Source organism: Anarrhichthys ocellatus, unplaced genomic scaffold, assembly GCF_004355925.1.
Source record: "Anarrhichthys ocellatus isolate YVR2014 unplaced genomic scaffold, GSC_Weel_1.0 scaffold13, whole genome shotgun sequence".
Lineage (NCBI taxonomy): Eukaryota > Metazoa > Chordata > Actinopteri > Perciformes > Anarhichadidae > Anarrhichthys > Anarrhichthys ocellatus.
Window position 1 is genome coordinate 1,042,624 of NW_022280043.1, and position 67,673 is coordinate 1,110,296.

At 43.7% G+C, this 67,673-nt stretch overlaps 8 protein-coding genes and 1 pseudogene across 13 annotated transcripts in view; 1 reads left to right on the forward strand and 8 right to left on the reverse strand.

Annotated features, from left to right (window-relative positions):
* Positions 1-2,644: 2,644 nt before the first annotated feature.
* Positions 2,645-9,056, reverse strand: LOC116386866 (glucocorticoid modulatory element-binding protein 1-like; annotated as a pseudogene).
* Positions 9,057-9,824: 768 nt separating this feature from the next.
* LOC116386790 (discoidin, CUB and LCCL domain-containing protein 1) lies at positions 9,825-21,466 on the forward strand. Of its 2 annotated transcripts, none has more exons than XM_031853310.1 (15): positions 9,825-9,985; positions 12,869-13,090; positions 13,697-13,834; positions 14,946-14,997; positions 15,082-15,154; positions 15,892-16,025; positions 16,143-16,180; positions 16,396-16,587; positions 17,098-17,210; positions 17,318-17,492; positions 17,599-17,691; positions 17,868-17,961; positions 18,355-18,392; positions 18,476-18,586; positions 20,363-21,466. In XM_031853310.1, the coding sequence occupies exons 1-15, from the start codon at positions 9,883-9,885 to the stop codon at positions 20,797-20,799; spliced, it is 2,013 nt and encodes a 670-aa protein (XP_031709170.1). In that variant the 5' UTR covers positions 9,825-9,882; the 3' UTR covers positions 20,800-21,466. The 2 variants fall into 2 exon arrangements, with proteins under 2 accessions (XP_031709170.1, XP_031709171.1); XM_031853311.1 differs by having other exon boundaries at positions 18,479-18,586.
* Positions 20,472-25,180, reverse strand: LOC116386791 (oocyte zinc finger protein XlCOF22). Its single transcript, XM_031853312.1, has 3 exons — positions 25,021-25,180; positions 24,603-24,852; positions 20,472-24,521 (listed from the first exon to the last, which is right to left on the reverse strand). Exons 1-3 carry the CDS (start codon positions 25,045-25,047, stop codon positions 22,978-22,980), a joined length of 1,821 nt encoding a protein of 606 aa, XP_031709172.1. The 5' UTR covers positions 25,048-25,180; the 3' UTR covers positions 20,472-22,977.
* Positions 25,181-25,898: 718 nt separating this feature from the next.
* Positions 25,899-31,883, reverse strand: LOC116386399 (zinc finger protein 628). 4 transcript variants are annotated; one of them, XM_031852555.1, is made up of 4 exons: positions 30,332-31,883; positions 29,583-30,083; positions 28,183-29,126; positions 25,899-27,506 (listed from the first exon to the last, which is right to left on the reverse strand). In XM_031852555.1, exons 2-4 carry the CDS (start codon positions 30,052-30,054, stop codon positions 26,667-26,669), a joined length of 2,256 nt encoding a protein of 751 aa, XP_031708415.1. In that variant the 5' UTR covers positions 30,055-30,083; positions 30,332-31,883; the 3' UTR covers positions 25,899-26,666. The 4 variants fall into 4 exon arrangements, with proteins under 4 accessions (XP_031708415.1, XP_031708414.1, XP_031708412.1 ...); XM_031852554.1 differs by having other exon boundaries at positions 30,303-31,883; XM_031852552.1 differs by having other exon boundaries at positions 30,196-31,883.
* Positions 31,884-31,893: 10 nt separating this feature from the next.
* znf576.2 (zinc finger protein 576, tandem duplicate 2) lies at positions 31,894-35,163 on the reverse strand. 2 transcript variants are annotated; one of them, XM_031852578.1, is made up of 5 exons: positions 34,947-35,163; positions 34,050-34,259; positions 33,829-33,944; positions 33,216-33,359; positions 31,894-33,085 (listed from the first exon to the last, which is right to left on the reverse strand). In XM_031852578.1, exons 2-5 carry the CDS (start codon positions 34,192-34,194, stop codon positions 32,228-32,230), a joined length of 1,263 nt encoding a protein of 420 aa, XP_031708438.1. In that variant the 5' UTR covers positions 34,195-34,259; positions 34,947-35,163; the 3' UTR covers positions 31,894-32,227. The 2 variants fall into 2 exon arrangements, with proteins under 2 accessions (XP_031708438.1, XP_031708437.1); XM_031852577.1 differs by lacking the exon at positions 34,947-35,163 and having other exon boundaries at positions 34,050-34,940.
* Positions 35,164-35,387: 224 nt separating this feature from the next.
* On the reverse strand, positions 35,388-46,309 carry znf576.1 (zinc finger protein 576, tandem duplicate 1). The gene is made up of 9 exons (XM_031852543.1): positions 46,196-46,309; positions 45,104-45,641; positions 44,144-44,656; positions 39,564-43,171; positions 39,226-39,475; positions 38,632-38,832; positions 38,157-38,343; positions 37,830-38,037; positions 35,388-37,738 (listed from the first exon to the last, which is right to left on the reverse strand). Exons 2-9 carry the CDS (start codon positions 45,594-45,596, stop codon positions 36,449-36,451), a joined length of 6,750 nt encoding a protein of 2,249 aa, XP_031708403.1. The 5' UTR covers positions 45,597-45,641; positions 46,196-46,309; the 3' UTR covers positions 35,388-36,448.
* A 4,407-nt stretch (positions 46,310-50,716) lies between these two features.
* Positions 50,717-57,955, reverse strand: LOC116386394 (zinc finger protein 91). The gene is made up of 2 exons (XM_031852544.1): positions 57,539-57,955; positions 50,717-55,778 (listed from the first exon to the last, which is right to left on the reverse strand). The coding sequence occupies exons 1-2, from the start codon at positions 57,651-57,653 to the stop codon at positions 51,466-51,468; spliced, it is 4,428 nt and encodes a 1,475-aa protein (XP_031708404.1). The 5' UTR covers positions 57,654-57,955; the 3' UTR covers positions 50,717-51,465.
* Positions 57,956-58,178: 223 nt separating this feature from the next.
* LOC116386395 (zinc finger protein 62 homolog) lies at positions 58,179-64,355 on the reverse strand. Its single transcript, XM_031852545.1, has 2 exons — positions 63,969-64,355; positions 58,179-63,703 (listed from the first exon to the last, which is right to left on the reverse strand). The coding sequence occupies exons 1-2, from the start codon at positions 64,351-64,353 to the stop codon at positions 60,165-60,167; spliced, it is 3,924 nt and encodes a 1,307-aa protein (XP_031708405.1). The 5' UTR covers positions 64,354-64,355; the 3' UTR covers positions 58,179-60,164.
* A 1,150-nt stretch (positions 64,356-65,505) lies between these two features.
* The window catches only part of LOC116386638 (uncharacterized), a 2,851-nt gene continuing 683 nt past the window's right edge, over positions 65,506-67,673 (reverse strand). The window contains exons 1-3 of the mRNA XM_031853037.1: positions 67,214-67,673; positions 66,489-66,914; positions 65,506-66,398 (exon numbers count right to left, since the gene is read on the reverse strand). The exon at positions 67,214-67,673 is cut by the window's right edge and continues 683 nt beyond it. Coding sequence (XP_031708897.1) covers positions 65,506-66,398; positions 66,489-66,914; positions 67,214-67,469 — 1,575 coding nt within the window. The 5' untranslated portion in view covers positions 67,470-67,673. The remainder of the gene's footprint in view (positions 66,399-66,488; positions 66,915-67,213) is intronic.

Here is a 67,673-nt window from a genome sequence, read left to right on the forward strand (position 1 = left end):
CTATGCATAACACAAAGTTGTATTTGCATTTTCACAGCTGAGGTTAGCCATGGGTTATATTACAACAGGACAGGCGGGTAAGTATTGCCTTCACACCTCCTAATGACAGGTGCAAAGCATATGTCTCCATACATTAGTCTGTCATGTTGTGTGCATTGAATTTGCATTTGATGAGGTTTCATTTTTCCTCCCACAGCTGGCCATGTGTGTTGGAGAATCCTAACAGAAATCACTCTTTGCTTTGATGTTCAGTGTTGTGTAAATATAGCAAGCCGCTATGACTTTGACGTGTATAAAATATTTCTCTGGCATGTCGTAGTCCTATATAACACGTTCAGAAAGCATTAGTCGTGTATTAGATTATGAGCTGGTCGGACACTAGTCCGATGCTGCAAGTTGCCCTGCGGCATATCATTACAGCATTACACATCCTCTGAGATTCACCTTTGAAATTGTTGCAAGTGCTGATGCTGCAGTCGTTGCTCTGCACGAGCCGAGCTGGTGTCAAAACATGGCCGGGCTGACACGTTTAGCGGTCGATCCAAGAATCCCAATTGGATCGAGATACCATTATGCCGGGTATTCATCATTCTATTTTGTAGTCTTGTGCGAACATTAAAGCTGTGGATTGAATTACAGGGGGCCAACAGACGCATCTAAAACGCTTCCAACATGAGAGCACATCTCTAATGTTGTTAGCCCCGAATGACAGATGAACGATGGATTGCTCAGTAAATTACTTCATTTAACCAAAGGAGCACCAGCTAACACCTGTAATTGCACCTGCTTGAAGCATGGCAGTCATTTTGTGCGCTGGTATTCAAGGCACAGAGTAGCAATTTTTTTTGACTGGAGAGTATTTTGGCATGAATCCGTTCAAATGCATGATTATCTAATTTGCAGTAAAACCACCAGGATGTTGCAAAACACTGTTTGAATCCAACAACAGGACAGGCGTCAAGCCTGATGCTGACAGCTGCACTACGATGAGTTGTTTTATGGAGTATTTCAACAGCTGCCACTCATGACCCATCACAAACAACTGCATTTGCACCGGCAGAATTCATAATAACACATTATTCGTTCTGAGGGACGTTGTCAAAGGCTGGCTATCAAACCATCACTGTCTATCACACGGCTATTTGCATGCGGCATGGCGCTTCGGAGGTAAATGAACAGCGGATCACAGGACAGCTGTTGGAATGCACTTTGTTTTTATGAATGGAACCAATGCAAAAAGGGATTTACATCAGGGGATAGCTGAACCTGTGAGAAATGGGAGAAGTGTGATGTGATATGTGACTCAGTGGAAGAATAAATAAAACGGATCTGTCTACATGTCTAATATATTGGCTCCCTGCAGTGAGCACTCTTCCTGTCTGTACTGTCACAAAGTCAGTCAACACCAGCGTTTTACAATTCATATCAACAAGCTGCTTCTGTTCAAATATCAAACATAAAGGGTTTTATTTTAAATATGATCATCATGTTACAGGGTCATTTTTGGACCATTTTTGTCACACTTTTCATCTTACTCTCATGTGCATTATGTATTTTTCTCCTGTCCTATGTTTTCTCTTTAATAAAGAGAAAGGGGAAAGTAAAATAATATGATATCTTTGCAGCACGTTAGTAAAATCCTGCAAAAAGCAACAGCACGCCAACAGTCACAATTACCTTATATATAGTCTTCACTGTCGAGAGTTTATTCTTCCGACAGTGAGTAGGTATCTTATAGACAGCACTTAAGCATTATAACAAGTGAAAAATATTTCACAAAATCCAAATTCTATCAAATTCAACACACAAGTGTAACTTACAAAAGTTAAATTGCAAATAGCATCGGAAATTAGTTGTAAGAGGATGAGGAGAACATTTTCACAAAGACGTAAAAAAGTGGCAAATAGCTTTTAGACGAGGAACATATTATCACCAAATATCATAAATAGAATAGAATAGAACCAAATATTATATTTACAGAGATCAGAGAGGCGTCTTAAAAATTTATTTTTATCTTAACTAAGTTTAGAAATACTAACACGAAGTTCCTAAAACTATAATCAGTAGACAAAAGAAGTTGTGTTTTAGGACCGCAAATACCCATTATTTTCATTATCAATGAAACTGTTGGTTGTTCATTGCAGATGAATCACTTCTATTCAATAAAATATCAGAAAATAGTGAAAACAATGCCCATTGCAATTTCCCAGATCCCAAAGCAACAGCTTCATGTTACAAAATACTGCAAATTCTGTTTGACCAACAGTCCAAAGCCCAAAGGTAAGACGAGGAAACCAGAACATATTCACATTACAGAAGCTGGTCCAAGTGAACTTTTGGGATTATTTCTTAGATAACGAATCGCTTATCAAAATTTTTGAGAATGAATTTCCCGTTGGTTGAATAATCAATGAATTGACTCATCATTTCAGCTCAACTGTGTTTTGAGTAAAATGTTAGAAACACATGACTGAAACGCTCTTCTTGAATGTGTCATTTGCAGCCTCAATGCAAGAACAGATCTGCGCCTGTAACACCGCTTCAGTTACCGCAGTATTTACTGTATGGGCATACAAGGCGAGAAAAGTACAGTTTGACAAAGTAGCGTCTTCAGGCACAGTCCCTTCCTTCGTCCAGCATCCCTTTGAGATTGTTTCTCTCCCTCACTTACTTTTATGCTTCTTTGACGCCTTTCTTCCTATAACCACCTTGTCAATAACATACAAGCCCTCTGTCTCCTCTACTTGCTCACTTCTAAGGTGAGGGTCTTCTTGATACTTAACAGTCCTCTGTCATTTGTGGATGTCTAAGGTGTCCTCTCCCTCCACGCCCTCCTGTACCAGCCTGCGAAGCTTCTCCCGGTTCCCCGTCTCACTGAGCTCACGCTCCCTCTCCAGCGTGGCATCATGGTGGTCCCCGTCCCTCCTGCCAGCTCTGATAGGGTGACGCTGGACAGTGGAGGCAGAGAAATGGGCGAAGAGCTGAGGGTTGATGGTGAGCTGAGCGTAAGATGCAGCAGATAACCCGGTAACAGAGAGAGGCTGGATCATGGGGCTTGCTTTGACAGGGGACAGCAAGTTGTGGGTTTGGCTGTTTGACAGGTTGTGATGTTGCGGTCGTAGGTGTTTCAAAGACAGAGTTGTGTGGGAGGTGCTTTCATCACGACCCTGCCTCCTCCGCTCCTCCAAAATCTCATCCGACACTAAGGAAAAACAGGATATTTGTCAATGTAATCCACTGGTATACCACTCTATGTACCATACGCTTCGACAGCTTTCTCACCATAAACATTGTTGTGGATTTTGTTCTCCTCATCCTGGCTGCGCTTCAGGTCCACAGCTCGCTTCACTGAGTCTAAAAGGCCAAACATCTTACACAGGGAATTAAGTATGACGGCATCTGACAAAACAAAATCATCAAAAGTCAGCTACAACGATAAATACGATTGTCCACAGAACTTCCACACCACTTAAAAAAAAAATAAAAATCAATGTCCATGAATTTCCCTCTCAAACCAGATTTGGCTGCTGGAGCCTTTATTGAAAATCATTATAAAATCAGATTTACTTTTTTTTTTTTTACTTGACTGACATTTTACTAAATTTAAAGCAATTGTTTTCAGAGTCCAGTGGTTAGCCCTCACCTGTCTCCTGCAGGCTGGCCTTCTCACTGCGAACCTCCACTCCTTTAAGAGTGGCTAATAATTCAGTCTGGAGACTGGACAGGACCTCCCCCATCAGCCCAGAGTCGGCCACACCCTTCCACAGGCTCAGTACTCCATCTAGAGAAGGTCAATTAGGTGGGACATTATTATGATATGTGGTGAAGTCTTTGTGTGTGTGTATGTGTTTGTCTTTGCATATAATAATGTCAAAATGCCAGAGAGAAAAAAGAGAAAGTGCTTTTGCAGAGGTGATTTGTGTATGTGAGCTGTGGCTTTGGACAGTAAAAGAGACTTTACACAATGGGCAGAAAAGGCAAAGCAAACAAAATAGGAAATGTAGGATTAATTAGATGGAGTGTCAGGGTTGGAAAAAAAATAAATAAAAGATATAACGAGATAGAGGAAATGGGAAGGGTGCAACACAGAGAGGATGTTAAATGGGCGATATAGAAATGAAGGAGCAGGAATATGGTTTAGAAAGAGGTGAGGAAGGAGGACAGGGCAGGTTGCAGGGAGACAAATTACTTGGGATCCGTACAAAACTGAACCAAATAGAAGTTGAGTATGTTAGAGTGATAAAATGTCAGAGGTGCTTGATATCTTATCTTGAAAGAAATGCATCCACTTTCATATTAGCTTAAATATCTGTCAAGATAAATGCAATTTACCAACGGAAAATATTCCAAATCCCATTCACAGCTATCTGAAGCTAAATTCATGTATTTCTCCATGTCGGGAATGTACACTAATAGAAATAAACACATTTCTGGAGATAGAGGAGAGTAGTCATAGGCTGAGTGCGTTTCCTTAGAGTTGACAATTTGTTTTAAGGCCTGTGACAAGCAACACCGCTTGTGCAGTGAGGCCACTGCAATTTGCCATTCAAACAAAAGATCACTTGAGGCTATTTTACCTACTGTGGTCCAGCTGGATCAAAGCCTAATCAGGTCACCTTTAAAGGCCCTTAAATCAAGGCTAAGGTCTCTGCAAGAAAAAGCCGCACTTAGAAATGTCAGATGGCGTTGATGGTAATATAAAGGGATGTGACTCTCTGCTTTTTAGCGGTAAGCAACTTTTTAAGGTCAGTCTGCAGGAATGGCAGAACATCCCACAACTGCAGATTCAGAGGTTTCATTGGCTCAATGTATCAGAGGTGTCAAGCAGCAGTGGCTGCAAGAGACACAAGGGACTGACGGATCGGTGTTAATATTCACAGTCGTCATTGTTTTTCTATTTCTTTTTCGTTTATTATTCATGCAATTGTGGTTGAAATTTCAATCTGAATGTTTCATTTCTTTTCCTCATCCTTTTCACATTTGTATCCTCCAGGATTGTTGCAAATGAAGGGCCTCTGGAGGACTGAAGGTCAGTGGGCTGAACCTGTGTCTCCTCCAATAATACAGAGGTGTCTAATAAACTTTCCAAATTTACCTCCAGGGCATTGCCCTTGGTAAGCTGACAAAGAGGTTAATAACAGAAGTAAATGCAACTTCCCTGAGTTTACAGTGGAGGTTATAACATGACTTCCACGTGCCGGTACAAAACTGCGGCATCCCACTGTGTGTCACATATTACGTTACGAATACTAAATAACACCGTCTTCATACTTTAGCCGAAATAAGACAAAAGTATGAAGACGGCTCCTATTTTCTGGGGGTGTGTGCAAAAAAAGTGAATGGATTCCGCCTCAATAGTTCACATACTGTATTTGTCCTATCAGCCAATCCATTTCTGAGTTTTTTTTCTCCCCACACGCGTTTCCTCATCCTGTTCAGGCTGTTTGACGAGCAGCCTTTTATCCTTTCTTATATTTACCAGGTGTGTCACCCCTCTTTCTCTTTGCACCATGTCCGTTGGCTGTTGTGGGATTTACATCGCGGGCTGGACAAGGGCTCCACTCTGCCGTGGCACGGAACTTCTTCTCCAAATGCTCCTCTACCTCTGCTGCATCATGCACAGCCTCTCCTGAAATTACTACAGAACAAGATACACTGTAAATAGATAAACATCTCATATTACCATTGAACATGAGTAGGCAGAGGGAAGACTGCCAAGGGAATCCAACTATTTTTTTCCCAACACTGTTATGTTGTTTTTTTTCTGTGCTCAGTAAGGAAACCGGTTTGTTTATCCAACGATATCTGACTGCTCTTAATGTTCAGCTCAGTTACTAATTCCTTATTGCGATTTAGCTCCAAAGGTATGTGTCAGATTCTCGTTTCATTATTGAGGATAAATCATATCCAGGTGGCTTTAAAAGTTTTTTGTTTCCATCATATCAATCACATAATGAAAAAAAACAGCAGCCCGAGCATATGTGGGAGAGAAAAAAATGTCAAACTGTAAATGCCAACTGAAATCTACCTGTCAGGGGAGGCACCTGTCCTCCAACAAGGTCAAGAGCCAGACATGACGGGCTTGGCTGCACTGAGCTCCCCGGAGGAAGCCGCGTGCTGTTGATCAGCACATCAAATTTAGTACTGCGGCAGGTGTTGCTGCACACGGTGTCATGCTGGTAGAAATCTATCTGGCCCGAGTCCATCATTTTCCTGCGAGGGGAAGAAGCAGGTTAAAAGAACACTACAGAGTGCCGTTAAACAATCTCAGTAACTTCCCAGAGGTTTGTTTGACACGAAGCCCATTGATCTGACCTCTGCAGGAATAAAGATCACAAGGGCAGATATTGCCTATTGAGTCGGTATATTGACTCACAGTAACACTAAGAACAAGTGCAAACACGATAAAAGAGTGAGAAGTCTCACTCAGCAGCTTGTCTGCGTGCTATTTGATCCTGCTATCATAATAATGCTCCTTACAGACTGCCTCTGGAATGCCTTGGCAAACCCCAGCACAGACAGACTCGAAACAAGTGCAAATTATATGAATGAGATACGTTGTTGACTTCATTCGATTGAGGTACTTCAAGTCTGACACTTTAACCCCAATGCAACAAAGTAATTAAAGGTCATGCAGTTTTACAGTTCGCATCAGTCAGCAGCTATAGGAGGAACAGGACAGACAGAAAAATAGTGTTTTCATTGTATTTTCACAAGTCTACCTGAGCATTACCCCTCCCAGTCTGATGGCCCTCTTCCAGTCCTTCAGAGTGGCTTTCCCTGCCAGATGCACAAACTGCTTGGGACTGATGAGCTGGTCATTGAACTGGAAGAGAAGAAGAACACGGTGTATGTTTATGAAAGCCGTTATAAGTATGCAGAGAGGAGAATAAGACAGAAATTGCAGACACAAATGTCTGGTTGAGTGAAGAAGGTTTAACTGGGTCGACTTACTTTGACACATCTGATGTTGATTCCAGGGCACACAAACTTCTTAAATAGTAGAACCGCTCTGCTGTCTCCACAGGTGATGGGGTAGCCATACTCAGTCTCCTCTCCTTCTGCTTTACTGTCTTCTAACAATCACAAGCCAAAAATAAATAAATAACCTGCAGCAACAGTGTTATATACTCAACAGCAAAGCATAAGTTCAAACTATGATTAAATGCACTGTCTCAACAAAATAGCACAGCATTCCTGTTGTAGTTTAATATCACGTACCATGATGTGTCTCTATGGCCAGGACTGTAGTGCCAGTGTCAGCAATGTCATCATTTATCCTGCAGAGGGCGACAAAATGTACATAACTGAATAAGGATTTCATGCAAACTGAGAGTTGAATATTTCCATATTTTAACAGCAAAATATGCGAATAGCCACTGCATATCTAACCTTTTTGAAATGTAAATGCCCACTGTCATAGTCTTTATTTCAAGCCTTCATTAAACTGAATATGAGCAGCATTGATGTAAAAAAAAAAAAAAATGTAATAAGATATTCTTAAAATTATTATCATGATAAAAATATGTCTCCACGTTTACACAAATATGTGTGTATGTTTAAATGCGCCTCTCTGTTGTGTCACACAGCCAAACATCGACTGGCCCTTTAAGGGATAAGCCGTGATGTTACCCGTGCAGGATGGGCTGCAGGTGCAGGATGACTTGAGTCTTATGGTTGTTGCCACTGGACTCCCCTTCCTCCTCCTTCACCGTCGTGAGATCCCCTGAAGACACAGTGACCTCAGCAGCCGCCATCACCCCTCCCCACAGAGCTGCACGCAGAGAGGGCCGAGCACGCACGTTAACGTCCAGATCACACACACTCGCATGCAGTAATGCTATTTAATGCACACACACAAGTCAATAAAAGCCTCCCCCAACAGTCTTCTCTGGCATGCAACTGTTATAGAAATGAATCCCTACTGGGCTTAAAATGGCATAATCCTCAAATGGACTGGGCCTTGCTTCCTACATTGCTCTTGAGAATGCATTAATATCCTATGATAGGAGACGGCTTACAGTTTTAACTAAAACCTGGGTTATGAGGACATAATTCTAAAAATGATGAAGCGATATAATAGACAGTGGAGCTGATTGTTTTCTTCAGAGTGAAATTCTCAAATCAAATAATATCAGCACTGTGTTATCCAACCTTGTTGCATTTAGGCCACTTCTTTTGCTATAAGTATGGCACCAACAAAAGACCTGTTGAACAAATATAATCTGCTCCAGTATTGTTAACAAGTCATGTTAAGCAATCATTAAATCCTAGTTATTTATTTTGTCAGCTGTCATAATGTTCAGTAGGCTATATAGCTTACACCATTTCTGAAAATGGTATTTGAATTACGAAGTCAGGTCCTTAAATACTGGCTACATAGATGTTGGGAAATAAACTCATTATGTGTCAAATGTTATTAAAGTGTCCACTGGGCTTCTGTCAGCTGAATTGGGGTAAAAAAAAAATAGAAACAAAGTAAATTGCCTCCCCGGTAAACAGTTAAAGAATAATGAATAATAAACTGTCACTGCATTCATTATGATTCTGCTCATAATATTATCTCAGTCCTTCACAAGCAGCAGCTGTGGCGTTAGAAACACTGGGCGACAATATCAACAAGCACAGGGAGAAATGAACAAACTGTCTCTTAGGTTAATCCCATGGTAGAAAAACAAAAACAAACACGTCCATGCATTGAAGAGCATACTGCAATACAGTGATCAACATATTCAACACTATGTCAAGTAGCCCTTGTTGGATCAACTCCTACACGGACAGTTGCGTGTCTTTCTCACCCTCCTTCACCCACTCACTGACGTCCGTCGGTGCGGCAGCACGCACACCCCGGCCAACAAGGGTACGACGGCGCGCGCTCCTGTCCCAGAAGAGTGTGCACAAAACCCCTCCGGGTCTACCCTAAAACTCCGTGACACGCTAAACCGGCTGCTTTAAATAATATTGTCACAGTTTTTACTTACCGTTTTTACAGCAGGGGGTAGTTCATCATCTTGCTTGTCAGAGAGACACGAGAGCATGCGCCGTGTGCTGCTTCGTTACACTTCCTGCAGTGAGCAGCATTTGCCTGAGAAGCATCTGTCCCGCTGTCACGAGAAGCGGTTAGTTTGCACGCGATGTGTAAATCGGTCAAACGGCTCGTGTGTGCAAGCGCGCGCGGCTTGGTTTGAGCTCTGAGGCACGGTGCCGCATATGCTGGGACATCCCGAGCTTCACAAACATGTTTTTCAACCCAAAAAGAAGTCATTCATTATTATTATTTTAATGGACAGATCCCTCTTGGCAGGTTTTAGGCTCGACAACATGTGCCACTTGTGTGGCCTCATTTCGTGGGGTTTGTCATGCAATAAAAAGCTGTTCAAATCAGTTGAAAATAGTGTTGTGTTTTTGTTGTTGCCTATATTTCACCAGCAGGCGGCAGGCTTTGCACTTGCAATTTCAGTAAAGCGTGTTAAAACGTCACAAGATATTTAAAAATGTTGGTTTTAACCATATTGACTTTTAAACGCATTACTTCACCATCTGTATTTTCTAAAACAGCCATATACATAGATAATAAATATGGAAATAGCTTTTACAGAAGAACATGGGATCCAGGTTCAGTGTTGCCATATTAGCAAACAAGAGTAAATCATTACTATCATTGCCGAACGACTGGTCTCAGATCAGCCCACCCCTATTTGGGAATGGAATGCTTGTGATTCTGTGATTGACACTAACGGAGAACCAATGACAGGTCGAGCTTACGTCTCGTGGCCAATAGTAAATATCTAGTACTTCGTACCATAACTTTTTACTGCGGACAGTCCTGCTCGAGCCATCGAGGCTTGCACCTTACTTTTTCCCCGCAGTGTTTTGGAAATCATGCTTTCAAAGTGCGAAAACATCCGAGATGCTGTGAAGTCTCTTGTTACGGTTTTCTGGATCACTTATAGCGTCTGTTCCGTTGGTGTTGACGGCGAGGAGGGTAAGAAAAAAAAACCTATTTTGTTGACGCTTTTGATAAGATAAGATGAGGCGCGAGGTTTTATTTCAAATATCTTGTTGGTCGTTTTTACTGAATAACAGTATTTATTACTATTTCTAAAGGCACTGCTCCTGGGTACGAATAGCTGATAACAGATGCATTGCTGGTTTACTTTAACTCAACGGATATGTTGTGACATAACTCGTTAAACAGTTGCAGAAGTGTGTTAAGCGCCAGTGATCAACAGGCTTCATCGACCTCTTCATGCACACGTCCTATTATCGTATACTAAATGTAGCATCAGCAACTGTCGTGCTAACTGATATCACCATTACCTCGGCTTGTAATGGATTACACACACAAGGACTAAACGTTTTCATATCAATTTCTGCTGTCAGTTCTACTTTTATGGTATGCACCATGAGAAGCTTGATATATTATATTTGTTTATGTCAGTGGCAAAATACAGTATTTCAAAGGAAGCAGGCGCAAAGGTCGACCATGTGATGTCATGGTTGCATTCTTTACATACTCATCCCTTGTTCATGTTTACCTGCTGATCACAGCCAGCAGCTTACCTTTCCCACAGGTATTTCTTTTTCAAAACGACCATGTGATCACTGTGACCATGCACACACACACAGACGAAATGAAAAGCAGTTTACTGGCCTGCAGACTGTGACACTCAGCCATACCACAAATCTTTCTTTTGTTTATGTGTGTCTGTCTCTCGGGCTTTGGTTTCCTCACATCGGAAGATGATTAAGTCCAGGGTGTAAATGACTTATTCTGAATCACTTTTTGATTTCTGGCAAGTATGCAAAGAGCTTCTGGGGGGGGGGGGGTTTCAGCCACGGTGCATTCTTGTTCTGTTGTGATTGACACACAAGACAGGCTAAGGCAATGTAGTGACAGGTAGCACAGGTGAACATCCCATCTGCCGGTGAGGACCTGTAAAGACCTGCCAGCAAAGCCTCAAGTGGAAAAACAATGTTGCAGGGCCTGCTTTAGATGGACTGTCTGCTCTGCTGCCACCCAGCTCCACTCCAGTTGTCTGTAATTCACTTTCTAAATTGTCTAAAACTGGTCAGAACAAGTCAAAACACACATCCCTCTCTGAATGAAACTAGAAGCAGATAGTCCTGGAGACAGAGTCTAGGTGAAAGGGTTCGGTGAGCAGGGGGGAGATTACCGGCCACCCAGAACTTCCCTTTAGCTACGCAGCCTCTGTGGCCTCCCACCGGAAGGTGACAGATCCACGCTCCGTTGCTCACTGTTCCAGGGAATCCTTTGGGGACTTGAGGAGGGGCAATAACATCCAAAGGTTTATGGTATTAGGAGCTGAGGAGCTGTCGGTGTGATGCAGGATGTGTGTGACACAGGGTGAGTGGAAGGTTATCCTCCTGTTTCCCCTCAACAAGCCTCCGGGAGCCTTATAAGGAAGACGAGGACAGGGATGACGCGTATAGGCTTAGATGGACCCTGGTGCCTTCTTCATGTTTTGACCATTCTTGGAACACGTCATTACTTGACTTTTTTGGGGGTCAGCTTTTGAGCCCGCCGCCCCCGCAGCACTTATCTCTGTATGACCACTGTGGGAATCGACTTATTTTCTGTGACACACGGGGATGCTAGAGGATCTAAATATTTGTGTTTTCCATCCCCGTTAAAAGTGTTAGTCACAGCGACCGCAGGTCAGAGGATGTAATGAATCAACATTTGGGTCAAACACTGTTCATTAGGAAAGTAGTGCGTAAAGAAATAAAAAGACTTTTGATCGATTTTCTTGTCTTTTCTTTCAAGAACAGCATCTCTTCAAATAAAGTTTAAAAAGTACACATTTTGTATTTATTCTTTTGCAATATATTCAGTGTACAGGTCATGGTGTGTGGTGCGGAGTACTTCCCTCACAGACAGTTGTGTCATCAGAAGAGTATAAACATGCCCTGTTCAGAAGAGACCTATTACTCATCTGTCCTGAAATGGTGCATGAACAAAGCCCTTAATATTCTGCGTGTTTAGTTTGAGAATTAATGACTAAACCGTCTGCGGTTATGGGATCTTATTCCGCTCATAACTCTTTTCATGTGTTGTAAAATACTTCAGCTGTGTGAGAATTCAATATTTGTTGTTGAGGTAGTAGTCAGTGCCTGTAAACAGGATTAATATTACGCTGTAGAACGGAAGCAATGGGACGATTCATAAATGAGTCGATGAACAGAGGATTAACAGGCTAAATGTTTGGTAGTTGGTTCATTATTTTACGTCATGCTAATAAGGATGAAATAAAAATTTCCAAAATTCACTACCTCAAGTTTGTCGATTGTGAATATTTGCTGGTTTCTTTAGTCTTCTGTAAAATACAAGTGAACACCTTTAGGTTGTGAATTGTTGGTCAGATTTAACAAGTTATGTTAATATGCCAGATTGGGCTGCTGAAAATTGGGCTAATTGGCAATTTTTCACTATTTTTTGACATTTTGAAAAACCAAATGATTGAGTGAGAAGATAAGATTCCTCGCTAATTAAAAAAGGCATTACTTGCAGCCTTTGTACACTGTAAGAACTGAATTTTGTTGTCGAAAACAATAATTCAAATTCAGTCTATTACATCAGTAATTTAACTTTTGCGCAGTCAAAAAAAGAAAATGGTTCAGTCCTCATAAAGACATTTTTGTGATAAAGGTATTGACAGAAAACATGAAGAATGACTCTTTACTTCAGCTTCAGTAGCCATTTCTAAAGAGCCTCTTCATAATCAAGTAGCTGGCATCTGAATCTGGAATGAACCGTCCCTAAACATGTCCTAATGTTGGATCTACCTCATGAACTGACGTCTTTCCCCCCATCACAGACTCCCTTCTTGTGCTTGTATCATTTCAGGCAATGGCTGTGGACATTCACTGCTGGCCACAGAGTCTGGCACATTGGCCTCTCAGAACTACCCGGGCACCTACCCCAGTAACACCTGGTGTAAGTGGAGGCTCCGAGTGCCAGAGGGGCGAACGCTGCGGCTGCTGTTTGGGGATTTTGACATTGAGAGCAGCCCAGGCTGCAGGAATGGCTCTCTTGTGATCGCAGACAAGAGCGGAGAACCCAGTCTGGGTAAGCTTGTTCACCCATGATGGATTCATCAGGTTTATATGATGATCACTGCGTCTGAGACATTACAGAAGTGCTCCCATGTCTCCTGTGGAGATTCCTTTCTTGCCTGCTGATAGACTATTAATGTTCCATGTCATTACTGAATACACACTAGGAATGCCATTACTCTGACACATTGACTGAACCCAGTTTTTCAACAGACACATGCACGTTCTCCAACCAGCTGTATCAAGTCGGGTCCTGAGGGCATACAAAATTGACAAGACACCAAAATGACGGAGATAGAAATATTGTGTGAGGCTGCCTTTAGTGTTTATCATCGGATTCCTCACAACCTGGCTCATGATTTTTATGTTGTTTTCTCTGCTGGGGAGGAGTTCTTGCATGCAGTCTACGTGACTCTGCTCCTGACTATACAGTTGTCGGTATGACAGGAAGACAATAGTGGAGTAACACTGACTCAAATCATCAACTTCTGTTGATAAATGCTGATAAGGGACTGACGATATATTTCACTATTCAAGAATGTCATTCAAATCATGGTGCCAGAAAACAACAAGGCAATGTGCTTTTACACATGTAGTTTTTGGATCTGCGTGTCCACAGGTCCAGTGTGTGGGAAGCTGGATGCATCACAGAAGAATGTGACACTAAAAAGCAATGAAGTGACCGTAACGTTCAGGTCAGGCCCACACCGCTCTGGACGAGGGTTTCTACTGTCTTATGCCACAGACCAGTATCCAGGTAAGGTATTCGTAACTGGTTGATTACTATTCGTGAGGTGCTTACATGGTTATAATAAGTATATGGGCACACTGTTCAGTTCACTACTGTGTTCAACTTTACGAAAGGCCTGAATTATAGTTTGAGTTCAATTTCTCAAATGGTTTACACTGGTTTAATTTTAACACCAACGTCTGTGTGACTATTTGCCCTTGTGTATTGTGTGTTGACGTGTATGCGCGGTTGCGAGTCTATGAGTCACTTCTTATTGGCATTCATCCTCCATCGCTATCTTTGCTGTGGCGTGTTTGCTCAGAAAGCCGGAGTAAAAACTCCTTCTCTCTCAGGCTGAATGGAGTGAGGCCTCAGGCTTCGGTTTGTCGCTCGGAGTGGCTGGAGTTCTTTTTTCCTCCCCCCTCCTCCCCCTCCTCCTCTTCCCTCGCACGTTAACCAACCATCGCGCTACCATCCCGTGTTTGTTGGAACCTAGCGGCCGTTGATTTAGCAGTTATTTAATCTACACAATTCAACTCTCTCTACCAATGCAGATTGTACACATACATGTTTCTGGATTGTACAGATTCAATTAAAACAAATGACACACTGGTTAAGGTTCTTCCTGTGTGTCATTTTAATAAGCAAGTGGACTTGTTTGGTCTGAATGCTAGTCTGTACTTAGAGATAATTTCCTTTTCTCAAGATGAAGTAATCCGTACTGTACAGTATGTATCATAGTTTCCTGTTTTTTCCTGAGTTGTTTATGAAACCCGTCAGTGTCTGGAGCTAAGCCCATGTCCAGACGTACAAACCACTGTCTGTGAATTGTGATCACACGAGGACCATTCACTGTACTCGTGAACTGTGACAAAGTCACAGCAACAAAGGGCTTAGTCACATCAACAGCGATGACCGCTTATCCCCTAATATAGCACATGTAGCGCATGCTAACCATCGCACACAGAATCTGTGTGTGTGCCTGGTTTAATGAATGGTGGGGAGGGTATTATGTAAGCCCGAGTTACTGGGTCCCACTCCATACTATTCAAATCCACCAATACATATTCAAGAAAGTTTGAAGGAGTTCTCAGGAGTGTTGATTTTAATGTATACCCGTCTGTCTTTCCTGTTGTAGATCTCATATCTTGTTTACAACGAGGATCTCATTCTAGCTCGCCGCTTTTGAGGTAAGTGGTTGACCTCGACATTTCCCACAATAGATTCAGTCGAAATGTGAGTGTTTCTCACGTTTATTTCTGTCTTTTTCTCAGTGTGTACTGCCCTGCTGGATGCAAGAATGTCACAGGGGATGTTTGGGGAAACTCTGAACAAGGTTACAGAGATGTAAGTAAACCACGTTTCATTTGGCCAAACTTAGTTTAAACTCGCCGTAGAAAATGACGTAATCGCGGCCCCACGCGCCGGCCCGTGATTTTCTGGCAACTGGTCTCGGCACTTGTATTTTTGTAACTTGGCGCCCGTGATCACTTGACTGTCATAAATAGTTCACTGATAAAAGCCCTATTTCCTTGTCTAGGAATTAAACAAAGAAGGCCAATTATCTTTTAAATGCTTTAGAAACAGGTGGTCTTTAAAATCTACATTTGAGTATATATTTTGCCAGCCAAATCAAATTGTCTACAGGATATTCAACCATCATTTCTTTATAATGCATGTAATACATTACTCTTTTCTTTACTGGGCTTGTACAAAGGCAATAAAGTAGTCCATAAATATGAGATATGGGTTTACAGATAACTACAATCCCTCCTCGTCATTGTGGAGGTTGCTTTATGGCTTTTTGCCAGTTACACCTACAGTCTATGCGCCATATATGGGCATATCTATGAGTTACAATCGTTGTCTTTTTGGTTCTTCACAGTTCATTCTGTTTGTACACCCTCTGGCATTTCGGAGAATAATGCAGTGCATCGAGTATAAACACCTCCGTTCATGCTCGGAGCTCGTACGCCATCTGCGGAGGCGCCAAGCACGAGAATAAACAAAGTTTTAGGCTTTTTGTGACTCATTATCAATTGACTTGATGTCTGAAAGTGGTCCATGTGTTTCCTCTGTTACAGACCTCAGTTCTGTGCAAGTCTGCAGTCCATGCCGGAGCTGCATCTGATAGTCTGGGAGCTCATGTTACTGTGAACCGTGGGAGAAGTCTTACACTTTATGAATCCACCTTTGCCAATGGAATCCTTTCAAAAATGTGCGTCTGCTGTTCGTGTACTTGAAATGAGAGATCACATTAATGTTGAGCCCTAAATGAATTTATATTTGATTCTATGTAGCTGTATTGACCTTTTTAACGGTCCTCTTTTGACAGGGGATCATTATCTGAAAAGAAGGTGCTCTTCAGTCAAGGTATGAGCAAGAAATTACATGTTGTTAAAATTTCAAGGGGCACACCCATTGTTTTTACATTTTATAAAAGGGATACTCCATTCACTAAAATGTAAAAAATGAATTTGTTGATTAATGCAATTCATTGCAAGCTCTGCAGTAAAGTATGCATGCTTTGTAGTCAATGTTGCTGTGTGTATATAATCAGTCCATCCTTTCCTCTGGTCCCCAAACAGACTGCAACGACATCCTGAGTGTTTCTGGTTTAAATGCCTCATCTTTCTGGGATAAAGACAGCCAAGAGCACAAAATGTTCTGGTCCTCCAGAAACATGGATTCTAGCCACGAGTTCTTGCCCTGGGCTGCAGATGGTAATGATCTGAACCCGTGGGTGGAGCTGGGGCTGAGTGATAGAAGCACTATCGCAGGTAAAAATGTTGGAAATAGCGTATGAATATGTGTGCAAAATGTGCTTATTTAAAAATGTTTATTATACTTTAATGTAGCTGTGTAAAGGACAAGTCTGACGACCTTCTCTATTGTTTTATATTGCCAACAAATTCCATGAAAAGCCCAAAACAAACAATGTGTGTGCGTGCGTCCAAAACCTGGTATACTATAGATTATAACTCTGTGCCACTGACCTCTATTAAACTATTAAAAACACATCAGTGAGTTGCACTGGTTGACCTGTTCCCTGATTAAGATAAACATGGTCACAGTAATTCATTAGTAGTTAATCCCACAGGGTGAGGAAGTCTAAAAGTAATGACAGGTGGCTCAACACATTTGGATTTATTGACAATTAAAAAAACGATATCATCAGACTTATCCTTTGTTTAACTTGGCTAAACTTGTTCTACCAAATTTCAACAAAGTGTATGGTTTTCTTTATGTTGGCAGTATCTTACTGTATTATGTATTATGACTTTTTTCAGGGATAATAACAATGGGATCAAACGACCACTACATAGAATCCTTCAGTCTTTTTTTCAGCAAAGACAGAAAAACGTGGAAGCTTTACAAAGGTGCTCTCAGCAAAGAAAGAAAGGTACGCATTGTACCATGTTCACTGATGTTCACCTGAGCACCGGAGCTCACACTGTCGGCTTCCTGGTGTTCTCTGTGAATGAGTAACTTGGTTGTTGTGCTTCCCAGGTGTTTCATGCCTATACTGAAGGACACCTCAGGGTTCTCAACAGCTTTTTCCCTCCTGTGGTGGCTCGGTTCGTACGGCTACAGCCACTGAGCTGGCACGGCCGAGCTTCAGCTCGGTTGCAAGTCCTGGGCTGTCCTGTCGCCAAGATCACACCGAGGCCACGCTCAGCCACCGGTGGGTAATATCACTACTTATCCGGGATCAACTTAAAATGTTAACATGATCCGTCTCACAGTGCGAGTTCATGACGTTACGATGTCCTGTCCTGCTTGTCCGACAGAATCTCCAGCCATCAAAGTTAACATGGGTACACCGCGGCCCAGCCCCACCCCCACCCCCACAGATGGCGCAGTGCTAGTGGAGACCAGACTGAGTGTGTACTTGTATCACCCTAGTTTCACATGTGTAGGATGACATTTAATGCCAGTCTATTTTAGAAAGATTTCATGTCAGATCAGTGAAATAATGTTAATATATTCTTCTTTTACACTCGACGTTGCTCAACACTTGTGCAACTGTTTACTTACTCGGACACTTGCGTTCCTGTAGGCTCCAGTCAACCAGTGATAGTGGCAGTGGGCGTGGTCCTGGGGCTGATAATGTGCGGCAGCTGTTTGCTGGCTGGAGTCTGGTGGAAGAGAAGGTACTGTATTTTAAAACGATTTCACTTTTTTTTTTTTGTTTATTTTGCACATAACTCATGGAATAATGTCATAATGTATAAAGTGTTATTTTATTCATGCATAATTACTTTTGGTGACTGGGAAAGATGCTGAGGTTGATGATTATTTTCATTATTGATTTATCTGCTGATTGTTTTTTCAATTAATAATCATTTTAATAATTTTTTAGCTTGAAAAATAACTGAAACAATGAATCAATGATTTAAATAAATTGTCAATTAATCTGTTGTCTGATTAACGGACTAATTGCTTCCGCTCTAGTGGTGATGCTCCAAAAAGGCTCAGCACACGTCAGAAACTGTATCCAGTACGTACGAGACTTTGATTCTGTGTTCATCTCCTTCTCCTTGTAGGAAAAAAGAGTCACAAATGAAGTACTCCTTACCCACAAGTAAGTCAAGTGCTCTTTGATCATTTTCCAGTATTTTTCAATCTTCTCTCAAAAAGCCTGACGATGTGTTTTGGTGTGTCAAGTAGGTTGTCAGAGTTTCCAGGCAAAGAGTCTCTCATGCCCACAATCGGAGCTCATCTCTTACCCTCTGGAGCGAAATGTCCATGATGCTCTACCTAGCCCTCCTCTTAATGGTGAGAATTCATAGAAATATGTTTTCCTGCTGTGTCTCTGTGTTACTACTGTCAGGATCAGCTGCTGTCTTTTTTTGCCGGTTTTCGTCCGTTTCCGGGTTTACTGAGTGATCCCAAGTGGGGCGCTCTGCCTTCCCTCCTCCATCCTTCCTGCTCTGACAGTCTTCAGTGGTCAGTGTGAGGGAGCTCATGCCAGGCCTGACAGGCAAACAGCTCTCTCCGCGGGCTGTCCATTCTTTCCCCTGGCTCAGCCCATCACCCAGACACAGTATAAACATTCCTTTCTTTGGTCCATGGAGCCTCTCTGAAAGAGACCCTTTAATTGGAGCTTGATAAAGGGCGCTCAGCCTACACCCCTCCCCACCATCACCACCAGTCCCCCTCTCTGCCTCCCCCATCCCCCCCCCCCCCAGCTAGGGGGCCCTTCACTGAGAGGTCCAGTGATAAACAGGACAGAGGGTCAAAGCAAAGACAATCACAGCCCTTCTAATTAAAATAGCTCCGGCTCTGAGGCTTCCTGTAGGCTCATAAGTAAGGTCTAGGCCTCCCACACCACAGCCTCTTCTGCTGTGGCGAAGAGAAGGGCTCTGGTGGAATCCAAGAGCTCCACTCTCAGCCCCCATACCGGTGATTGGAGCAGACATTGTTGGTGGCCAATTATCTCATGCAGGGGCTCAACATTGGTCTAGTGTGAGGCTGCTTTCAGGGAGAGGAGAAGCATTTCCCCAGAAACTGCAGATGCACATCAGCAATTGATCCTAAAAGAGTTCTGGTGGTGTTTAAATATGAACTCACAAATTGTGAAAATTTGCAGAAACCTCTTGCAAGACTCGCTATGTGAGGGGCATGTCTAATCTTAACCATCTCGAAAGATACAGTTGATGTTTTCATACCCATTTAATAACGTTTTTTTGAATCACAGTATTTGCGTATAGGTGGGGATGCACCAATGTGTTTTAAAGCTCATTGATATTTCCTTCCCGTATTGGCTGACCCTGGGATACATTTTGTAAGAGCCTGTTTAAAATGTGCGTCGAGGTTCATTCTTGCCCTTGGGAAGGCCTACACTGTGAAAAACTTTCATGCTCAAGGTTCCCCTACTTATTAGCTATCCCGAGGCTCGGGAATAGCCGAGTAGTTGAACCTTGACTTCAGAATTTGATCACAGTATTTTAAAAAAGGTACTTTAAGGTATCAAATGGTTTTAAAGATTTGACTTTGATCCTGGATAATTTAACAGTAATATTTGGTGACAAGTGTAACAAGTTGTAGTAGCATGATGAAACACTGCATTGCAACCAAGAGTTTAAAAAAGTGATTCCTGCAAGATAACAAATAAATGATAACAAGGACAAAGATATTGTATAAACAGTCACTTCCTGTGATTAAGGCAGACATTTGGTTTCTTGGAAAGAGTTTGATAGCTTGTGTCTGTTATATAAACACTGTACAAGGCTGCAGCTAGTGGCTAAGGTTAGCACAAAGACTGGAAACAGGTGGAAACAGCGAGCCTGGCTATGGCCAAAAGTAACAAAATCCAAACCTCTCCAAAGGTCTCCAATCAACAACTTATGTCTTGTTTGTTTCCTCCGTACAAAACCTTTAGACTTGTGTGCCGGACTATTTCTTCCCTGGGACCAGTAACCTTCTGGAGTCTCTAGCAACTGCTCAGAGCTGACAGTATCTACAGTACCATGCCAATGTTTGTTGCATCTTAAACTAATAGAAATACACTCTCAAACTGTTTGTTTTTTTCCTATTTATTTGTCCTTCCAGACTATGCAGATGTTGCAGCCATTGGACAGAAGGTTGGGTCAACATTCAGACCCTCCTCAGATGAGGGCTACACCACCCCCTTTGCCTTCAACCATTACGACACTCCTGGCAACCTGCCAGAGTACGCCGAGCCTTTGCCCCCAGAGCCTGAGTATGCCACCCCATTCAGTGAGCAGCCCTCGGAGTCCATGCTACCAACTTTGACGGGGATCGTTCACAGCAAAACACATGGACCCCCTGTACCAGCACCTACCGCTGGAACCAGGAGGACATCCAGCCACGCTCAGTATGACTGCCCCTCACACAGGATGCTATCCAATGGCTACTGCACTCCCGCCCTACATGCTAATGGCCCGAGGCCGATCAGTGTGGTCTACGCAGAGCCCAAGTCATGCGACTCTTTACTACAGAAGCACACATATGAGGAGCCTTTGTGAGCACAGCGAGCTCAGACATGAAGGGAAAAAAAGACTCGCCTGAACTGAAATGTGTGTTGGGAGCAGAGGATTACTTGAGGTGATCTCAAGCGGACAGAAGACATTAAGCTGGACAGTGTTGTCCAGACAGTACTAATGCTGACAGAGCTGAACTTCCAGTGAGTGATGTACCTAAAGTCGATTAGTCACTTGGACCACGATGCATATACGAGGGTACACAACTCAGATCTCAGCCATATGCACACAAGTATTTCCTTCCAGGAAGTATGTCGTTAAACAGCGAAAGTATCCTGTGATGCACAAAGAAGATGCAGGTTCAGTTGCCCCTCAGTGATACCGTTTATTAAAATGTTTATTCACAAGCTGCACTTTCAGAAAACACATACAGCAATGTATTTAACAGGTTAATGCAACAAAACAAAAAAAGTGGATTATACGTTACATGTCCTCACAAAGCATTGTATTCACAATGTATATTTCAAACTATAAATGGCACACTGTAACAAAGTGGTAAAGACTGTTGCTGTAACGTTGTATCACCACTAGGTGGCTCTCTTGAGCTTTAAACTAATGTGTTGCGTAATTATTTGTCTGCTGGTTCTCACTCCTCAGATAATTGTCATCCATTTATAACATGTACAGTAACAAATAAACATTGTTTTAAAATAAATGATTGTATTGTAGTATAACACAGAAAGGCACAACAGGCAAGGTGGCGTCATGATTATGTGAGAGACACAAAACCGTATCATTAAACATTCCAGTATGTGGCCTTATTCAACTTTTGCCACAGTACAGCAACGAAATGTCACTTAACTCTGTATCTCCTAATTTGACCTAATGTTCTATGCCAATTTAAGATTTTCACAGATTGTTGTATGGAGAATACAAACTACTAAAGAAATGAATTCAACTAAACTGAAATGTCATTGCTGCTGTTCCCATTACGAGGCGTGTTACATTATAACGGTCAGGTGACAGTGGCAGTCCTCCATTCTATCTGAAAACATTACTGAACGCAGCTCCAAAATGTAATTGTAATTAAACTTTCTAGAAATGCTTCTACAAGCTCTGTGGTGTCACAATTAGCGATGACCTCGCTGACCTCGTCCCCTGCTGAATAAGGCACAATAAAACGACTGTTTTAAGAAGAAGACGTTGGCCTGGTGTTTGATTGCAGCAGCAAAGTGTTAAAGGTTGTTTTTACAAAGATGTGAAGCCTGTAGCAGTGATGCATTTGCAAAAACAGGCAGCTGGACACTTTACTTCTAGAAAAATGGCAACCAATCTAAAGTATGAACTCCTATCAAGCTAGAAATAGTGCCGTATCAAAGACCTTTCAAGTTGAAAAGAGCAAAACTTAAAGTTACTGTGAGGAACTTTTAACTGATTATGAAACAGTCAGTTTAACACTGCTGCCTTTATATGACCCATACAGTATATACACAAGTAAACAAGACCATCAGCGAGAAGACTGGCTATTTCTATGTAGTTATTCGTAATGCCATCAGTGCCACTGGGTTCAAATCCCCGCAAAACCAGATGAAATCATGCAGGGTTCACCAGAAACTGCTTCGGCTCAGAACCACAATGGGGCCTTCGACAAGAAGCAGCCCTCTGTGGACAGACTCTTCTCCCTGCTGATCCGCTGGGAGCCGACTCGGACGCCACGCTGCTGGAGGCCCAGGCCGTGTTGATGGGCCCGCTGGAGGGAAGGGAGGCACTAGAACCAGGACTTGAGCGGGGCAGACCCCAATAAAATGGCTGGTACTTGGAAACACTTCACACTTTTGTCCACAAGGACCACCAAAATCATCATGAAATGAAAGTTCCTCGAAGTAGCTTTAAATGTGCAATATATGGGATTCAGAGCATTAACATAACTGCAAAAAACTACCCGAGCAAAGTTTCTGGTGGTTGCATAAGCGTAGCGCCCGCCCTCTGTTTGCTCTCCGGGTAAACACCGTTAGCTCTGTCCGCACCTTTGCCTTAGTTTGCACTGCTAGCACCGTTAGCTGCTAGCCGCCGGCTATTGAGAGGCAATAGAAATGCTCCCAATCCTGTATATCGCACCTTTACCTACAGCATATATTGCACGCATATTGCATGCGTTCTTTAATCACTATTTACTCTGGTGTTTTGATGTTGTTTTTGTTGTAATGCACCAACAGCATGAATTCACTCTCCACTGTTATCGTGGACCCTCTTGTTTGTGCTTAGCTCTTCCCTCTGCCCCTCTGCCTCCTCCTCCTCCTCCTCCTCTCTCCCCTCGGACGAGTAGTGCATCAGAGTCTGGTGCCTGTTTCTGGACGGGGCGTCCTTAAAGCGCAGGCCACAGTCTTCACATGCATACAGAAGCCCCTCTCTGTTGCTGCCTGGGTTTGCTCCCTGTTTGCTCCCAAAACCAGCATGAGCAGCAGTCAACACAGGAGACTCTCCGGACTTTGGAGCTGTGTGCGAGTTGCTGTCTGAACTGTTGGGCGTATTCAGCCCAACGTTGGTTGGAGGAAACGTCCTGGGACGCCCAGGTGGCCAACTACGGCCGGCTGCTCCCCGATATGCATCCCCAGCTCCGGCTTCTCTGGTGTGTTCGGGGGCCAGTCCGTGGACCGTGCGGTAGTGGAAGCGGATCCCGGAGCGGTTAGAAAAGCTTTTCTCACAAAAGCTGCAGATGAAGGGCCTCTCTCCTGTGTGGATGCGCATATGAATCTTAAGAGCTCCTGACTGGGTGAAACATTTCCCACACTGGCTACAGCAGTAGGGCTTCTCTCCTGTGTGGGTCCTCTGATGGGCCCGGACCCCTGCCAGATGGGGAAACCCCCTGCCGCAAAATCCACAGGAATATGGCCTTTCACCGGTGTGAATGCGCCTGTGGATCTTCAGAGCCCCTGACTGGCTAAAACTCTTCCCGCAGTCAGAGCAGGTGTACGGCCGGGCACCGGTGTGCACATTGAGATGGATGCGGAGGTTGCTGTGCGAGTTGAAGGCCCTGCCGCACTCTGTGCAGAGGAAGCCGGATGGTTTTTGGGCGTGCTCAGAGCGCTGGTGCTGCAGCAACTGGGACGGTCTGGGAAAAGATGCGGAGCAGTGCATACAGGGATGAAGAGACAACATGGTCGTAGCCGCCCTGCCTCTTTCCGCTTGCTGCTGAGTGTGTGTTTGTCTGTGCTGGTGGTGGCAGACCTGAGTACAGGGAGGAAAGGAGCCCTGGCAGGGCAAGCAGGGAAAAGGGCCAGAGAACTGTGGGGCATGAGAGCGGGCTAGCTGAGGGCAGGGTAAACAAGAGGTTATGGGACAGTGGTGGTGATGAAAAGGATGGTGGGCGTGAGAAAACAGGGAGTCTGCGCCTTCCTGGTTGCTCAGTATCTGGGTGCAGGTCTGCAGGCTGCGATGGCAACACAAGCAGGGAAACATGGAGAGGTGGGAGAAGGAGCCCGAGGACGCTCTGGAAGGAGGAGTCTGCTCTGCAGTCCCTCTGTCTTCATCCTTCTGCGGCCGACTGGACGCCCTGGGCTCTAGCTCAGATGTGGTGCTGCTTGGTTCGGGGGTGTCTGGTAAGCACAAGTCGAGGCTCATTGAAGCAGTACTGCTGAGGTCTTTGGGATGGCACAACCCATCTGAGTGAGCGGGTGCGCGCAAAAACTGCCTTGGTTTTAAAGTCTCAAAGGAAGTTGCAGAAGTGGCGGAAGGGCAGCCAGGGCAGGTGCAGGCATTACGCACATCTAGACATAAAATTAAATATGAATTACATTGAAGTTAATGCAAGAAAATGATCACTCCAACATTTGTTTTGGCGCTCTAACCTTGTCTCTTGTCTCTGGCCTCTCCCTTCCTCTGTGATGTCCCAGGCTCCGACCTGTCCCGGACCGGTTGTAGTTGTTGCTGCAGAGGTTCGTGTGATGCACCTTTGAACCGTAGAGCCTCAACACCACCGCCGCCGCCAGCCACGCCCCATGCTGCGTTCAGCACATCTGGCTGATCCTGCAAGGCGTTTCCAGATGTGATAAGGTCACCAATGAACTGATGCACCTCCATCCAGGAGCACTGAGCACGCTGCAAAAAAGTACAAGGCACAGTTGCAGTCTGAATGCATTTCGTGTAGGTGTAGCAAAAGCCCATGTTCCTATGCGTCGACAGTTAATCAAACGAGCATGGCTTTAGCTGAAAACATTGGTTCCTCTCAAAATCGACGGAATGAAAATAACGGGGTCGCCTACTTACAACGTCGCTGCACTTCTCTTTGTCCATGAATGTAAACGCGCTGGTGCTGTCGTCGGATCGACGGCTCGGCTTCAGATGCAGGAGTTCAATATGTCAGACCAAACAATGACAGCAACAAGAAAATGCACGTTCTTTATTACATGTCTACTGTAGCCTACTACCGTTCACCTCGCACACGAAGTAGTTCCGGGTCATCCACTCATGTGACACGTTGTAGTCTTTTTTTTTTTTTTTTTTTTTTCTTCTTTACACTTAAAACAATATTCACTACGAGACATAAAAAAACGAAACATACACACTATATATATGTATATATATATATATATATATATATTTAATATACATATATATGCATACACACGTACACATAGCTCTAAATCAGTATGAGAAGATAAGATAAATGGTTGAAAAGTATTTCAGGTTGTAGGTGAGTCTCTTAATCATTGTAGATCTTTTCCAATTAAAAACAACTAATTTCATAAAATGAATCTTTATATTTTAAAGGAGGCTATGCAGTTTACGCATCACAGTTGGACCATTATCTCAATAACTAAACTCACCAATGTAATGCAGGCCTGCTACACAGTAAATCTCCATGAGAGCTTTGTTTCTAACATTGTGCATAATGGTAACGACCTGCTAAATATGATGGGATATCTCAGTGAATGCTGGATATTAGACATTATAAAATTAAGTGTCAATTTGTATTATTATCTTTCTCTAGCTTGACTAAAAAAAATAATTAAAGTCATCAGTGAACTCTAGTTTTCAGTAAAATACTTACCTGACTGTGTGGATGTATCGCTGTGTTTCTGTTTAAGGAGAGACACAAGGCAATGTTTTGGACTGATAACATAAAAACAACAAAAGATGTTAACTGATTTTGCATCAAGGATAACTGTTTATTTGCCTTTTACAAAAACAACATCAAAAGATACCTGCAGAGTGTAACGATTCAGCAAATCACGAGGTGACAGAATGTCATATTGTTGATCAGTACCGCTATTTGCATTCATTAAATACTTTAAAAAAGTACTAAAGGTAAAGTGTCTTTAAACAGAAAATCATTTCAAGTTCTCAGCTGAATACAAAAAAAAAAAATCCAGTGTTTTCATTCAACTTAATACACCATAATAAACCTAAAGAATTTAATTTCCCCACACGAGCGCGTAACGGTAGGAATCAGGAAAACGTTTTAATCCTGCATGACTTTGCATAGGCTTCATGACAGTCACAGCGCCCTTCCTGCTCCGGTGACCCGTGCTTTACCCAAAATGGAAATAAAATGATAAGCAATAACTTGGAATGTTTTGTTCAAATTACAGAGGAAACAATAATATTTTCTTATTCTAAACCAAAGGCCATGCTGCTGCAAATACACTCGATTTCTTCAAGTCTATTCGTAATCGTGGAAAAAGAAGAAAGAAATCTGCTTTGTCATACAAGGGCACGATGGTAGATACAATGAGAGAGAAACATACACAATATTGAATAGTATATTGCTCTAGCTGTAGAATAACACTTCTATGTTTATGTGGCTACAGGTACAGCCGTGGGTGTGTCCTTATACACAACCTCCACTAAGGAATGTGACTATTGACGAAATTATTTTTCTTTCTTTTTTCCGTCACTGCAAATGTTTTTGTTCATTTTTCTTCAGCAATGTCAACCTCCATCTTAATTTCTTTCTCTGTCAGTGGGCAACATCTGGAGGACCTGTGATCAAAACCAGCAGACGGAGGCTCTTTCTTCAGATCTACAATCCGTCCAGAGGAGGCGGTATTACCTTTAGAACTGGAGAGATCCATGGGAACCACTTTAAGCTGCTTCCATTCAGTATTTGCATCTGTCTCTCCAAGATCCTTTTTAACAAACACTTTTCTATTGATGTTTTTAAATTCTGGTCTATCAGTGCTGTTAGCCTCTCCTGGGATTTCTAATTCCCTTGGCTCACGTTTAATAGGAAAAAGAGGAATGTTGCCGAGAGTTGACTTAGATGAGTTACACTTACTGGACAAATCCAGAGGTGCTTCGCACTCTGGATTCTGTTTGCTCCCACCTACCAAATTCAGGGGCCCATTTCGCATCGCTCCAAGAGCAGCATTCACTCCCAATTGTTCATGTGAAACAGGCGGTGGAGCCTCTTTCGGCGGGCCCTGCACAGCTGGACGCGTCGGAGAGATTGCAGATGTGGGTGTCGGGCTGTCAGTCTGAGTTGCACTGACAGGAAGAAACACAACAAGGTTGACCCCTGGGGGCGGCTGTTGGTCGAGGGTTAGCTGCCATAATCCGTCTGATTGACCAGAGCCTGCAGACACCCCCCCTGTCACAAGTTCTGGACCACGAGAATCCTTCACTGGTGCAGCAGGGTTGTTTAAAACAGCAGTGGGCATGGCAGCTGTATTTGTTGGAAGCGCCGATTCTGGTTTTGCGTTCTTTGTCTCAGATGAGGAGCTCTTCGAGGCCAGGCGTTTCTTGGAAGCACTCTACAATTCGAAACACAACAAACAAACAAAATCCACTCAAAGAATTATTCACAACACTAATGTGACATGATAATAATATGGCAATGTAATGAAGCTGGGGAGACCTATAACTTGATTGAGGAAGTTTTCAAGAAACAGCAACACAATGCAACAAGAAGTGGCTTCCAATCTCTTCACCTGGTGGGTTATGGAAGCTCCAACATCCCCCTCCACTTACACATGTTTTTCTTGTCGTTGCTTCACTTGGGTGTTTGCAGAATGATGCATGTGCAGAGTTCGACATTAGAAGGCTGTTTCCACGTTCATCTGCTAAAAGGAAAAGGTTTCTCTGTGCTGACCTTCTCCACCGTCTTTCAGTTTGATTCGAGAAAAGCAGGCTTTTGTGACATCACAACTTGTTCGGAGGCCAGTTTACATTGAGACGTAGGTGATGTCTTGTGTCCAGCAGTTAAACCTTTGAAATATTTGCTTATTCACAGCTAATTTAATGAGACTCTTTTGTGATAAAACCGCAAACACAGCTTATTAACCTTTAGATGTCTTAATACATGACTGGAGGGGATCAGTCAGTGATGCTGGGTGTGGTCAGAGGTGAAACGGATTTGAAGCTGAAATACAACAATTACATGATTTGAATTTAATGGACAGACAAAAAAATAAAATAATAAATACTCACCGAAGGCTTGGGTTTTTGTCCACAGGTCTTAAGGTGGCTGTCATAGTTCTGCTGGTGGGGAAAGCCCAGTCCACAGCTCTGACAGAGGCAGGGCGAGTTGCCGGCATGACCCCCCATGTGGGACATTAACAGCAAGGCCGACCGGAAACCCTTCCCACACTCGGCACACTTCAGCACCCTCTGGTGAGCCCCGGCGTGTTTCTTCAGCTCTTCAGAAGTGTCAAATCTCTCTCCACACTCCAAACATCTGATCTCATCCCCTTTAGGCTCCTGATTGCCCCAGCAGCCGGTGTCCTTTTTGTGCCGCTGGAAGTCCTTCTGGCTGAGAAACTCTCTGAGACACGCCACACAGTGAATGCGCTCGGGTTCACACTTGTGTTTGCGGTACAGCTTGGCCAGGCGGTAGTGGCAGCGGCAGCGTACACAGGTGTAAGGCAGCAAACCGAGATGGGAGAAGCTGTGTTTCAGGAGAGCATTCTTCTTAGTGAAGGTCTTTGTGCAGTCTGTGCATTTAAAATTGCGAAGGCACGTCATCTTCCGGTGGCGCGCCAGAGATTTTAGAGAGCAGAAATTGCGGCCACATACCTCACAAACCACCTCCAGCCTACATTTCTTCACGTGATATTCACACGCCGTGAGGCAAGTGAAAACACGTTTGCACAGGTCACACTCGTAGAACTCCTTCTCTAAGTGAGTTCTAGACAGGTGGACTTTCAAATCTCGCTGCGACTTAAAGCTCTTCAGACATACACGGCACCGGAAAAAAACCACTTCGGTCTGGGCGTGCGTGCGCAGGTGGACACGGTAGTTGTAGGTCTGGCAGAAGCGCTTCCCACATTCAGCACAGGAGTAAGGGCGCGCTCCAGTGTGCAGATTCATATGGTCCTGGAGCTTGAATTTGGAGGGCAGCTGCAGATCACAGACACTGCAGCGGTAGTCGCCCCCTGTGTGCCGATGGACAAAAGTTAGATTAGAAGGAGTAAGATATGGACTGACATATGAGGGTGCATCTGGTACCACCTTATAGCCGTTTTAAGAAAAGGTATGGCTGGCGATATTCTATATTTTTCTCATTGTAAACAAATCCCACTAAAATACCAAAACACATACGGTGCTCTAGTGCGTATTTTCGGCAGCAGGACGGTGTGTGTGGTAAGTAGACTACAACACCCAGATCCGTTGTAATGAAGGACCATGTCACCCCGGTGCACCCAAAAAAATTAAGCAAAGACAAACTGTATCAAGCTTTAACTTCACAGACAACACTTGTTACAAGGAGGAAGAAAAAATCCGATTGGATCGTAATTTATGGCAATTCGACTAAAAACTTCTGTGTTTCAGACAAACTGTAAACAACACACTACAACCTGCTTATGAGGGTATAAGTGAATGAGTCATACCATCGTTTAGTCCCTCCTCCTCATCATCGTCGTCTTCGTCGACCTCTTCTTCCTCATACATGTCTGAAACCTCACTGTTGTCGGACTCGTCCTCCACATACTGCATCTCCGTTGATTCCTCCAGCGCAGCGTCTCCATCATCAACACCTTTCTTGCCGTCATCCTCTTCAGCTATTAGCAGTGGAAGGTCTGTGGCTTCTGGCCCTTGTGCGGGATGTTGTGTAGTGCGAGTGTCTGACAGCGGAGCCGTGGTTTGTTCAGCATGCGAGGTCTGTTTTGCAGCACCTGCTTCTTTACCAGCTTTTACCAGTCTTTGTACGTGTGTGGTTGAAAGTGAACTGGGTGTGCGACTGGGTGGGAATGAGTCATCAGGAGAGGTGGAGCTATAGGGTGTCTCCCTAAATGAGGTCTGTAGGATATCCGGGTATCCCAACTCTGTCAGCTGGATGTCAATGGTGTATTCAATGGACATGACTGCTGGCTGAGGAGTCACAAAGGGGGCTGTGAAACACAGAGATGCATCAACACACAGAGTTATGGGTTACATGTTAAAGGCACAGAATGTATGTTTATTAATAAATCAAACAAGTACTGTTGTCACATTTCGCCTTACCTGACGAGCGACTACATATGTGACTATTCCTCTGGATCTTTCTTCTTTGTTTTATTTTCTATCGAGCTCGCAAAACTACTTTGCGTGGGAATGAATTTATGACGCACCTTCACGCGCTGCTGGGCACCTCGCTCACCTGGTAGCGTCAGCAGGAAGGGGTGATGGCACGGCGTGGCTTCAGAACAATTACAAAACAAGCCTCCCCCCCTTCGGTGTTAGCCTTCTGTCCTAAAGCAAATCTACACGGGGGGACAAACACCGAAAAGATTCGCCTTCAACGATGTGAAAATAGCATCCGATTAGCTTGCTACAAACCTCACTCAACCCATGATGACCAGAGCTCGATCAGATCATAAATGGGAGCTCAAAATGAGGAAAACAAATGAAGCACCACAAGGAGAGGGAACGAGTGAGGGCGCTCGAGCACACCTTGTGTTTCGGGGTGGTATTACATCTCAGTATAGAGACATAACTAAATGAATTAGTTACAGTAATAATATAGTTGAACAGGTGCTTTAATGCCTAATGATGAAATATTGCATGAAACTTACTTTTATACTGTTACTATTACACTATAGTTTAAAACTACTTTAATTGTCTAAAGTAAAAGTACTCCCTGTATTATGACACTGGATTATTTGATTATTACTACAGCTTACTATTGTTATTACTGTGGTTTGTCAATGTGGAGCCAGTTCTAATGGCTTTATACTGTCTAAAACTGGTAAGTCCACCACATTTTCTAAACTGGTGGTTGGTTAAAATATGTATCTGCAAAGTAACTACAGCTTTAAAAAGAAATGTGGTTTAGAAAAGTACTTGACTTTATGATCCACACATAGTTCATGGATGGTTAACTTTGGCCATTTAGTTGATGCTACAGCAGAGACACTAATTATCAGCATGTCCTGAACTACAAAAGGAAGGACACAGTAAGACCAGCGTGCTCGGACAAAATGTTGGATATTAAAACCGTTCGATTAGTTCAGCCGCCCGGTGGAAAAGGTAAACATCAATTAAGTCAGTTTCTCGTTGAGCAAGCAGCCAACATCTGAATCTTGTGTTCCTGCATTAGAAGTGAGACAAAGACGAAAGGTTATTTCTTCAGCAGCCTCCCTAGGGATAGCATGTTTTATTACACATTGCAGTGGCGAGAGAAACAATCCAATCAGTGAAAAACACATGATATACAGTTTCCTTTGGGACTCTAAGGCATTTAAGAGTCACGAGTTCCATTTAAGAAATGTCCAAGACATGAAACATTATTCTAACAAGTGAAAAATTAAAAGGAGTATTTTTTTTTTTTACTATAGACAAGCAGGATTATAGTGGATCATTCCTGCCCACATTAAATCTGGAACTCTAAGCCAGTCATTTTTTAGCAGATATACATAATCCTGTAATTTTAAAATTCTTTCTCAATGAGACTTAATTTAGAAAGGAACATAATCAAAATATTTTGTTTTTTAAATGCACAATATCAACCAGAAGCTGTACATAAAACATTTCTCTTGACAAACTGTCTGAACATTCAAACATAGTATCTCTACTAGGCATCTAATTTGCTTCAAAATAGGTACATGCCCAATTTGTGTTGGAATAAAACAAGAGGAAATCAAAAAAAAAAATTTTTATTTTTTTTTTTTTTTTTAAAACCAGTGAGTTGAACTCGAGACTCAAAGAAATAAAATCAAAACACACACATTTCAAGCATTAAAAAAAAAAAACATTTAAAAAGTTAATCAAAATCAGTTTTTTTTTTTTACAAATAAACTATGTTTTGTGGCAATGGGTGCAACAGATGGATTTAATATTTGGTTAGTCAATTTAGGAGATGTGTCTGCATGTCCAAAATCTCAACAGCTCATAATCAAAACTCAAATCCAAAACTTGCTAAAACGTCATTCTCAAAACCATTCCAAACTCTGAACTACCATCAGGAGGATCAGATCTCCAATGTTAAAAGAAAAGGACAATGCCTGACTAAAATCTTCAGAAACCATACACTTTCTGCGAGGTCCCCGCGGCTCAATTATCTCTTTGCACTTGGGTTTTCCAGCTGTTCCTCCGGGTGGCTTTTCTGGTGAGCTTGCAAGGTGCGCTCACGGCCAAAGCTCTTCCCACAGACTGGACAGGCGAGGCGGCCGACAGCGTGAGCCCGTGACATGTGGGCGTCCAGCTGCTCCGGACGGCCAAAGCTCTCTTCACATTCTTCGCAGGGATGAGCTTTCCGCGGGGCGTGTTTCACCTTCTTGTGAGCACGGAGCTGAATTAAGCCGGAGAATGTGAGGTCACATTCGGGACATGGGTGCTGACGGGCCGGAGGAGCAGCAGCAGCAGCAGCATCTGCTTTAGGTTTCTTCTCCTTTGCTGGAGCTTGACTGTCGTCCTCAGGACTCTTCGTATCTTCAGTTTCTGATTTGGTTGCTGCTTTAGAGGGACGCCCACGCTTCGCCCCACTTGCTTTTCCCTTTTCCTCGGCAGGGGGTGCAGCTGACTCTGCTGTGCTGCTGGCCTTCACCGCCTCCTCGGGCACTTCTGCCTCATCTTTCTTTTTCCGCTTCCCCTTTTTCTCTGCAGCTGCCGGATCTTCCGCTTTGGAAGGCCGTCCTCGTTTCTTGACGGCTGAAGCGCTGCCATTGCATTGCTGACCGTCGGGGTACTTCTCCTGGTGTTCTATCAGCTCCGGTTCCGTTTCAAAGCCCTGACCACACTTCTTACAGCGGTGGGTTTTCGTGGGGTCTTCCGGCTGTTCTGCGGTCTCTATCTCTGGGCGGAGATGCTGGGTCAGGCGATGATTACGCAACAGTCCAGCGCTCCGGAAGGTTTCATTGCAATCTTTACATACCAACTGTTTCTCTGGACACACCTGTCTTCTGTGGGCTGTTAGCTACGAAGGTGAGAAGTGAAATAAAAAATAAAAACACTGGGTGAGTTTCATACTTGTTCGGCATTCATGGTGGTTTTTAGCTTTAACAATGCCAAGGACATTTATTTATAAGGGTAATCATTATACTCACTTCAGAGAATGTTTTAAAGCTCTCCTTGCAGTGCACACATTTGAAGGGCTTGTCATCCTTGCTGTGTGTTGGCTGGTGCTGTGTCAGTTCCTCAGAGGACAGAAATGATCGGTCACACACATAGCATGTGAACAATGTGTTTCCCTGTGAAGAAATGGGGGGGGGGAAAGGGGAAAAAATTTAAAATAATTCAAGACCAAGAACTACATTGTACCCAAGTTTATCAGATTAACTTTATTCGCCATGTCTGGGTGATCTTGGTTTACCGATAACACAGTAACATTGTATAAGCTGAATAAACAGTGTGCATTCTCCTGCTTACACTAAATCTCAATATATATTTAAGTAAATATACATCTCAATTTAACTAAGTAACTTACTCAAACACTAACTGATCCACATTGAGAGAATTGGATTTACCTTGAATGATAAACTTCAGAATTTTTTATTTTTTTTTTTTAAATATGGTTACCATTTATTTTTTTCAAATACTTTCAATACATTATATTATAAACAAAAGCCATAATCTTCATAAAAACTTATAGACAAACTGTTACTCTCAATGTTATTCAATGCACTGATATTGTGACGCTTATACATGTATTATTATTACCTGCTGAAGCTGTTGCTTGTACTCTTCCCGGTGGCTCTTCTTCATATGCCTTTCCTTGGCTTTGGCACTGCAGAAGGTGATGAAGCACTGGAAACACTGCAGATTTTCATGCTGGTCTGGAAAGATAAATTGAGATTAGAGAAATCATGCAACAGACACAGTTAATCTTTAAGGGGCTCTCAGCAAAACGCATTTAAAGCTGTGACCATAACACCACTTACAGGGCTGAACGGAGGCCGCAAGAGGTCCATTCAAAATGATGGGTCTTTGTGGTACTGCTGGTTTTTCAGGGGGAGCTGCAGGAGGTGGATCTGGCAGTCCCCGACCCATCACTATCTCTTCTATGTTCAAAATATCCGAGTCCATCCTGGTGTACTGGCGGGTCTCAACAGACACACACACACACACACACAGAACAATTGTCCTGAATGCTATTAAAAGAACAAGGACACATATGAAAGTACGGTTACTTATCACATGGAAACAACAGCAGTTTGGTTGACAGCGGGAAAATAACACTGTGATAACTAATCACACGTTATGCTCAACAGATGACAATGAACAAATAATTTACTAACTTATTTAGGGCGAGGCTACAGTAAAACAGCGGCTGATATAAACCACAACGTGTATATCAATATTAGTCCAGCTATTCCATAACAAACACTTAAGTTTCAGCTAATCTTGGCCAACGTTACCGCTACGTTACTACCGTTAAGGCCGCTGGCTAAGCTAACTAGCGCCATGAGAACCTACGAGCATCCCGCTACCAATTCACTTATTAAAATGCCTTACTGGGTGTATCTGGTAAACTGTAACCGTTTACAGATTATGTAACTGCTTTGGTTTCATGCGTGTGCCCGTAGCTGACGTTTATAATAAAGTAGTAGCCTATTGAGCGGGCTAACACTAGCTAGCTAGCTAGCTACTGGTTAGCGCTAACAACACTGGCTGCCATTCAAAGAGCACAGGAGACTTTTCGTGCCTTTTCACATATCACGTTTTAACTCTGTTGGGCGCTTGCATATGCCTGACATAGCTCATTAAAATGCACGTTCATAAATACACCTAAATCTTGTAAAATATTACATTTTAAATGGAGTAGACGTTTACGTTACCTCTAGCCGCTCTTTGACGATAGTTTGACTGAAAGAGTTGACCCTACAGAAGTACAACGGATAGATCGGACACTTCCTGGTGTGTGACAGATAGCCATTGGTACAACTAAGATGGCTGCCATGCAGTCTTTGGTACTATGTTTTTATTGTCATTTGGTGATGCTTTGACAAAAATTCAAATGTAAAAAAAATGGACCAGTCGGGTTTTTCTGCCACTGATACAGAGCTGCACTTTGCATCGTAGTGAGTGTAGCTTGAAACACAAACCTTTCTTGGAAAGGACGCACAGTATTACGGTATAATGATAAAAGACTCTCATTCAAAATACCACCACGTCGGTTAATATAATGTATTTATCTTAAGACAATCATTTAGGAACACACAATAAGACAGCTAGCGTTATAGCGTTATGAACATGGATGAATTTTAATTTATCTCCCCTTCTATTCAGTCTGATTCTATGGTTGATCTCCGTCACGTGACCAAGAACAACTTCGTTAAAAGTACTTTGTTTTCATTCACTGTAATAATTAGCCTCGTTTATAATACAAGGACTGCAAACAAACGTACACAAGAAGATGTACGTTCAATCAACCGTCTAAATTGTAATTCACTTTCACTTAGTCAAATTCTCTCAACGTTTTGAAGTCCATTTCTAACTCTTCAAACCATCTGTTTGTACTACAATGCTCTCTAAAATGATATCAGTCGTATTTGTTAACTCATATCCCTGTAGTACAATATATCTCTCTATAAGAGTATGTGTATACATTCAATTTTCAGTTACTTCTACTCAAACTATCTCTGTGATTTCCGCCACAAATGCAGAGGATCACTACATTGGAGAGTATGATAAATGCATGAAAGTTACCTAATGTCAGTTGAATCTTAGTGTCACTGTCACAGCTTACTGGGACCCTTGAATAGAACAAAGACATACTTAATGTTATCAGAAACAATTCAAAATGTCTTGTGAAAAAGGTGTATGGTGCCAACATTTCTCGACAGTCTTACAAAAACAAAAAAGCAACAATGCATGTATTTTTTCCATCTGTCTTTTATTGTTTTCTGAAATAAATAAATTAAATTCATAGATCTAAAAGAAAGCTCATTATGGAATGAAAATTCAGTTAGGTTAAAATAAATAGTAAAAAAAAAATCATGGTAATTGAAATATTAAAATCATACTTTGTGCTTCTTCTGCAGCACAAAGTGTATGGCTATGCATATTTTTTTACATTTCCTTCTGAAGGCAAAATCATTTTACACTTGCTCGATGCCATAATAAGCCACATCACAAAGCATTTGTTTTTTAAACTGCAGTACAAATAATCCTTCACAATGTGTGCCACTGCCAGTGAAAGGCATCATGGAAAAGTTGTCAGGACAGAGGAGATAACGTATTTTTTGATAAGCTGGGTTTTCATACACCAAAAGCACAGTTACATTCCAACTCAGAGAGCAAAATGTTGAAAAATATAAGGGAAATTCTGTAGTGGACACTACACTTTTTCCAAACTCCCTTGATTATGGAAATTCAAAAAGCAGTTGTGGTTGCGTGAGATACAAAGAAAGACACAGCACCTAAGGCATAGCACACGGGATGTTCTTTGACAGTCCCCAAAGCGACACCTGCCCCCTTCTCCCTCTCCGAGCTGCTCCGGCCAGTGGCCTGAACCATCGTACCGTGTGGCTGCATCTGGCATAGGACTCTCCTCCACCAGGCTGGGATTGGGGGTTTCGTTTGTAGCATGAGGGTTGTCTTTGGGGGGGTGAGGGGGAACCGAGTCCTGGGTATCAGAGCCGCTACAGAGGATCAAAGCCTTCGACACCTCCAGTCTGAAGGACATGAGAGTCAAAGGTGCAGACACTGCCCTGTGATCCTGTCGGTATAGGAGCCAGGAGTTGACCAAAGCTAGATCTGTGAGGTACCAGAGCACCGCTTGAGGCCAGCAGGTCGGGGCTGAGGCAGTGAGGGGGATGGAGTAAAGATTCTGCAAATCTCGGTTGAGATGAGCCAACATCTGGGCCTTCTCAAAGTTGTCAATGAGTGAAGCCATGTTCCTCTGGCCATTTCCTGCGGTCGAAAGTATGAAGCCACAGTGCGACCTGCGTAACATCAGCTTCCCATCTGAGCTTACGAACTCATCTCCGATCTGTCCTCTGGCTCCTCCAACCCTTCCTGCACCATGAACCCCTGCAACTAACAGGCGCTCTAGCATCGCAGGGGTGGAGAGTTCCTGTTTGCAAAGAAACACCATACTACCTTTGGGGGCCATTTCTTCCACAGCATCTTCTTGGCCGGAAAGACCCAACTTGAGATCCACGTGCAAGAGCAAACCACCAAATCCAATTAATGTTGTACAGTTTAGAGACAGCTTCTTATTGTGCATCTTCCCAGGCAAAGCAAGTGGATATTGGTCAACTGCATAGTCCCCCTCTCTTCTCAGCAACTGGCATCCTGCTTTGAAACGGCACAATAATGGCCGAGCCTTCCACAGCGGGTCGGTCTGCGTTTTCAAACTGTTCAGGTCATTTGGCGCCTCCCTTTGTCTTTGCCCGTTACTATGCTGACAAATTTTACTTTGCCTGCTTGAGGGAGTTTTACCTTGCAGTGCATTTTGAAAGTCACCATCATGTCTTCCTTCCTGAACATTACTGTTGACTGGATCTTTCGCAGGAGAGGCGAGTTTCAACATGCGAGACAGCTCGAGGAAACGGGAAAGTGGCACGGCCTCAGCAATCAAGGGCACCTTAGTCAAGTCCTCCCAATAGAGCCTTGGACTAGGAAACTGAAAAATAGCAAAAGACCAAATAAACCTTTAGCGGTCTTCCGTCTAATTAACAGAGACAAGTAAAGATGAAAAAAACCAGTGCACAAACCTTTAAAGTTCCCATTGCTATGTGGATCCCGACAAACTGTGCAACCTCTCTGGCTGTGACAAATTTGGTCATGTTGGAGAGTTTATTTGTGCAGTTGGCAATTTCTACCCAGGTATCCCAACCAAAATAACTGGAGAAGTAGTCAATGGGCTCTCTGGTCCTGTTTTCCTCTCCGAGTGCTTGGAACTGGCTCGTTGTAGTTGGCAAACTAAGGGAGAAAAATATAGTTAAAAGTTCAAATGAAACATTATTTCTGCACAGTATGACAAAACTATTAGTAGAGAATATAATTTTTTGGCAGTGCTCTGTTAAGGTTGTATACTGTACTTTTGTGACAGCTCATCTGGCCGTTGTGTGCCGTTTGTTTGATTCTTGTAGAAATAGGCCATTACTTCTGCTTCTGAGTCAAGCTGTGGATCAGAAAATTCAAAACCGCCCACGTCCTCTTCATCAGAACTTTGGAGGAGAAAGTCCCGGAGGTCTGGTGGATGCTGACACTCAGTGTCTGCCACAGCTGAAAGATCAGATCATAAATGGACGAGTTATCTAAAGTTTGATCGACGATCGAAGTAGCTTAAGTACGTTTATCAGGTACCAACAAGTAGACGTAACTTCTAACAGAAAACAAACCATGTCCATCTGCAAAGTCACAGACCCCTGGTTCCGACAATAGTCTTCTCTCTCTTATTTCCTGGTAGTCTAGTACAGAATGGCTCCCTTTAGCTGTTAATAGATTGCGCATGAAAATCTTCCGATAATCTTGGGTAAAAGAAGAATATCACTGGAAAGGGCAATGACTCACTTGAATTACTATCGGTTTCTTGATGTTCTGTCTGCTGGGCTTCACTGGATGCTTCCGTTGTTAAATTCTCAGCGTTGGTCTGAACAGCTCCAAGTAGAACCTCCCTCTCCTCCTCCTTCACTGGGTAGAAGATACACTGGTTGGTGTTGAACTCTGGGGTGATGCAGCCCTCGTCCCTCGTTGTCTCTCCACTCTCCATTACTGAAAGCAAAAAGCCGAAAATATCCAACTCTTACAGCGTCAATTCAGTAAACAAGGTAGATTTACAAACACACACATTGGCTTATTTAATCATCGCCTGTCAAAGCTAGAGCTAGGAGATTGTTAGCTAAACTGAAAAATAGTTAACAGCTACATCCGGTACAATACATCTCTTCACTTAGTATTAGAATAATGTTTTTTGTACATGTTCCCTGACAAATTTAATAAACTTGACTAATCTCCCAGTCTTAATGCTAAACTAAGCTAAGCTAATCACCTCCTGGCTGCAGCTCCATTGACTTGTGAGAGGTATCAGTCTTCTTATATGTACACGTATCTTCTAATGTTGAACTATTACTTCAACATATACCTACAGTATGGCCTAATACTCACATGGACTGGAGGAGTTTTCAATGTCGACCTGCTCCACATTCCATCGGATGCGTCTGCTGCCTTGCGTCGCCTCATGCAGCACGAGGCTGCTCTCCTCCTTCACCAGAACGGTCCTTATATCAGGATGGTGCTGTGGCTGCACACTTGCACTCTGTCTGTTTTGACAGGTGAGTGCAACCAGCGGTGGATCTGAGATATTCTCTTCAACCTTGATCTCCTGGCTCCCGAGGGCCGCAATGCTGTCCAAACCCTGGAACCGCAACAGATGTAAGTTTGCAATGTTTCATTTATTATTCATTGATGATGAATGGTAGTTGTTGATACAACTGGCGTCTCACCTGTCTGTGACTGTTGCTCGCCGTCATCTGGCACGTCTCCTTGTCAGCAGTCGCTCTCTGTCTAGAGGTGAGGACCTTCTCAAGTATGATGCCTGGAGACTGGTCAGACCCATTGTTGTGTTCCTCTCCTCCCTGCAGTCCTCTTAGATGCCTTACCTCCTCAACACTAGTGGTAACGGACTCCAGCTCAAACACAACTTTCTCTTTAGGCAAAGATGCAGTTGGAGCAGTGGCTTGGTTGGCCTCAGTACTGGTCTCTGTCTGTGAAGTCTTTGTGCCAGTCTCACCTTCGTCATTCACTTCTGAATCAGAGCTAATGTGACATTCTTCGTAAACTACCTGACACTCATCCTGTTCTTTCACCGATTCCGTTCCTCTGATAGTATCTCCGACTGAAGCTCTCTTAGATATCACATCTCGTTTTAAACGCCCTGTTCCTCTTCTCCTACCACTTGTAGCATTCATCGGAACAGCTCCTTTCCCTCCTTCTTTTTTCTTCTGGACTAACAGTTCTTCCTCCTCTTCTTCTTTGATCTCCACATGATGAGTGGAGCATGACACAGTCTGCGAAGTTAAACTTTTTCCAGTTGTTGTTTCGATACCAACTTGCCCAGGAAGCTTGTCAGTGCTTTCACTCACAGAATTGCAAATTCCACTTGATTTATTTTGGGGAACAATGTCTTCATGAGAGGTTGGTTCATCTCTCTCATTCTGCTCCCCAACAGTGACTAAATCTACCTCGAGAAGTAAATCCTCCTTAATGTCTTCATCCGTGGTAAACTGACCTTGAGATTCTGAGCTGGGATTTCTCGGAGTACCGTCTTCTTGCTTGTCCGCATCTGACGCCGAAGGTTCTCCCATTTCTGAACTCTTTGTCTGAGTAGAGGTACTTAAAGGGGGTTCAGATGTGAAATTTGGAGGGGTCTCACTGTTTTTCCCTTGATCAGATGGCGAATGAACTTCAGCGGAGGTATGAGATTGATAATCTGCTTCCCTTTTACCTTCAGCCTTATTGTCATATGCACTCACTTCAACATCTGAAGAAGGAATGGGTAAAGATGGGGATGGAATCAAAGCCGGAAAGGAGACACTTTGCTCTCTGCCCTCTAATGCCATCTCTGCAAGCTCAGGCTCAGTGTCCCAGTCTGAAGCAGCATTCATCACTCCAACAACCTTCTCGTTCCGTTTTGGAAGCTGGTAAAGATCCAACCTGGAGACGCCTTCAAAGATGTTGCCATTGGTGTAAGTGAGACCGGGACTCTCCACGATGTGAACCGCCTTGTGCTTCTGTAGGGACGAGACGTCGCTAAATCTTTGCCCACACTCCTTACACTCCAAGGCACGCTTAGAATTAGAAGTTATCACTCCTTCAGTCTCCACTTTGGAAGAGGCTTTACGTTTCCTGGTGGTCTTTGGTTTGGTGGGCAGCGTCTCAGGCGTTTGACGGGAAACTTGTAATGAGGACAACAAGGAAAGAGCTTTCTGGTTCTTTTTGGGTCTTCCTCCTTTTTTCTTCCCGTCCGCTGTAAGATTATTTGTAGACTCACTTGTTGAATGTTTACCTTTACTCTCTTGGGAGGTTGTTTGGGCATCATGAGGTGAAGCCTCCTGTGTCTGGCCTGATGCTTTTGAAGGGTCTAACTTGTAAACTTTCAGTTGAGGCTGTTTATGTCCTTTCAGTAGAAGTAGAGCGTCTTGCGTTATCTGTGGTGCAGGGAAGTCTGCTGAAGCTGTGCTGGTTTTTGTGTTGACTTTTTCCTGTTTTGACATGTTTTTCTTTCGCTTCACATCCTTTGCTTTCTTGGGCTGATCTTTTTGCATTCTTTTTGTTTGTCTTTTCTTTTTAAATACAGACAAGGCTACAGTTTTGTGCTCACTTGTGAGCGTAACCCCCTCCCTGGCCACTTCTTTTTGCTTTTTCATTTTATTCCCTTTGATTTGTTGCACTTGTGGGTCCTTGGTTGATGACGGTGATTTTATTTCAGAATTACATACCAAATGTCCCAATTTCTTGTCCCTTTTCCCCTTTCTTCCCTTCTTCTGTGACGCTACCTCTTTCTCTGAGAGATTTGTTGGTGGCGTTTTACCTCTTACTCCTTCTTCCTGCGTTGGCTGATGCTGCTGTGATGTCTTCTTCTGTTTGTTTTTCTTCTCTTTGCTTTGTGGACCAAATTTAACAACAAGGCGAGACTTTTTAGTTTTTTGCCGTTTGGCAGGTGTGGCATCGATTTGGAAATCATCCTTGCTAATGGATCCGACCAGTTCTTGCATATATCCTTGACAGATAACAGCCCTGGTTGGCTTTCTTTTCCGCACTTTAACCAGTTCTTGTGCCGACATTATATTTACTGGTAACTCTGACATCTGTGGCACCTGCTTGGTCTCCAAGTGTGATGGAACCTCTTCTTCAGCAGGTGGATCCTCTACTTCCGACTTGTTCTCCACCGGCTCCCGACTCTCCTCGCTATCTACCAGCAATTTCTTAGATGGTTCTTGTTCAGCTTTTTCTTCTGGCTCTTGTGGTGCATCTCCATCCACCACAGGGTGGCCCTGATCTAGACTTACTGTTTGCATCTGTGAATCAATCTCTTTGTTGAGATTAGTTTCAGATTCACTTGTAGTTTGTGTGACCGTGTCTGGTGGAACAAAAGGGCAAGAAGCAGGGCCCTGTTGCTCCGCTTGTAAAGGTGTCAGCTCCAGCTCAACTGTAGTCATAAGTAGTGGAGCTGACAGGCTGGTCTCCTGCTCCTCCAATACAGTCTGATCTGCAGTCTTTTCCAGGTCAGTGGTTGGTACCAGACAGGAAGACGGGATTTCATTATATGGCATGGTTTGGGATTGTTCTAGCTCCACAGTTGGTATAAGTTCTAATATGACTGTTTGCTCAAGGTTTTGCTCTACCTCGCTCTGACAAATAATTTCCTCCACAGGATCAGACTGAATTGCACCAATATCGGGCTGTTGAAGGATCTGATGAATACCCTCGTCCTCGGGTCTCTCTGCATGTTCAGTCTGAACGAGCGTTAGCTCTATATTTTCACCTACTACGATGTGGGAACCTAGGTCTGAGAAAGATGGGTTTTCCAACTGCCCATCTGGCGTAATAGGTTCCAGTATAATTGTTTGCTCCATTAAATCAATTGAGTTGTTTGAAGGGTCCATTTCAACTATCTTAGATTCCGTTTGTTGCAGTCCTATAAAATCGATGTGCGGTGGGTAGAGATTCAAATTCGTTGTTTCTGCCAGTTGTAATATCTGCTGCACTTCCAGTGGTGGGGCATTAGGTGGCACCTGCCCCAATATTACAACTTGGTTTACTTTCTGCACATTTCCTAAGGACTCAATAAGTCTGCGAATCTGCTCCGTGTCAATGTTGGCATCCACTTTTTGCAGAGGTCCATGTGGCCCCACCTGTAGTAGTGCTGGTTGGCAAATAGATATTGGAGTTATGATGGGCATATTTAGTTTCACTTGCTGCCCAGCTGAGAGGGCTTTACCGGCTGCAGCAGGCAGCCCGTTGTGCTTGGTTTTCATGTGATGTAGCCGTGTCTTGGTACTCTTGAAAGTGGCCTTGCATACAGAACAAGGATACTTTATGTTAGAAGCACCTAAAGATAAGAAATGAAGACAGCTGTGATGCATTGGGGTATATCATGTAAAGCACAACACGTCCTGCTACCTGACAGATAGTTTGTTTTCTAGAATTTTATCATTTTTAAAAAGGCAATAATTCAGGAGGCCAAACATATCACATTAATTATGTGTTTTTTGTTTATCATTTAAGTTTATTTTCTAATACAACCGCAATATTTAGAAAGCTTTCACCATCCCGAGAATAAAGAATAACTTAATAATAACCATAGTTTACTTTTCTGTGTATATGTAGACCAATTAATCTCTTTTTGATAGACATGTATCGGCTACAAAAACATTAATATAAATTCACATACTACACATTGTACGAACTAAGCTAAGCCCTTGACTCCACTGTTTAGAAAGGCTGCCAGGGCCTCTAATATATTGTGCATCCCTAATAATTCTATTACTTTGGATCAAAGTAAAATGTGACTCAGACTGAGAGTCTGCAGCAATCCTGACAGCTCTGTGAGGCCGTGCATCGTCACAGCAGGGCTTAAAACTAAAGTCAAAAGTTTCCCTTCTTAATTTAGCATGCTAACATTAGCTAATTAGCACTAAATGCAACAAGTCCAGCTGAGACTAACTCAAATGTGGTCAGTTGTGCTAAGCAGTAATATTAGACATAAACCAAAGTATTGGGCAAATTTCAATTTTTGAGTTTTGAGAACAACAACATGATTACAATCCATTTCATAGTTGTCAAGACATTTCCCTCAAAACCACAAAAGTCAACCTCATGGTGGTGCTTGAGGAGAAGTCATTAAGATTCACCCTTTGAGAACCATGTATGTCTGTACAAACCTTCATGGATATTTCAGTCTGGACCAAAGCGGTGCACCAACAAACTAACATTGTCATCCCTCGAGCCGTGTTGCTAGCATAGCTGAAAAGAATGTGAACATCTTCATGTGTAAACTGATAATAATGGACATTTTCCTTACCATCATCTTTCTTCAGTTTTGCTTTCGCTGTGGTGTCGACGCCATCTCCTTCAGCTCCCTCTGGCAAGTGTGAGACCGCATGTTTCTGCAGAGCTTTGGACATTGTGAACCTCTTTCCACACTCCTTGCAAACATACGGCCTCTCTCCAGTGTGTGTGCGGCGGTGATACTTCAGCAATGTCATCGTTTTGCAAGGTTTGCCACAGTCGGTGCAGGCATAACCGTCCTGGCCATAATGGATTTTTTTATGAAGGGTGAGCTCTGATGACTTGTTGAAGGCAATGCCACAGATTGGACACTTGAAGGGTTTCTTCTCTGTGTGGGCTTTCTGGTGGACCATGAGCTCTGTGGAGTTTGTGAACTGGCGGTCGCATACGTAGCAGGCGAACATGGCGTTCCTCAGTATGCACTCTTCGTATTCTGCTGGGTGGCTCAACTTCAGGTGGCGCTCTTTGCTCTTGTGATCGCTGAAGATTATGTGGCACTCGATGCACTGCAGGGAGAGCTGAGAGGCTGGAGGGAATCAGGGCAGGAGGGGTAGAAAGTTTATATGTAACATACAGTTCATCCATATCCTTAGGATAAGGACAAGTACTCTTAAAAAGTATTAAGTCCTGCAAAAAGAAAAAGATGTGGCTCTGGAGGCTCCTTCATATGCACATTGGAGCTTTATAGTACGACCAATACTGTAATGTTTAGGCAGATTCCAATACAAGTATAAGAGTTTAATAAATATGATTATGATATACTAGCCAATTGTTTTCATAAATGCATAATGCAAACAAAAGTTTTGATGAGAATCCTTTCAAATTGTTTACTTTCAGGCCACAATATATATATTCAGCAGTGCACTTGTCAGTGCTCGTGGAAAAACACATAACTGCATACCAATATCTATGCAATAAGCTAATAATAATAAACATAACATAATAATAAACAAATACAAGTTAAAATACTCACACGTGAGAGGCATAAGCAGTGGTTTGGACATGTCCATCTTTAGAGGATCTACCATGGCCTTCTTGGAAGGAACGTATTTCCTACCATCACATACACCTTTATCCGGTTTCTTTGCCTTTTTACCATCGCACCCAGGACTCGCATTCGTGTCAGGTGTCGGTTCTGCAGGGACACTGAGCTTTGAAGCAGAGTCCGTCTCCATCCCCGCAGTGTGAACTGAGGGCTCCGTCAGTGGCCCTGCAGCAGGCTCCTTCTCCACTACGTGTGTGACTGCCATACTTGGTGCTTCTGCTGGTTGCACCCCTGTCCCATTCTCCTGTGGCGTGTCTACTCTTTCAGTCCCAGCAGTAGCAGCTGATGTGTTCCCCTCTTCCTGTGCATCCGGTTGACCCGGTGCCGGCTGAGCTCCAGTCTCAGTGTCCAGTGGTTGCACTGTGGCGGCAGTGGTCACAGGGTCTGCTCCGCCGCTGTTGGACTGGGTCGGACTCTGCATGGCTCCCTGCCTCTTGGCTTCTCAAATGCACTTGTTCATGTGTTTCTATGAAAGCAGGTCACACACAGAAACACAGAATGGCTGTAAACCAACACATACATGAACACAAGGTACCAAGGAAACAATCATTCAAACTGCTTTATATAAAAAAGGGGCGTTTCACAATTTTGTATTTTTTAACGCAGTTAACAGCATCTTTGTTATCTATGGCGACAGCTGGGGGACTGGTGAATGAATGGGTTTAAAACATTTGAATTACAAAAGAAGACTGACGGATGGGGGGCAGCCGTTCGAGGCTGATGTATAACCCAAACGCAACACTTTAATTGGTATACATAGTGTATGAATAGAGCACTTTAACATGATAATATATTTGAACAAACCCTCCATAACAACCACAGACACACGGATTATAGCAGCCCAGTTAGCTTAAAATTCACTGATTTGCGGTTAATATCCGCTAGCGATTGTTAGCATTCCCAGCATTCCCATCGCGTTAAAGCGCTCAAATATGCAAAATATGCATTCACTTTAACTACGTCCCCGTTTTTACACCCTTATAGCCGTGTGGATGCAGGAGGAAGCGGTTTTAAGGTTACCTCGGCTGTCTTGTCCACCCCAAACATCTCCGCGTCGTTCCTCACAAAGCCAGCACAGAGGCGCTGCAGACAACACGTGACTTCACGTCTGACCAGAGCCGCAAGGGAGTCATGGGAATTGTGGTTTCTCCCACAATCAGCCCCCTACTCATGTGCTGTTTACTCTGCTAAAAGACTACAACACGGCGTGTTATCGGTACCAATTAGCACACTTAACCTATATTTAGAATACGTTTAAAGGTGAATAATTGTATTGCCATAGTCCAACTATTTATATCCTCAAACCCGTTATATTGAACAGGGTCTTTTGTGATATACATTTAACAGTATGTATGTTTGCCTTCAGCTCTATACTCTTCAGTATGTTTAACAGCGTTAAGAAGCGCAGCTTTAGTTTAAGCTTGATTTAAAAGGCTTAAAATCTACTTTGGTAAGAGTTGAGGTAATTTTATATACCAGATAAGTATAGATTATATAAATGTTTACCACCATTCAGCAAAAGAAGGTCCTGGCAACAGCAATGCAACTACTACTACTTGTTGAGCAAATTAAATAACACCTTTATAGCACAATGCTGGGAGTATCGTGCTTAGGACTCAATTGAATAAGGCTGAATAAAGTTTACAGTAGTGCATCTCCTGGCAAAAGTACAAAGTAAAACAGCCAGTTGGTGGTGCTATTGCAGCATGTGATGCAGGGTCTTCTTCACTGTAAATTCCAATTATTGCAGTCCCTGGAAACCTCTATAAACCAATAACAAAAAAGTCCATTAGCGCAGTATTCTGCACCATTATTGCTACCACAGTTAATATCTATTATTTTAATCAATATTTACATATTTAACGAGATACTGTATTGCTTAAATATGATCAACCATGCATAAACTCATGGTGATAGGATTTAGAATTAATGGGATTGTGTAGAAGTCTCTTGAGCTCCATTAGATCTCACTGTATTAATAAGTCAGCCATTACTTACTGTAAAAACTCCATTAGAACTTTAAACTGCCGATTGTGGCAGAGTGATCCAACTATAACGTATATGAGCTATTAAATGTACAGAGGAGTATGAGCACTTTCAAATATCTTAGTTCTTATATCTTAAACATGCGTCAGCCCCTTCAGCCCACTTTCATAACATGCAAGATTGTCTGTTTCAATACATTCTTGGCACTTTTGGTAAGGTTGTTTTACAGATGTTATACAGATTCCAGAAGTTATTTGTATATTGCTTTCAAGAATAACTAAAACAAATCATAAAACATTTAACAAAATACTACTTTTATGAGTATTTCAATAAACCCATAGCATAAATTACGTTGGTAATACATGCTGGAAAAATGCGGTGCTCAAGAGCATTCTGAATTTAAACTCTGCTCAAAATATTCCAGTCCAAACACACATTTTTCTTCAACATATTTCCCTTCAGTTTAAACAGTAATGATGTTAATAGTCCACATTGTGTAAAACACATTATTTCCCCCGTGTACATAAAGACAAACACTAACATTTTTTTTTGAATGCATTCAATTTTATTTGGTTATACAAGTAGAACATGTGAAAGTGAAGCTAAGCTACCTCCCTCTGAGTTTCTTTCCCCTCATGACGATGTTTCTACATCAAAAAATATACATTTAATACCTGTAGTTTAATCTCATAGCATGAACTGTTGTACTCTGATGTAGATACTCATTATCAATCTCCCCTGGACTATTATACTTCATGTAGTGTAACAGTGGGTGAAAGTTCAAGTTTAAAAATTCTGAGCACACTAGATATAAAGAATTGTTTTTACAAGTTCATCAGCAGTTATCTCTTTGTTTCTTAGCTCCAACGGTGTATTTTTAACAGTAAGAAATGTAAAAAATAACATAAAGGCTACGGTCAACAAAGGCACCAGTATGAGAAAAATAAATGCGTCCGTGAGCCTTCAACCCTCAATATCATCCTGTGGCATCGGAATCTCACCAGTAGCATGTTTTATATAATGCGAATGCAGCTCTGCCACTTCATCAAAGCCCATGTCGCATTCGACACACTCCCACTGCCAATACTTGTGCTCTCTCCACATGTTTGTTTCCTGTGGCTCCCCCTCGTCCATCCCCTGGCCCGTTGGTGGCTGTACGGTTTCTGATTTAAACTCATCGGGCGGAACAGATCCGGCCGAGCCGGGTGGTTTTGAAATCTTAAAGTGATGCTCGGCCTCTTCCCAATCCGACACTTCGGGGTTTGCATGGTGCCCGAACACAAAATCCTCACATGGCTCTTCCGTTTCATTTTTCCTCACGCCTTCTTCCGTTCTTGGCAGCTCGTCCATGCTTGTATCCGTTTCTCGCTCCTCTTTGACACTAGCGAGAAGTCGGCTCTTTCTAATCTCTTGCTTCTTTGCAATGTTTGCGTAGTTCTTGACCCCCAGAGGCCTCCCGCTGGACTTGACGTAAACTCTAAGATGCCTTTTTAGGTGTGAATTTAGATTTCCAGATTGGGAAAAGCGCTTCCCGCAGAATGTGCACGGGTAAGGCCTTGCTCCAGTGTGGGAGTTGTGGTGGACCCTGAGCTGTTTAGCTGTGCAGAATTTCTTGGGGCAAACATTGCACCTATAGTTCCTCAGATCGTGACTCTGCATGTGTTTATCTAGCAGCGCTTCATCTTTGAAGCCTCTGGCACAACTTAAACACCAAAATGGTTTTCGTTTATGAAGGTCGATGTGAGCCATCCACGTATTCACAGAAATGAAGTCTTTGTTACAGCGATCGCACCGGGGAGGTTTTGAATTAACTGACCTGTGAACTTTCAGGTGACCAAGTAGCCGTGCTCGCCTGATAAATGACAACCCACAGTCTGGACACTGATATTTGGTCAAATTCGGAACACCGGACTCTGGACCATTAGATGACTGTTTTTCATGCAGCCTTTGGTGTTTTCGGAATGAAACCAAGTATGTATAAACCTTCCCACAGACCAAGCAAGCATGCATCTTCCCAGGTAGCTTGCTGGTCTCGGGTGTGGCACCTTCAACACCTTGTGCTAAGCCTGAGGGGTTTGTCTGCAATGAACGGCTCATGTCACCCCCATGTGCATCACCACCCGGACCCCCACCTGTGTTTTCTCCATCGTCTACTCTCAGTTCTGCTGCAGGACTCATGTTGTGCCCCATCTGAGCCTCCTCCTCCTCCTCCTCCTCCTCTTCCCTCTCCTCCTCTTCCAGGGCATGTTGGTGCAGGTGAGTCTTGAAGACGTCCCAGTGTGTAAACCTCAGTCCACAATCCTTGCACGCAATGCTGTACTGGTCGACTAGAAAAGGAGGGAAAAAAAAAAGACCAAATTAGAATTTTTACAAGTACAGACTTCATGCACAACAATTTGAACTTATACAAGTTATTATACAGTATATAAAATAAACTAGCATGTATCTTCTGATTTTATGAATGAACTATTTTTTTCTATGATGTTCGAGTTGAATTTTTGCAGATTCAGAAAGAGCCTGGTCGTTAAAGTTACCAATGTTTCATTTTAGCAGGTAAAACTTACAAGACTGAGTTGGGTTTCTTCTCTTCGTTCACAGATGAAGTGTTGAGTCGGGTGTTAACTACTAAAATCATTTCAATCTCAAAGCTTTGCGCATTAAATAATTATCTTTTAAGCCACTTAAAAAAGGACATTTAAAATATTACAGCAGGAAACTTGAGATAATTTAGGATCAGAGGACAAATTAGTAGCCCAAATCTTTTTAGGATTAAATTTGTATTCCCATTTTAAAATTTAATTATTAACTTAAAGACAGAATAAGTAAATAGCATCATCGATTGGCTAATTCAATGTTGTTTTTTTACTTTGGAGGTTTATAATGCATCAATTAACTTCAATGTAAAGACGGATATTTTGTCGTGATAAATGAACAAAACTAAAACTTCTCCATGAAGCCATTTTCCAAGTATTTCATGCAACTTTAGTCATAAGATGACTTTCTAATCAATCATTATATCTTTAAACGCAATTCTGATGAAATCAATATTTATACTCCTCTGATCCTGCTAGTTTGCAAAGCTACTTTTAAAAGGTCGTATAAACTAGATGCCCTGTTTTTGTTCCTGTTTTGATGGATTTCAGGTGAAAAACAAACCTTTTGGCCAATTCTGGTATTTGTTTAGTATGTTTACTATGTGTTTTGATTTGTTCTGTCTTCTCTAATAAACTAAACACGACTTGTCAATAACCCAATACACGCACAGTACATATTTTTTAACAACAAACCAGACTAATACGTCCACCACAAACATGCAGATCGACTAAATAGAGGTTAAAATGAGTCACACAACACAGTTATTACGCAGAAATGGATCAATTTATTTCACTTTTTATTCTTTGTTTTAGAAACAGCATGTTAAACGAGTAGTCAAAGGGTATATTGGTCATCTCGGGGGAAATAACAGCTTTTCATAAATTAATATAGCAAAGTAACATCTCTCGTACAAGACAAATAAAGTAAACTAACAACTATCCTATACGAATGAAAACACTATTTTAGTTAAAGCAATGAATATTTTTTCACAACTTTGAAATATAACACTGAAAAGGAAAGAACATGGGAGCTTATACAATCAATCAATGCTAAATGTATTGTGTGTTACATACTATTTGATTGTTAAATTTGTTTTATGGTAGTAAATACCAGCAATGTTGGCTTTTTTTTTTTTAACCAATTCACATAAGCAGTGCACATGGTTGAGTTCGATATATTTTGTCTTCTATCTGCCAAACCGTAGGCTTTTAAAATGGCACAAGCTAAATTAGTATATATTAGCTGTGCAGAATCGTTCGTTGTCTTCAGAAACGTTAAAATAAGTAGTGTGTCAGCAATGCTATTCATTTTGAGGACAAACATGGACATGCATAAATGTTTCCAAATATTTTTTTCCGATATATCTAGATATGAACTACCATAAATCGGCCAGTAACTCAGAGAGATTAACTCATGATGGGTCTATTCAAATCAAATAGTGTCTCTAAACTATCATTGTGACATTTCAACATTAGTTCATAAAAGGTGTTGTTCTTAAACATTTCTACATTAATCCTGTGTAAAGGAAAATAATAAAGAATCTCAAACAATCCAGAAACAACAAGGGAAAGCATGTTTCTAATCAACCTAAACACATTTCTAAAAAAGGAATTTTGTAGCTTAACATATTTACGTAGTTTTGCAACCTCCAGAAGAACCCCCGCCCCTCTCCAAAAAAAAAAAAATACACAACCTACAGTGTCTTCACTTCAGTCCTCTCCAGGTTGTATGATCAGATATCCTCCTTGGGCATGTTCAATATAGTGCTGGTGCAAATCAGTTTCTTGACAAAAAGTAGTTCCACATTCAAGGCAAGTAAGGCCATCGGTATCTCCTGAGGAGACAGCACTCTGCCCTTTGTTGTCGCCGACACACTCCTGGTGGTGATCGATGAGGTCCTGTATCTCACTGAAGGTCCTGGGGCAGATGGAGCAGTGATACGAGTCATGGTTACAGTGCTGGGTTTCATGTTTTTGTAACGCAGTCGGTGACAGAAAGGCTTTGCCACAATGTTGGCACTTATGGCTACTTTGTGACGGGCTGTCTGAGTTAGGCATGGAGGACGGAGAGGACGTCCTACTGGTGTCAGCAGAGGGGACGCTGGGTTTTAAAGGCTTTGAGGTCATGGCGGCGCTGAGCCTTAAGCGGACCTCGTTGGGGAGACGACAGCGGACTTCGTCGTGCCAGGCGAGGTGCTGCTGCAGCTGGTTCTCCGTCCAAAAGCCGTGGCAGCACAGGGCGCAGCAATAATGCCGGCTCTTTGCCTTGGTCTTGTGGGCCCCCAGTTGTCCCTCGGTTTGGAAAGCTTTGCCGCACTTATCGCACTTGAAGAGGCATTTGGCCGTGTGCTCCGACAGGCGGCTAAGAGGTTGGAAAAGCTCAGCCGTGCTTTCAGGATTCTGGATCTCCCGTTTAGACTCGTGCTTCATCTCCAGGCACACTTTCTTATGGTCGAGGAGGACGCCTGGAGAGCTGCACTGCTTCCCACAGTCGAGGCATGAGATACATTTCACAAATGGGGAGTCTGATCGGACTTTCTTCTTTCCTCTGCCAACAGGGGCGTTGTTCCCCGGCACTGTAGTGTTGCCTTCCGTCTGTGTAACCTCACCGCTTGAGGTAACGGACTCCGTTTTAATCCTCAAAAGAGCCTTGTTTTTACCTTTCGTCCTCTTCGAGTGGGCCTGCCATTTGTGGGCACGCAGACCTCTTGCTTTAGCAAAGGTCATAGAGCAGAGGGGGCACTGGTGGGCTCTCTGCTTCAACGTCGACGACGTGGGCTCACTCCCATTCGAGCCGACATCCAGCTGTTCTGGGACTTGGTGATCTGCAGCGTTTATATGCTTGTTTACATAATGGGCAGCGAGAAGCGAACCTTGCTCAAAGGTTTGGTTACATTCTGGACATGAAAACTCGCTCTCAACATTTATCTTTGAATCAGTGTGCGGCACAGTTTTGGTTTGACACCGAGGATTAAATATCTGGTGACGTTGGAGAACAAGACGGTTGAAAAACTGTTTGCCACATTTGTGGCACTGGAAAGGTCCGTCTTCTGTCATGTGGCTGACGGATTTCAAATCATCATCTTTTAGCGTGGACAGCGGAAATTTCTTTTCTTTGTGCCATCTTTTGTGGGAGCCGAGAGCCGCGTTGGTCATAAATCGACGGCCACATTCTGAGCAGTGAAATAGTCCGTTGCTCGGCTCTTCCCGTTTAGGTTTCTTAAGCATGGCCAGTTTCCCTTTTGCTACAGATTTGTGACCCTCAGCGTGAACTCTTTTATGGAAATTCAAAGCCCCGACCACTGAAAAGCTTCTGTCGCACTTTTTGCATTTGTATTTCAAATTGGTTATACTTGGGTTGTTTAAGTTACCTTCATGCGTTTGAATTTCCATCTTCAGCTCCCTGCTGTCCATTTCATTCTTCATTTCAGTGTGTACTGCTATTTCCTGTGTGACATTCAAGCTATTTTTGTGCAATGTTGGCACGTCGTTATTTTCTACGGGTTCTGTCTTACAAACTACCCGACGGTCTCTTTTAATGCAAAGCTTTTGATGGGCCCTCAAAGAGGCCTTGTTGTTGAAATGTGCGAGGCACGTAGCACACTGCAGATCCTCCAGCGCGACGGCAGACCTCGGCGATGGCGGCGAGTGCCCGGTCTCGTACCCGTGGCTTTTCATGTGAAACTGAAGCGCTTTGGCCCGTGAGAACAGCTTCCCGCAGTCGGGACAGCTGTACGTGTTCTTCTTCAACTGCTCCACCTGATGCTGGAAAGACTTGATGGGCGGCGGGAGCAACTGGTCGCTGTGCACGACCTGGTGTCTCAGGAGGCTCGAGAAAAGACGAAACGACCTGTCGCAGAGCTCACATTTGTGATCTCCGTTTTCGTGTTTTCGCATGTGCAACGCCATGATGCCCTTGTGACGGAACTTTCTACCGCACACGGGACACGGGACCTTGAAGCGTGGGCGTCTATTAACGGAGTGCAAAGATCCAGCGGCACCTTTGCTGAGCCTCAAATCTGGACACGGAGTCTGACTTTGCTTGTGGTGAGAGTAAGCTCCGAGAGACCAGAAACCCTTCCCACACTGCTCGCAATGATAAATCTTTGGGCCTAGAAGGGTTTTCTTTGGATTGTATTCTTTCTTAATGACAGAAATATTCTCCTTTTTCTGTGCGGAGCAGTTTCTCATATGGTTAAACAAGCTAGCTGCGTGCGAATAAGACATTATGCAATCTGGGCACTGGAATTGTTTTCTTTTGGGGTGATGCAGCTGATGGGAGACTAAAGCAGACAACCGTGTGAAGCGCTTACCGCACTCATTACACGCCAGATTTTTCTTCTCTAATCCCTCTGCCTCATCATCCTCATCACTTGTGTTGTGAGTGTTGTGCTGTTGAATGTGACTGCAGTGTGCCGCGTAGCTATTGGCCTCGTGGCCACATGTGTCGCACGTGTGAACTGCCACCGACTGACCTTGAGTCTGCCGTTTTCTCTTACGAACGCCATGCCACATTCTGTGAACGCGCAGCGATGAAGCGCTAGAAAACCAGCGGTAACACTCCGGACAATCGAATCTCTCCTCCGCCGTTTCGTTCACGGCTTCGCTCGCCATCAGAGCGCACTGCTCGTCAGTTTGCTCAAAGTCAATTTCCACTATTTTCAAATCCATCTCTGCTTTAGAAACAAGACGACTGGTGGAAAACCCAGTGTCGCCGTCGTCTCTTACTTCCTGATCCGATTCACACAGCAGCTCCAGATCAGGATTCAGGTCTTGGACGGGCTCATCCTCCGATTCACTTGCACTGATCACCTGCACATTGAAGTCCCCAGGGTCATAACTGTCCACGTCTTCTTCTTCTTCTTCGGCCATACTGGTAGGAAGCACATTCTCTGATTCAACCGTCTCCTGCTCAGCCTCTTTTCTCACGCTTTCCAAAGTCTCCGGTTGAGGTAGCAGAGAGCTCTGCGTCTGAGCCTCCTTCTCCGTTTCTCTGAAAACATCCGTGTGATGAAGCTGATGGGAGTGAAGCGCCGAGGCCCTGGAGAACTTCAGCCCACAATCTTTACATTCAAACGCCTTCTTCTGCAGCTGACACACTTGATGAAGAAACGACTTGGCCGCGGTCTCGTCGCTGTGCGCCATGCGCTGATGCCTGAAGTAGAACGTTTGAGTCCTAAACACTTTTCCACACTCCTCACACGGGAACCTGTTTGCAGGATCATTTGAGGGATTAGTGTGCCACCGCTGATGGTTGAAGAGGGCAATGTGGCCGCTGAAAGACTTTTTACACTCGCTACAGTAAAACTCACTGCAGCTTTTCTTTGGTTTGTCTTTCCTCTCTTCTAGAGAGCATTGACTGTTGCGGCTAAATCGTTGATGCGTTTTAAGGCGCATCAGAGCGGTAAAAGCTTTACCACACAAACACTTGAAAGTCTTTTCGGGAGTATCGACTGTCTGGTTTTCGCCGGGATTGGCTTCAACACTCGACTCCTCCGTGTGGATTGCATCGCCTGAACTTTTGTTTCGCGATTTAACCAACTTTTCCTCATGACAACGACGGTGTGCATCAAGAGCTGAAGCACGAGAATAATTCCGCCCGCAAGACTCGCACTGGAACGACTTCTTTTTCAAATGTTCGAGGTCATGAAAAACGGATTTTAAGGCTTGTCTGTGTGAGCGCTGATGGTTGAGGAAGTGTCCAAACACACCGTAACATTTCCCACATTCTGGACATTCATAGGTGTGTTGCTTTGTTATCCCGGAATTTATTTGAAGACTAGGCTCCTTTTGAGAGGTTTGACCGTGGTTCTTCTCCATATGCGACAAAAATTCACTCGGTTCAACAAACGATAGTGAACACCGAGTGCAGAAATTATTTGGTTCATTGTCCTTTTCCGCATCGTGTAAACCATCCGATTGGTTGTCTAAATACGTGCTTTCTTGCGGGTGCTGATGCTGATGCTCCAAGTATGCTGCCTCCTCCCTGAAGCCTTCTCCACAAGCACGGCAGCAGAAAACCCCTAAAAATAGAAAGGGGAAAATAGGAGGTCAAAGCCACTCCTGCTGCCAGAGAACGAAAAGACAGAAAAGAAAATAAGAAAAGAAAATCACAAAAACACAGGTGCAAATCATATCTTTATTTTAAAAAGGTGATTAGAGTTTACAATATAATCTGGAAGAGACAATGTTGTTCTGGATATATAACAACATCCATAAAATACTATTACAGAGGGGCTAATAGATACAGCGCTTTAGCCAAATGACGTCTGTGAAGTTAATTACTCGTTATTTGATAGGATTGCATTCTTAAAAAGTCAAATGTTACCAAAGCCTCACATTGGAATACATTGTGCTTCACCAGAGGGCTGTGAAGGAAAAACATTAAGTTTCTTCACTGCAAACCTGATGCTACTTCCACAATCAAATCTCATGGCATACACCAGCCCTACTTACAGAATTATTAAAAAAGGAATAGTGATGGACCGCAGATCTACGTTGAACCTTTAGTCTGGGATCACACCACTGAAGTAGGAGAGGACACAGCAACATTCAACATATTGTGCCACTGCCTTCAAGTGGCATTTGACAGTCACATCTTAGACAGAGAACACAATATGCAGTTAAAGTAGCGAGAACACTGTTGTCTGTTGCCCAACAACAAAAATAGATGCCACAAAACTATTATTGTTATTATTACATTGTTATTGTTCTCTTTTCAAAAACAGGAAATGCATTTTTTTGTTTTTTCATTGCCACAAAAAATTGCATGCAATGAAAAAACGTCCTCCCCCCGGTTTCATTATTGTTTAGAATGCCACTGTGCAACAATCAGAATACTATAGTTTGTTCATTTCTCAAACATCTGTGGGTTGTCCATGTGCACTATTCCCACAGAGTGTTTATAAGACTCAGGGTTAACACAACCCCATTTGGAAGCTTTATGCACAATCAAGACTCAGTGTCGTTATGAGCCCAGCTTAATCTAATCAAAACATCATATGACAGTATTTAGGTAATGTTGGCCGGCCAGGAGTTATACAACCGTGTCTTACAACAAACAGACAAATACTTCAGTTACCACTGTTCATCATTTGAAATAAAAAGGGTCTTTAATAAACACTATGGTGTTTATTGACACCATTTGTACCTTCCATTACCATTCAAAATGTGATCTAAAGGGCATGTTAATTTAGCATACACAGGAACTGCCTGAGTACAGTATAAGCTACATCAACAAGGAATTAAGAGTTTGCTTCTGCCAGTCATTGTAGGTAGCAGCTCATGAAGCTAAACTTACAAATAAAGAGTATTTGAATCAGAAACTCAAGGTGAACATTGTTGGGAAAGCATGAGCAGGATAGGTCAGAGTGAACGTGCATCCTCCTACATGTAGAGCATACCCTCTATGACTGAACTACAGCATGTGTGGAGGTTACGAAATGTATAAGAAAGCCCAATGATGCAGTGCGTTACTGCCAACACGCCTCAAACCCACTACAGGTTTCAGCATCAGCTTGGGCTGTTGCTGGGTTAATTCAATACACAGGACTCTCCATCCATGCACATGAAATAGTCAAAAGGGCCAGGGGTGGATAACTATGCAAGTTACTGCAACGCGTTATGCATTTCCCGAAAAAAAAAGCATTTATTTAGCATTATATTGTCCTGTGCCTGCGGTGAAGTTGGTGTAGGAGGTCACCACGCCTGCTACATACTGCTGGTGTGTTGCTAGTGCTAACGACGTTCACGTTTATCTAAGTGACCACTACTGGATACTTACGATCAGCGGTGTCATCGGCAGACTGAAACACGTTGTTTCCAGATGCTGTGTCTCCATCGTCGGGTTTGTTTGTCGCTCCGTCCTCTTTGATCGCCGAGGCAGCAGCTCCGTCCATCTTGGAGTGTCTCTTGTTTGTATAATGCTAGCTTACTCTAGCTAGTGTTCGTTAGCATCACAGCGCCACGGTTTGCTCGGCCTGAGTTTGTCTTGTAAGCAGTAAACCAGGTGAGAACGGAGGATGAACAACGAGAGTGTCAATCTAGTCCGTTTCCACAGAACAAGACCGCATCGTGTAATGTTTTTAGCAACGCGAGTGATGATGACCACAGCTAGCTGTTACACACACATGATGCAGCGCTGTGTGGTTGCGCGTGCATCCCTTGGCCGGAAGTGGATTCTTCTTCTTCTGTTTGTTTCCTTGAAGAAAGACGATGGCCCTGCAGCGAATCCAGCATGGAGTCCACTCACTAAACAAAGTCTGAATGTGAAATATCTGATTGTCAATTAGGAAATAAACAGACTGAGCTTCTAACGTGCTCCATGCAAAGTTAACAATTAATATTATTACACACATTTTCGTGTCTTTCTTTTGTCGATACTGACCCCACCGAAACATCAAATATATAGTATAGTAAATTATTTATATTAAAAACTTTCTGATGAGGGTCCTTCAGACAGTCCTTTTGGGCACCTTAGGTTGTTATGTAAATAAAATACAGAAAGTAAATTAACTGTTATAGTTACAGAATAGTTTTCCACAAGAGTAAAATACACTTAATTCATTTTATATTTGGTGCTATGAGGATTGTGTAGTCATGTTATGAATAATTAGGATTCGGTATGAGGGATTCCAGTCCCAATTTACCAGATTAATGAAAGTGACGCTGCAGAGCATTTGTGTTCTTCCTCCAGACAAGCTAAATTTCATAGAGAAAATGCCAAATTAATCACAATTTTCCTACATCGATCTTGATTCATACTTTCTGCATTTTTCCTACTTGATAACAGTACTGTCACTCCTCTTTACGTCCATTCTCTTCACAAACCAAATGTAGAAGATAAAACATTTAAAATATAAAAACTTTCCAATCCAGGATTTAATCCTTTTGTTTGTAGTTTCTTTTTGCATGAATGAGTGCTCTATAATACAGATGTTAAAATGTTGAAGCTTAACCCTGAACTTCCCTAACAAGTACTGCTCAACACAATGTTGTAATCAAAGGCAAGTTTTATTCAATCCAATATGTAGACATCATGGGGAAATTTCTATTTCTTTCCATGCTAAAACAGTGGATAGAGGTAGAAGGGCACGTTTTTTTTTTTTTAACTTAAGACGCTGAATGTTAAGACACACAGGGACGGTTCTTTTTTTTGTACAAATGGACCGCGTGTTTATTTTACAGTAGTAATGTAGTAATAGTGATTTTCAGTCAATTATTGGGCCCCCAAAGCTACTCCGATGGCCATTATCATAACAGACGAGATGGGATTCTGTACTAAATCTACAGTTATGAAATGAAATCATTCAGTATTCACAAAAGATACATTGCACTCAAAAGTGTACTTCGCTTTATAAATATGGGTACATTCCAATCTGAAATAGTCATTCTGGAAAGAGATACACATTACATGGTACTCATCGGTTTACAGTAGGTGCTAAGTACTGCCACCCAGAATCTGTTTAAAATCATCAGTTCCTCTCGTCAATTTGATAAATATTACTGACAAATCTTCACATAAATGCAAGTTTAATTTATTCCAAAATTCACTATTATATATTATATATATATATATATATATAACAGTGTTGTCAATCATTTTGTAACGACACTTTCTCCCCGTTATCAATAATCACTGTTCAATTAACAGAGAACTCTTACTGTGAAATGACCTTTACATGTAACAGTCACATTTTGTTTCCACTTACTATCGCTTTGGCGAAATTGACCATGTTGAGAACTTTACTTGTGAAATATTCGGACCCGGCCAATAGCGTTGTGACTACAGGTACTTCCCAACATGTAGTCAGCCGTGGACTGTTATGTTCTGACACCCCCCATCCTCTCCTCCTCAAAAGCAAACACTTAACTTTCTTTAAGGTATCTTAGAAAGAGTTGCTCTGTGTTTTGGGAGTGAGGTCACATGGTTGAGTCTACCTTAAGCACAAACTAGGCCTAGAATACCAAGACAGCAGACATGCAGACTGTACTCATAAAAGGCACACAGTATACTGTACATGAAGAAACACAGTTAAAATGGTTCAGGACATATGAACAGAACTATAAAAGTACTAATATGCAAATCTAAATGCCGTCGGCAATAAATGAAACAGAGCGTAGAACCCCATGAACCAGTTATTTGGATAACTTATATGCATTTAAAAAGAAGGTGAAACTAATGTAATGGCATGTGTATACACCATTTACAACAAGCCCCCTGTGTAGTCTAATTTGGAGCTGAACAACTTCAAATGTGATTTAAGTGTGCAGACTAAATCATTTTTACTTCTTTTTTTTTATCCACTTGTGTCAAACTGCACAAGTAAGGGGCAAATAAATGAGGTTCCACTCAGTAAAAATTATTTAAAAAAAAAACACAACCAAGTCTTGGTGCTAGTGTAGAAATGTCATATTTCTCCTTGTGCATGTTGCAAATAATGCATTTGTAGATCTAGCTCCCGGGGAAGAGAACACCCACATATCATGCACTGGAGAAGCCGTTCTGGTCCGAAAGGCAAACGGGGTCCGAGTTTGTGAGGTTCTGTCCGAGGGGGGAGCTGAGGTAGGGGCAGGGTCTGTGTTACGTGTGGCCTTTCGCTCATCACCGCCTGTGGTGTGAAAAAAATATTTGGGGGCGGGGGTCTTGAAAGTGTGACCGAGTGAAGAGGGTGCGGGCCGGGCAAAGCGAGAGGAGGGAGCGGGGAAAGTGGAGGTGTGAAAAAAGGAGGCGGCCGATTGATGATTATTTGAGCGCCTGTTACCATCGGCTGTTGCTGCAGCTCCTGTCCATTCCCGGGCTTGAGTTGCCCAGCGAGCAGCGTTCGGTTACTTTGGAAGCCCCATACTGGTGTTCCCAACCCGTGGCCAAAACGATGAGGCTCGTATTGAATGGAGATGGGAACCTTCTGTGCCGTGGCGTGACTCTGTACATTGGCCCAGGCGGATGACACCTGCTTTTGCTGCAGCTGAAAATCTTGAGTCCTTACTAATTTCTCAGGGTTTATAGTCTTTGGATTTCCCAGTGGTGTCGGTATGTCCCACAAGGTGCTACCGACCCCGTGAGAAACGGGAGTTGAAATTGACATAGCACCGCTTTGGTCTATTTGAGCTGAGGTGGACACACCCGCTAGGCCTGAAACCCACTGCTTCTGCAGCTCACAGCCGTTCCACGGCTTCTCTGGCTGGCTAACAGTCAACGGCATTACTTGAGGATTGCTAATGTCCCACCCTCCAGCGTCCTCTTTCTTAGGAGGTGTGGATGGCTCCCTTTGTATCGACACTGGGGCAACTGCCCATCTTGGCAGCTGAAGCTCTTGACCAAGCTTATTCAGAGAGCTCTGTGAATTTGCAAGCAGAGACGGTCTGATGCTCCACAAAGCTGCCCCATCTATGTAAGAAGGAATAGAAAAATCGTGAGGCAAACAGCTGGCGGAAGCGAGCACCGTGGACGCGTGTGTGTTGCCCCAAGTAACAGGCTTGTGCTGCCTATGCTGCTCCATCTCACTCACTGTCGACGTGCTGGATTTGTTGTTGGGCACGGCTGTCACGAGGGAGCTGACAATAGCAGCTGCACTCTCTTTCATGTGCAATGACTCTGAGCTCTGAGCAGACGTGGGGCCCGACTGAGTTATCAAAGGGCTATCCGCCCAGCCCGGACCCCTCTGATGGTGCTGCTGCAGGACGGGCTGCGGTGAGCCGTCAAACTGGGTCTGCTGTGGAGCCGCATGCTGCGACGACGGGACGGGCATCACCTCTCCGCCGTCCACCTTCCACTGCACCGGCTGAGGCTGGAGCTCCGACAGCCACGGCTCCTTCGGCTGTCTGCCTTGCACGTCCATGCGAGGCGCGAGCACGGGAGGCTGCACCGCCCTCCTGTGCAACTCGGCGTCTCTCAGTGCAGAAACTGGATATGGAGACTGCTGAGGGCTGACCATCCCAGAACTTCCCAAAGGTCGAGACCAGCCCCACATGAGCCTCCCCCCTCTCCTCCCCCTGCTGCCTCTGCCTCTCATCCTAGCACCCAGCAGGGAAGAATTATACTGGCTGAAACCCTGCCGCTTGCGAGTGTGGATCTTCTGGTGCACGAGCAGGCTGCTGAACCAAGAAAAGCTCTTGTGACACTCGTCGCAGCAATGCGGTCGGTCCCCTGTGTGTGTGTTCATGTGATCCCGGAGCAGGTAGGCCAACCCGAAGCTCTTGTCGCACAGGTCGCACTTATGCGGCTTGTCACCGTTGTGCGACAACATGTGGTGCTGCAGTTGGGTCTCGTCGCTGTAGCCTTTGCGGCAGCTGGTGCAGCGGAACGGTTTCTCCTGATGCAGCTTTTGATGCGTTTTCATGTTCTGCAGGAAGGCAAAGTCCTTCCCGCAGTCGGGACATTTGTACGGCTTCTTGCCTGTGTGGATGATGAGATGTTGCTGCAAGTAGCTACCGAATCTAAAGCCCTTTCCGCACACTTTGCACTGGTACGGCTTGTCCTTGGAATGTATGCGCATATGCAGCTCTAACACTGAGCGGTGGCGGAAGGTTTTTCCGCACTCGGAGCACTTGTACGACTTAGCACTGATGCCATCGCTTCTCCATCTCCCCTGTACATTCTCACTGCTTAACGGAGTGAATTGAATTTTAGGTAGCGTTGCCACCTTTTCTAAATGTTGTGCTACAGACTTGTGGACACTCAACAGGTGCATATTTAAACTAGATTCATCACGATAGACAGACGGGCAGTGGGGACAGGTGTGTCCTTTATCCCAGTCCTTGTTATTGTCCTTTGGGGGTTTGGGTGTCCTCTCCAGCGTCTCATACTCTGCCTCGTGAACAAGCATGTGGGCCCTCAGGTTAGCCGGTAACAAGTAGGTCTGGGGACAAAGGGGGCAGTTGAAAGTGCGTTTCGGCTCATCGCTCTGGTGTGCGTTCTCTTTTCCCGGCCCTCTGACCGCCTCATGTGCCGACGTCGGGGCTGCCTTGCCGGGCTGCTCGGCGGAGGGGTTGTTTTTGCTCAGTCTGTGCTGGCGGCAGTGAGCCTTCATGTTCTGGGCGAAGGCAAACTTTTTACCACATTCGGGGCAGCGGAAGGGCTTCTGGCCGGTGTGCAGGTACTGATGCTGATGGAGGAGGCTGCTGTACTTGAAGGTCTTCCCGCAGATGTTGCACAGGTGAGAGCGCATGTTGTCAGTGTGCTTGCGCCGGTGGTCCTCCATGACGGAGTAGTGTTTGAAAACCAAGCCGCACTCGGGGCATTCGTAGGGTTTCAGGGCGGCGTGACATCGCTGGTGGTAGCGCAGGGCCAAGCTGTTGGGGAACGCTTGACTGCACTCTTGGCATGTAAAGATGCTCTCCTGGGAGTGGAGCATCATGTGCTTCGTGACGGACACCTTAAACTGGAACTCTTGGCGGCACAGCGGGCAGTGGTAAGGCTTGTCTACGACATTGCAGCAGTTGTGGTCCCTCAGCTTGTCCACTGTGGAGAAGACCAGCTCACATTCTGCACATTTAAAGCGACCCTCCGCCTTCGTTTGCATCTCCTTCTTCGGGGTAAGGAGCAGCTCCTCCTTCTCTTTATGTTCATTTCTGTGTTTGATGAGGCTGCTGCGGTGCTGAAAGGTAAGGCCGCATTCTTTACAGGTGAGGGGCATGAGCTCGTCACCTTGCGAGTGAAAGTGCCGGTGGAGGTTGAACGTCTCACGGCGGGTGAACCTCTGGCCGCACTCCTTGCACACCAAACGGCACTTTTTGGGCTTAGCTGTCGAAGTGGTGTCCTCTTGTCTGTCTCCCTGCTCCTCATCCTCCACCACGTCGACTTCTCCCACCGGCCCCGTCTCTGCGCTCCTCTCACCGGGATGCGATGTTTCCTTCTTATCGATCTCCTCCGCGTTAACGATCATTTTATCGTCAACGTGCGTGTCCCGCTGCGTCCCTCCAGCGCTCTCTGTGGCATCACTGGGGTCTGGAAGAGAAACGCACATCACAATAATAACTTAGCGAACAGATATTAAACAGTATGCAAACCCATCCAGGTAACTGCACGCGACGCGCACAGCTTCCCACGTTAGGTATGGATCACAGCCCGAGGGCGGGAAGCTAGCCGACATTGTTATGTTGATAACATTTAGCAGAGTTGACTCCTGTACCGGTAGTGAGCGCTACAGCTCAGGTTAGCCCGGAGGCTAAAGCTAACTGTAAAAAAAAAAACATTAACAACGTTAGCATACCGTACTCATCATTTCCCCCCGTGTGTGTTTTCGCCTCCTGGTCGTCGTCTTCGGTTTCGGACCAGTCGAAAGCCCGTCGGTCGCTGCCACGAGCCTCGGCCATTTTTTCAGCCGTTGTTAAGTCCTCCAGTGAATTGCATGTCGTTTTTTCGGCTCCGGCACCGGACTCGACACTAACCTCAGAATGGCTGGCAACACAAGAGCCGTCGTTACCCACACTCTGCTCATCGGCGGGGCTCCTCGCGGGTTTATTATGTGTTGCCTCGTCTGTCTGATTTAAGCCGCATCCTGACTCCACCGCATCGGTCTTCTCCCCAGATGTTTCCACCTCCTCCGCAGGGGATTTCTGTCGTTTTGGAGACTCCAACGGGTCTACGGCGGCCATGTTTCCCCCATGCACCCCCTTGTCCAGAACACACAAGGATCATGCTAGCCTAGCCCAGCCCGAACAAGGAATGTTTCCGGTCAACTCTTTCAAAATAAAACAACTTTTACTGACAACTACATTTGGTTCACGTCTGAAATTTCTACTGCTGCTCTGGTTTTGTTTCTACACACCAAACGCTCTCTTCACAACATAAGTGAATCTAAAACATAACCATTGCATTCACTTTTTTATGCTATGTGACAAATCCACAAGTGATCGGGTGAATATATTTGCAGTCCACGTCTGACTTTTATTAAAGTTTAGTTACATTTCATCGGAACAGTCGCTATCTACAAAATATAGATTGTGCAAAACTACGTAGATGATGGCCATATGTTGTTTCTTTGCAACTATCTACAAACACATTCATCATACTGCATGCAAGATTCCAATAAATAGCCCCTACATACTTATGTATGCTTTTAAATTTCAGAAATGCATGAATTGAAGTCTGATGCCTACTGTGATGTTTATGTCGGAAGGTTTTACTTTTTTTCATCAAAAACTGTCAAGACTTTAAAATGTAACACGGCTGTCTTAAAACACACTGAACAGAACACAGTCTAACTTTATTGTCCAACCAAAACAGGAGAAGACTTTCTCATGAAATTGTTAAAGCACAAGCATACATTAGCAGGTAAGTACAATAGCTGTATAACTACCATATATGGTAACAACTGCAGATAATGAGTACTTTATGACAATGTAGTTAATTGGGAGAATTGAGACAGTACTGAACTAGTAAGAGCATCATGAGCTTTGCAGTTCGACTGCATGGCATGGACAGTGACATGCATATTAAACATCAGCACCTACAGTATGTTGTTCTCTGGGTATTAAAGGTCCAGGAGTGAAGTTGTCGCTCCACAAGGCAGGAAGTCTTTTAGCATTTGTCTGAGGAACCAAGCTAATGTTAAGGCCACCCTATTATCTTATGCGTCTAATTTCAACTTCCACTTCAGTCCTCTCCGAAGACAAGCTAACGTGTTCTGAAGTAAAACTCCAAATAACGTTTTTGTTTACAGTAATACTGTCGATAAAAATTTCTTGTCACATTTTGAAACACCAAATATGCACGACGTGCACTTTGAGTTTCTAAGTGCTTTCTCCTCAGCGCCGTCTCCTGCGCCTGTGATCGACAGCTCTCCCCCGCCGAGGCCTCTGCACACTTCCATTTGTGTTGGTGGGCGGTTCAGAGGGACAAGTGCCATGTATGTTCGGGGACGATGGTGCAGGAACCACTGCCACAGCTGACTGATTATTCGAATGCTGTGTGACTTGTGGCTGCTGCTGTATTTGTGTTTCGTGCTGTTGTTGTACTACATGTTGCTGATGCTGATTTTGTGTTTGCAGTGGTGCTTCAATCCTCTGATGTTGCTGCTGCTGCTGCAGTGGTTCTGTGTGTTGTAGCTGCTGCAGTGGTTCTGTGTGTTGTAGCTGCTGAGCTGGCTGTAAGTGCTGTTGAGATGTTTGTGATTGGTGTGCTTGTTGTACACGATGTTGCTGTGGTTGTTGCTGGGCCTCAAGCACTCCCAACAGCCTTTGCAAGAGAACATTGTTTTGTTGTAGACTGGATGCTAATGTCTCTTGCGAAGCGACAAGTGTTCTCATGTCCTGCCTGAAACCGTCTCCAAACTCCTGCAGACTCCTTTCTACTCGGTTTCCCAGTTGAATTGCTGCCTCCCCTAACCCTCGTAGCTCATCTTCAAGCCAGGATGTGCGCACAGGGGCTTCAAGAGGACCCTGGTGTGCTCCAAGTGAAGGCTGAGGACTACTGGGCTGGGGGCTGCCATTGAGGAAAGGAGCACTGTAGAGGGGGGAAGGAGGCAGCCATCGTTCTGATGGAGGGTGTGGTCCTATGCCCAGACCCAGTCCTAATCCCAATTTATCTTCCATGCTGTTCTCTCCGGGTTCACACTCAGATTCTCCCATCTCTCTGTCTTGCTCAGGATTGTCCTCATCTTTCTCGAAACCATCTCTCTCTGATCCTTCCACTCCCACACCTGCAAAAAAATATTGGAAGTGAACAGAAGTAGATATTAGTTGCATGTATAGAATCAACAACAACAAAGAAGGTAATTTATTTAATTTACCTGTATCAGAGTCAGGGAAGCATGGGAAACTGGGCTTTGGTCTGGTGCTTTGCTTTTGCCTGGCCTGTGAAAGTCTGGGGCTAGTCTGGGAAGGACGGCCAAGCATTGAGGCTCCTCTGCTGGACGGCAGGTAACAGCTGCGGTGGCGAGCATCCGCTAGCCTGCCTCCGTTGCGTCTCTTCAAATCGTCCCAGCGCTTTTTTACCTCGCGAAGGGTGCGCGGGACTCTGGACACAGCATTGACTCTCTCTAGGATTCCTGCCCAGATGCGCTCTCTCTCCCGCCGCCGGAGCCTCCCCGCGGGACCAAAAAGCTCTCCTTCACACCGAGTGACTTCTGACACCAACACCTCCAGCTCTGCTCCACTGAAACGACTCTTTCTTTTTCCTGCACTGCTAGCAGCCAGCGCAGCTGACATAGCTCTGTCTGTAGAGAGAGAGAGAGAGAGGTGAGAGAACAGCCCAAAAGGGAAATAAAAAACACCAAGTGAAGCTAAATGGCACAGAGCATTAAAAGCTAAAAGCATAATTTATCTCAGTCTTCCTTGATTGATACTGGAGCTAAATGTTTCTTTTGGTAAAACAAAACACTGTAGCTGTTTGCAGATTTGCACAGATAAAATGTGTCAATGCGTATTAAATAAGTATATGTGTACTGTTGCCATTAGGAGACACATGCTCTGCAGCCCAGTTTCCCATAATGGTCTTCATCTCATTCAGGCTTACTTTGTTCAATGGACAAGAGTTCATCCGAGGACATGCCGGGTGCCATGATGTTGGGATGCACCACTACCACGTTGAAGGGGAGTCCCCCAGGTAATCCACTGCTCTGGTCACAGCTACCCTCCGAGTCATCATCCTCCCTGGGGAAGCCGTTTTCTGAGGCTCCCCCTCCAAAGGGTCCCTCCGGAGACTCCACTTTGATGTGCATGGGAGGTGATTGCTCGTACAGCAGCCCCCCTTCCTCGTAGTACTCAGTCATGGGTCAGACCTGATTTACAGCAGAACTGACTGGTGGGCCAATTCTGATACTGGCAGCGGCTGCCCCATTAACACGAGTTCAAGGTGTAACTGAACCTCCTGCTAGAGACATTACAACTCTTCAGTATACTGTATGCGATGATTATGAACCTACTTTGACTACAGCTGCCACCCACACGGATTTATGAGGAAATATGGAGTTACA

Coding starts and splice junctions, on each gene's coding strand:
- LOC116386791 (XM_031853312.1), bottom strand. CDS start 25,047: ATGGACAAAGAGAAGTGCAGCGACGTT. Junction 24,853..25,020: donor AAGAGAAGTGCAGCGACGTT/GTAAGTAGGCGA, acceptor ACTTTTTTGCAG/CGTGCTCAGTGCTCCTGGAT. Junction 24,522..24,602: donor GGCCAGAGACAAGAGACAAG/GTTAGAGCGCCA, acceptor TTTTATGTCTAG/ATGTGCGTAATGCCTGCACC.
- LOC116386790 (XM_031853310.1), top strand. CDS start 9,883: ATGCTTTCAAAGTGCGAAAACATCCGAGATGCTGTGAAGTCTCTTGTT. Junction 9,986..12,868: donor TGGTGTTGACGGCGAGGAGG/GTAAGAAAAAAA, acceptor GTATCATTTCAG/GCAATGGCTGTGGACATTCA. Junction 17,692..17,867: donor GCTAGTGGAGACCAGACTGA/GTGTGTACTTGT, acceptor GCGTTCCTGTAG/GCTCCAGTCAACCAGTGATA.
- LOC116386395 (XM_031852545.1), bottom strand. CDS start 64,353: ATGGCCGCCGTAGACCCGTTGGAGTCTCCAAAACGACAGAAATCCCCT. Junction 63,704..63,968: donor GGGGGGAAATGATGAGTACG/GTATGCTAACGT, acceptor TTTCTCTTCCAG/ACCCCAGTGATGCCACAGAG.
- LOC116386394 (XM_031852544.1), bottom strand. CDS start 57,653: ATGGACGGAGCTGCTGCCTCGGCGATCAAAGAGGACGGAGCGACAAAC. Junction 55,779..57,538: donor TGCCGATGACACCGCTGATC/GTAAGTATCCAG, acceptor TTCTATTTTTAG/GGGTTTTCTGCTGCCGTGCT.
- LOC116386399 (XM_031852555.1), bottom strand. CDS start 30,054: ATGTCCATTGAATACACCATTGACATCCAGCTGACAGAGTTGGGATAC. Junction 29,127..29,582: donor GGAGGAGGGACTAAACGATG/GTATGACTCATT, acceptor ATCGGCACACAG/GGGGCGACTACCGCTGCAGT. Junction 27,507..28,182: donor GACAAAAACCCAAGCCTTCG/GTGAGTATTTAT, acceptor TTCGAATTGTAG/AGTGCTTCCAAGAAACGCCT.
- znf576.1 (XM_031852543.1), bottom strand. CDS start 45,596: ATGCAGAGTCCGACCCAGTCCAACAGCGGCGGAGCAGACCCTGTGACC. Junction 39,476..39,563: donor CGAGCAACAGTCACAGACAG/GTGAGACGCCAG, acceptor TTGCGGTTCCAG/GGTTTGGACAGCATTGCGGC. Junction 37,739..37,829: donor TAGCAATGGGAACTTTAAAG/GTTTGTGCACTG, acceptor GCTATTTTTCAG/TTTCCTAGTCCAAGGCTCTA.
- znf576.2 (XM_031852578.1), bottom strand. CDS start 34,194: ATGGACTCGGATATTTTGAACATAGAAGAGATAGTGATGGGTCGGGGA. Junction 33,945..34,049: donor TGCGGCCTCCGTTCAGCCCT/GTAAGTGGTGTT, acceptor TTATCTTTCCAG/ACCAGCATGAAAATCTGCAG. Junction 33,360..33,828: donor ACAAGCAACAGCTTCAGCAG/GTAATAATAATA, acceptor ATTTCTTCACAG/GGAAACACATTGTTCACATG.